The sequence below is a fragment of the Phaethon aethereus genome (genome assembly GCF_964289735.1).
Source record: "Phaethon aethereus genome assembly, chromosome: 14".
In the NCBI taxonomy this organism is placed as follows: Eukaryota; Metazoa; Chordata; class Aves; order Phaethontiformes; family Phaethontidae; genus Phaethon; species Phaethon aethereus.
In genome coordinates this window covers 16,352,376-16,424,464 of record NC_138590.1, presented here as the reverse complement: position 1 = coordinate 16,424,464, position 72,089 = coordinate 16,352,376, and the positions used below count along the sequence as shown (strand labels likewise).

The window sequence follows — 72,089 nt, the reverse complement described above, 5'->3', positions numbered from 1 at the left end:
CCATTCTCCAGTCACTCTCTCATCCTGGCTTTCAATGCTGGGGTTAATAACCCCAAATCATTAGAATCTTGGAAAATTACCAACATTTGAAAGCTCTCGTTCTAGAGACCATCACCACATGTGGTAAACCTTTTTGATTTCTTTTTATGTGAACAACAACAAATCAAAGGAATTACATGAGCTTTTATCATAAAGTCTGTCTCCTATAGAAGGGCTCTTAGTCTCAGTACCTACCTGTTTATTTTGTAAAGGGACAAAATGCAATCCCCTTTACCAAGAAATCCAAATCCGGGAGAAAAATTTGCTTACCAGTAGGGCAGCACAGTACAGCAAGCTAGAGTGAGCAGGTCTCTAATGTGGGAACCTTCCTGCTGGCTGCAGGCAGACTGGTAAAAGCCCAGTGTTTATAGTTTCCATCTTCTTTCCCCTGAAGTAGCAAGGAGTTTTTCCATTACCATCAGCAGGAACAGGTTTGTATGATATATATATAAAATTTTAAACATTGAAGGGAAAAAAAAAATATATTAGGTCAAATCTGACTTAATCTGTCCCTAGCAGGAATATTCCATCTGCTGTAAGAAAGCTTGCCATTGCAAGCCAGCTTTTCTGCCCATAGGAAGCCAGGCTAAAAATAAGGCTTATGCAATCACCACTCTGTGTCCTCCTCCCCTTGTCCTCCAACAACGTCTGAACCAACTGGCCAATCTCAGCCACACTTGATACAGCTGTAATGACCTCAGGGATATTAAGCTCTCACAGGTTTTGCAAAAGGTCTCTCTCCCTCTTCTAAAGAAAAGTCCCACAAGCCTCCCAAACTGTAATCTACCCAGGAGTAGCCACATACATGTCCTGTACACAGTAGAAATTTGGTCCAAGCTTGTCCTCACTTCACAAAATCCAAACCCAAGGTAAACTTTGTGGGAAGCGAAGTGCGAGGTGTTCTGGTGCTCAGGGGACTAACATACTCAATCTTTTCTAAAGTAACCCAGCTGACAGAATTTGAATTTAGTTCTGCTCATATTTATCCCTGTGTGCCGCATCCATATTGCAGGAACGTACTGTTACACGACTGAAATGCATTCTCGCCTCCTCTCAGGACAGCACACAGCATTTCATAAGGTGGCTGCTGCAGTGGCATAAGCTTCCCTTGTGCTTTCGGGGGTACTGGTGCTCTTCTGTGGCTGTATCTGCTTCTGGTGTGGCTCTTGCTTTTTTGGGAGTAGGGACCACTAGCATCCATCATGCCTCCAGCTCCTGAAGTAAATCCACAGCTGAATGACTTGGGAAGTTTTCCCAGTGCTAACAGAAAGGTACCCTGGGACTTACTCTGGCTTCTGAGATAATGCCATCAGTTACCCATAAATAATCCCAGTGGAGAAAGAGGAGGAGTGGAAGACCACAGATGGCATTAGAGAGGCTTTGATGAACAGGCAGTTTAATCTTTTGTGCATTTCAGCGCTGTATATATTCAGGCTGACTTCAGCGGGCATCACGGACTTGCAAACCCCGTGGAACAGACGTGGTGTTTCTATTCAGCCGCTGCTTTCATTTACAACACCCTGAATTTATAGCATATAAATGTGCTCTTACAAGCTGATCCGAAATAGCAAATGGACTTCTGACTAGAATTCCTCTCTGCTCTGCTTTAAGCGATTAACTTATGAAGAAAGAATGGCTCGCAGGCTGCTCGGACCAGTAAATGCTGCATCTGTGTTGGAAGCACAAAGTGAAGACAACATGCAGAATGCACAGGTAAATGGGGACCTGTCTCTAGAACAATGATTTCCTGGTGACCATGCTGTGACCTGCTTGTACCTGAATAGGGCAGAGAGTTGGGGTTTTCTTGGTACCAGTGCAGGAGAGGGAAAGGGACAGCTCACTCAATCCCACTGTATAGTAGGGATTGGGTTTTTTTGGGGGGAAGATGGTGGCAGAGGGGGGGAATTTAAGCACCATCCCCTTGCTGGGCCTGATCTGTAGGAATGACCTCTCCGGGGAGGAATTACAACAGCTGCTGCACAGCACGTTACGCCCTGCCCGTGACAGGCAGGGAGCCGCGCCGCGAGGGATACAGGTACCCGCTCTCTAGCAGCCAGAGATCGGACTTGGCCAGGACAGCAAGATTTCCACCTGTCGCTGTTTGGAATAAATGACATTGACTACAAGAGGTCAGAGCCTTGGGGTGGGATCGGTTGAGTTTTAGCCTTTCCGAGGGCCTGCAATCATTAAGAGAAGGCAGAGCAGTTATTTTAGCAGCCCACATGCTGACAGACAAGAATCTATTGCTACTGGCATTTTCAAAAGCATTTTAGATGGAGACTTGCATCGTTCGTTGGTTATTCAAGCCAGTTAAAAGCTCTCTTTGGTACTTCTGTGATCAAAGTTAGTGGAAATGTCTGTGATGTGGCACTGGGTACCTGTGCAGCCAAAGAAAACATCCCTCCTGCTGCAGGCACGCAGAGAGGCAGCAGGCTGGCATACACCTTTCAAAGTGCAGTTAGCAAAACTCTTCAATGAAAGAGACACTTAAGATCCCAGCAAGGGAGGAATATAGAATTTGAGCTATTTCTCCCCAGCAATCACCTGACAGCAGCAGGCAAGAAAGGAACATGATGGATTTCAGAGAGCAAGGGCAACCTCATCTTTTGCAGAGAACAAGGAAACGTTCAGTCAAAACACAAGGACTGACAACTTTTCAGGGTGTGTGAAATGCTGCACAAAAAGAAGCATTGGAAGGAGATTGGCTTATGTTTGGAAAATCTTATTCCCATTGTTCAGTGTTATTTTTAGATATTATAGTCACCGATTCATTCAGCCTCCTGACTCCTCAAGAACTTAACTACACAGTCAGTCCGTGTAATAGAGCATTAGAATTATCATCAGCAACTTCATCCCTACAGCATAATTTCACAAGACAAGTAATAATTTTACAGAACTTGTGTAAATAAGCAGATACAAGGAATTGCCTTTGGACTCAGCACTGAGCTCAGGCCAGCGAAACCCTTATTCATGTGATGCTCCTCCTGAACTGATGACGACTTTTGCGCTTGAAGTTTAAACCCAGGCTTAAACGTTCCACAGAACTGGGTTACAGAGCACAGAACCAAGCATGGTGATGGCTCAATGCAAACCTCCCAGAAATTTCGATGCAGTGTTTCCTCTATCTGACTCCATTGCTAAAACGAGCCACTGATAATAAACTCTGCTTGTATTCTCCAAACATTCAAATTCCTAGCAGGAATCAATCCTGGGTACTTTAGCAGATTTACTCATATGATTGTGGAGTTGTCAGCAAGCTTAGTTGGTGCTGTGATCTAGAAAGAAAAATATTTTCCAGCTCAGCATGTGTTCATTGCTATTGGTACCATATTTAAGTGGGCACAATACAGTGTTCTTGCCAGTGACTCCACTTCTATTCCTGCTACGGGGAAGGACACTCCGTACTTAGCTCTCGTTTTAGATACTGCCAGTAGTACTACCCCTCTCTAACAAAGGTTATTGGCTGGCCAAAAGCCTTGTGTGCCAGACAAAACTGCTGCACCTACCACCTGTGCAGGGTGATGAGAAGTTGTCCTATTTATTAATAGTACTTGCTACAGTCATGGCAAAGCCTAGCGTGAAAACAGAGTGTAATGGCTCCTGATGCCAGCTTCTTTACCTCTTGTCCCAATGACTTCGGAAGCATTCAGTTTGCTTTTAAGCAGCAGTCAGTATACTAACTTAAAATGGCTTGTTCAGTTTATAAGTAAAACTTTCTCTCTAAGGTCACTCACTTCTCTTCCTTTTTCCAAGCACCAGAATGCAGAAAACATCAGGCTGCAGGTTCCTACCACACATGTAAGGTAATGCATAAATTTGTGCTGTGCTACTTTTCAAGACCTTATTTCAAATGTTTCTAGACAATGTTAGCTTTACTCATCACTCTTTCTAAAGTAGTAATTACTAAATTAATTCACTCCCTTTTAACTAAAACACTACCATTTGTGGGTGGTTGATGATGCCTATGTTCTTAATCTAGCCAATTCTAAGCATAACACTAAAGGTTTAAAGACTCCGCGTACCTAGGGCAAAGATGCTTTGTATTCTAGAAGATGTATCTCTAGTCACAGCAAGGTCCGACAACGTAAATGATGAAACATCGCATGATAAAACACCACCTACATCGCTCTTGTAAACTCTTTTGGATATTGGGTCAAAGATGAAGGTTTCATATGTTATGCTTCTGTGTTGAATTGAACAACTTGAGCAAGATAAGTGGTCAATCAAAATTCGTGCCTTACAGCTGAAAAACAAGCCAGGCCAGAACTGTAATGTCAGATTCCTAAGTGTGTTGAGGGACTCTAGCTGCAATCAGTGCTTTGTTTGCGCTATGGTAACTTTTACACAGTTAACTGTTTCTGCCCACTTTTTAGGAGCAGACCATCCTCAAGAGGAGATGAACGTGGACACGACTCCATCCAGGAAAAGTTTTTCCAGCCACGTTTTACACAAGTGCCTGAAGACGTAATTATTGAGGAGGGGCGATTCTGCAGGCTTGACTTCAAAGTAATACCAGCCTTTCACTTTCAGTCCCGTTAGCTCTGTGGGGTGTGTGGCATGAAAAGAGGTCTCTCAGTCGCAGTGCTTTTACACTTTAAGTCAGAGCACTAATGGCAGGTGGTGCAGGGTCTCTCCAGGAAATAAACCAAGAAATAGGAGATGGGTAAATGTTTCAGCATTTCCCCTTGGGAAATTTAAGTGGACTTAGTTGCATAAGAATACAGTTAAACAGTGGTAAATATGGACCACCACAGATGACTGTTTAGACCTCATTGGGAAGAACGAATATTAAGGCCCTCTGACAGAAGGCATTTAGGGAAGTGACCTTGTGCTTTGCACGGAGACTCCACCGACTTCAGTGGACACATGCTGGACACACGTTCAGCAAGGCCTGTTTAGGTTTATCTTGCCTTTAATGAGTCTTCTCTGAAGTAACTGTGCCCTTGCAGGAGCAGACAATCTAGCAAGGAAATGCCCTAATTACAAACAAAACAGCAGAATGGCCTGAAACTGCATGGCAGTTGTACCAACCCTAGGGTAAGAAAGAACCTAGGTCTTCCGCACATGCAACTTTACTGCAAAGGCTGTTTGCTGATCGTGCTTTGGCTTGGTTTTTCCTAATCGCTTCCAATCCCTTTCCTTCAGTCAACTCTTGCCAGACTTAGCCATGATCTCTAAGCCATTTTGCTGCAAATTGCTTAACTTCTGAATATCATGGACAACCTGGAGCATGTCTGCAGGACACTTTATTTACATATATTATCAAAACAGTGTGGACGTCAGCACTGCTGACAGTGCTAGCTATGGGATTAAAAGGCTGTTTCCTCCCTCCATGAACCCACAATGAGTATCTTTGGCCTAATCCAAACTACCTCACAAGATGGGTGCAACAGGGGTTTTCAGGAGCAGCATCCACTGTCTGATAGCTAAAGTTTACCTTTCCATGGCACTTCATGAGCCTTCCTCTCTGTGCAGTGCCACATTAATATTCAAAACTAGGCAAGACTGCAAAATTTTGCAGTAGGATCATGATTTGATCATCTATTGGCCTCAAACTCCCTATAAAAGCCCACTGAAGGGAGCTTTTATTCTCTTAAAGCTGTTTAACTCTCCGCTGCTTTCCTCTCCTTCACAGGTTAGTGGGCTGCCAACTCCAGATTTGATGTGGTATCAGAATGGAAGGATGGTTCATCAAGATCAGTTCCATAAAATGATAGTGTCAGAAAAGGGATTCCACTCATTTATTTTTGAAGCAGTCAAATCATCTGATGCAGGGACATACGAATGTGTGGCTGTCAACCGTGCAGGAGAAGCGTCTTTTGCAGTAAAAGTGGAAGTAATTGGTAAGACTGAGAGCACTGATAATTACCTGGCCATGCATGGAGAATCTCAGTAATCTAATGCCTTCCTCTGTGTGTTTGGGACATAAAAATTAAGCAGAGGTAGATCTCCAGATATACAGGCTCAAACTATAACAAACACCTTACCTTTTCCAAGACTATTTTAACACATGCATCTGGGATGCCATATCCTGCTAGAAGTGCTTTGAAGAAATATTTAGATGTAGTGGGATGTCCAGAACTTGGAAGTTATCAGTTCTGGGAGATTAATAATATATGTTGATTGATTCTCCTGCTAAAGTGGATTATGCCTACTACACCCTTATGGTCATAGGAATTGCCTGTAGGCTAGGGAGTAGCAGTAAGGAATATGTGCCCTCCTTAGCATTCTGAGATCTTAAAAAACAAGCCTGATATTAGCGTTCAATACTTACAATAACTCCTTTTTATCTTTCCTCTTTAATTTAGCAAAAGAACATCACACACCTCCAACTTTCATCTTCAAGCCGCAAAGCAAAAAGGTTTTTGAAGGAGATACAGCCAGACTTGAATGCCAGATCTCTGCTATCCCAACACCCCGGATTTACTGGAAAAGAAACAACGAAATGGTACAATATAATACAGACCGAATAAGGTATCCTACTAATTGGTGTGTTAGAAAACAATAACCAGTATTTGTTAAGTCAAATTTTAACTGGCTGGTTTATAAAAGCAGCAAGCTGGAAAGCTAGATCTGCCCCTCATTTATGCCAGATGGTGGCCAGACACGATGCTCAGAGTCTTGTTTTGAGGGCACAGAGAGAAAACTGTGACAAGATGCCACTCTGACTTCCAGCAGCAGCTACAAGGCCGTTGGAGAAGCATTGCTTTAGGACTGAAACGTGCAACATATTCATCATGCTGTGAGGCCGCAGGGCTACAGAAGGGCCTTGATGCCACCTGAATGGTGTCATGATGTGTAACTGGTGGCTCGTAACACAAATGCAGCGTTTATGTCTAAATAGTTTGCAGTGCCCTGCAAGAATTGTTCTAGGGCTTTCTTAGCTCCTCAGCATGTAAACCGATTCTGACTTCAGTGTCTTCTCTCCTTCCCCCTCCAAGCACTTATACATAAACACCTTCATTTTTCAGCTTGTTACATGACAATACTGGAAGGATTTGCCTCCTGATTCATAACGCAAACAAGAAAGATGCTGGTTGGTATACCGTATCTGCCGTCAACGGAGCAGGTGTGGCCACGTGCCATGCCAGGCTGGAGGTCGCAAGTAAGTACCAGATCACAGTGCCATAACCGAAACTGCCCTTGGCGCTTGTATTCAGAGCAGACGCGCGAGATGAAATCATAGAATCACTTAGGTTGGAAAAAACCTTTAAGATCATAGAGTCCAACCGCAAACCTAACACTGCCATTAACCTAATAAAGCTTGGACTGCTGGCAGGATTTCTTTCCCAAGATGCTGCAACTAGACAGAAAGTAACTATCTCAGGAAACTCATATTTGTTTAGTGCCAAGACACCGTGTGATGTGTCCTTTGCATACTGTATGAATCTGCTCTCCATGCTGTTTAAAGACTACAACTTGATTGATACCAAGGAAGGCGAATATAGTCCTTTCCATAAATCTCTGGTGTCTGAGACATGGGTTTGTCTGTAAAATTCTTCCCTAAGGGGTTCCTGTTTTATGTTGCAGATAAAAAGCAATTTGGTTGCTCTACCATGGGTCTTTCCGCAGTCTGGGAAGACACTGAAAGAGACTTTTTTCTCTCTTCTAGCACATGCAAACAAGCCAGTTCCAGCCCCAAAGCAGTTACGGGTTCGACCAACTTTTAGCAAGTATTTGGCACTTAATGGAAGAGGACTGGATGTGAAACAAGCTTTCTCACCAGAAGGAGAGTTTCAGCGTTTGGCTGAGCAGTCTGGACTGTACGAAAGTGATGAACTTTAACTGGAAATGAAGAGGAAAACTCACACTATAAGGGACAATTACAACATAGATACAGTTAACTGGTGATTGCTCTAATTAGCAAAATACCTATCTACATATTTTTACTTTGACTCTTGCACATTCAGCTGTTCCCATTTTACCACGTTAGATTTTATTTATATGGGTTGGTGAATATAACCTATCTACCGAGTCTTGTATTTTAACTATAAAGCCTAAGCAAGCAGGCCAATTAGTTTTTACAAGTGTGGGCGGTTTTAGTTCCACCTGTGCTTGGTTACATGCTAAAGCAGAATGGTTTGTACTGCTTCTCTAATATCACTCTTGGTAATATCAGAAGCCTGTACTGTCTGAATACTAAAACCAAATAGACTAGAGTGTTTTTATGAGACTAAATTAGAGGCAAATAAAATTTTAAATATCCAACATTGGCTGTGACTCTTTCCTTGATCTGTTAAAACCAGCTATGGATGTCTGGCATCAGCTGCAGCCTGGTAAAAATTGATTCTTACCCTACTAAGTCTGCCACTGGTCCCTTCCCCTGCCTGCTCCCCCCATTACTTGTCCTCTAATAGTTATAAACCATTTACCATAAACTAGACACTGACCCTTCCATAACACTAAAATATGTCAGTAAGGCATCATCAATATTTTTTTCCCCCTTCCACACCTGACCCAAGAGCTGCCCTGTATAATATGAAGTGTTAAGACTGCCCTGGTTTCCCTCCTTACTCCTTTAATCAAGGCTGCGACTTACCTGACTGCTGACTCTCAACAAGCTGTTGATCTGAATCACCCACAGAGTTTGCGTGCTGCTATTCCCCTTGCTCAAAATAGTAATAAATACCGTGAAACCTGATTTTGCCAAACTCCAGCAAACCTAATCTCTGAAGATTTTTCAACAGTGCTTGCTAAAGAGAAATTTGTGAGGGTGGAACTAGCCTGAACTCCTCCGGGGGGGTGCGCAGTTACGCTGCTGCTAGCGAGCAAACCCCACGCGCATCTTCCAGAATGGAAAAAATGAGGTCTTGGCTTCACGCCATACTGTTACACCGTTAAATAAACCCCCCGAATCTGAACTGCGCAACACTAACTATTACACTCCCAAGAAAGTCCTGCAGCTCTACCACCACGCTTCTCCCCGGGGCTGCCCGAGCAACCAAACCCGCCGGATGATCTCCCGCGGCCGCACTCGCGGCGGTTGAGCTGGTGGCGTGCGGACGGGTACCCGCTCCGCCCCGCGCCGCTCCGCCCGCACGATGCTTCTGCGCGCAGGGCGCCTGCGGTGACGGGCGGGAGCGCGGGGTCGGCGCGGGGCAGCAGCTCCAGCTCCGGAGCGGCCCAAGTTCTCCTCATGTCTGGGAGCCGCAGCAGCACCCGAGCTCGCAGCGTTTGCATTAATATACATTTAAATGAATATATCGTCTGTTCCCTGCCGCTCTTGGCGGCAGGAAGGGAATTTCCTAATTGGCTGAATTTAGCCTGGAGGCAACCGGACGCTGCAATTTATCGTTTGATTTCTCCCCCGCAGCAACGGGGGCCAGCACGGGAGCTGGAGGCGCGGGCTCTACCGGGCGCCGCTGCTGCGGCCCGGCGAGACGCGGCGGGGGGGCAGGCGCGCTGAACGCCGCTAATAGAAATGCGGTAACGGTAACAGTACGCTCCGAGGGCGGGGGGGGCAGCCCGAGCCCTCCCGCAGGCGGTGTGAGGAACCGGCCCGGTGGGGGATCGGCCCCGCCGGCTCCCTCCGCCTTCGCCGCCGCCCGTTGGGATCTCAACCGGGGAGCGCCGGTAGCCGGCCCGGCCCGGCCCGGCCGCCATGGAGGGACCCGCGGTGGACCAGCGGCTGAGCGGCAGCGGTGCGTGAGGCGGCCCCGCTCCCCTCAGGGAGCCACCGTCCCCGCGGGAGAGGAGCGGGCCGCGGGCCTCGCCGGGGCCTGAGGGCTCTGTCCGCTGACTCCCCGCCGCCATTTCCCCGAGCAGGTGCCGTGACACCCCGGGTCAGTTGCAGCAAAGAACTGGAACTGAAAACGACCTTGCGGGAGCTGGTCATCTACGTCTTTTTCCTGACAGACCTCTGCATCCGTAAGTCATCAAACCCCTGAGGCGGCTGTTTACAAATAATGGACGCTTTCAGTATTTCCTCCCTCCTGCACCTGCCTCCCCCCCAGCAGCGTCCCTCCCGCTGTCGGTGCTCCGACTGCCCTTGTCGAGCAGCGCGACCTAGTGACAACTGGAGCGGGGAAGCCGGGTGAAAGCTACTGTCACCCCCTAATTCCAGCCTGCGAGCATCCCTGCTTCGCCCCTTCTTTCCAGTGACGTTTGGCATGGTGAGCGTGGACATGTACTACCTGAACAAAGTCATGGCCCGCCTCTTCCTGGAGGCCTCCTCCGAGGACACCGGGAGTAGCTTCAGGAGTATTGGGAGCAGAGATGATTTCTGGAGGGTAAGGCTTCCAGTGCAAATACATTTTCTTGATTCACCTGGTGTGCTGTTACGTTACGTCGTATTTCAGTGACAGCTGCCAAACGCCTATCTCTGTTGTCACTACTAGGTGGAAGACTGCCCAAAAGTACCAGCATGGGCCAGCTGACAGCAGAAGGCAAAAGTTTCTCACCCTACTCTTTCTTAAATGGAAAGGCCTGGTTATAACAATGCATTTGGAAGAACTGGACTCCCTCTTATCATGGTGTTACTGTTATTGCTAGTCCAGAGAATAGCGAGTCCTTGCTCTACAATGTGTGTGCTGATGTACTAGAAATGGTTGTAACAGGTGCCCAGATGGTGCCAGACTGTGGGGGCATGTTGTTTTGTACTCAGAGTAATGTTCTCCCCAAGTTTAATGCTCTGTATCTGCATCTAAGAAACACCCAGAAAAAGAGGGATTTCCCCCCCCCCTTCAGTAATAAATATTTCATCATTTAGATTCAGATGACTAAAAACCTAGTCAGAAATATAACCTAAAACAGATCTTCAGGGACTAAGATAGCCAACAGATTTTGTTAGAACAACAGATAATGTTTGTGTTTAAACAGAATTGTTTAGAGTTCAGCAGAACTTTTTCAATGAAACCCTAAGCAGATGTATGGTGTAGTCTTACCCTGAATATTCCCATTAATGTCTCTGATAGAACTGCATAGGGAATCAAACTGATTCATAGGAAAAAAAAGAGATGTAAATATATCTTATTTATCAGACAGTATATAGGTGGGAATTGTTTGTATTCTAGTTTAGACTCTGTAGCTGTAAGTAACCTGAGAACACTGTAGAGATTTGTATGCTAAAAAGTGGGGTAATAGTGGTATTTAAATCTTCTTTTTAAACTTCAACCTCACTTGCACATACAGTTTGCAGAAGGACCCCTGTTGGATGGACTCTACTGGGACAAATGGTATAACAACACGACATTAACTGTCCAGAACAACAGCCACATTTACTATGAGAACTTGCTGTTAGGAGTAGCGCAGATTCGCCAGCTGAAAGTACGCAACAACACTTGCTCCATCTACCCATATTTCCGTACTTTTTTAGAAGGCTGTTACGGTGAATATCGTTACCGAGCTGAAGACAGGTCTGACTTTGGTCTAAATAACGCATCTGAGTAAGTCATCCTACTTCAGCACAGAAATGTTACTGAAAATGCAACCAAATCTTTAATGCCACTATTCTTCCATTAGTAGCAACTGTACATGCAATTAGACAAGTTTTTCTCTTGTTTACATTGAGATAAGCCATGATTTGTTTCTGTGCCGACATCATAGACGGGAATTTGGCATGGGAAATTTGTAGTGGAGAGACAGGAAGAACTGGAAACAGCAAGCCTAGTTGTTTAGCAAAAGCACATGTTAATGGGTCTATCTCCACTGACATCTCTGGAGAAATGCTCAATTATATGATGCCTGAATTTAAAGCACATGTTTATAAATTGGAATCATCCTAAAATGCTGTGGAAACAGAGCCAAAAGGCCTGCTTCACACACTTCATCCAGCATTGATTTAACCCAGTGAAAGAACATGGGAACATGCCACAGTAACACTGAACTACTTAAACAATTAACTATGTAAATGAGAGATACTCCATTTACCTGTAAAGGTTTTAAGGTAATAAACTGTCTGGCCCACAATGGGTGAAATCCAGATTCCTAAGCAATTGCTGTTTTGTGAATGTACTGAGTATGCAGCAAATAAGAGAAATGGGAATATTTTAAGGCTATATGTCTCATGCATACTTCATGTAGAGAAAAGTCTTATTTAAAGGTCTGGCTTAAATGGTCAGTTGTGGATGCAGAAGAACACAACAACTAACAAGGACTGTATAAAATAAAAGTTAAAGCTTTACTTCAGTCCAGTTTCCATAAGCTGAGCTGCTTTGTTTTCCTATTTCATATAGATGGAAATACACCTCAGCCTCCTCGTTATCGCCATGGTACTGGGGATCTATAGGCTTGTACAGCAGTGGAGGATATATTTTCACCTTACCTAAATTGAAGCAGGAGAGCATGGAGAAGTTGGTGTTTCTCAGGCAGAACAGCTGGCTCACTAGAGGAACCAGGGTTGTATTTATCGACTTCTCAACATACAATGCTAACGTAAACCTGTTCTGTATAATCAGGTGAGTTCTTACCTTTGCTACATGTGAAATCCAGTTTACTGAGGCATGATGCTTCCATAAGGATGCGAGGAAAGCTGGTCACCTCAAGCATATGTAGCCATGTTTCTCAGGTAGCAGCTGGCAAGACAGTAATTCATTAAAAATGCAGAAATTCAGTTAGTGCAGGGAGCAGACTCTGATCCTTCCTTTACATTTTGTTTTGGTTTTTTTAATAGTTGGTGTCTGGTCTGTACAGCTGGTTGCTGCTGTCTGTTGGAGTAGATTTCACAGCCTTTTGCAAGGTCAAAGGCTGGATTATTAGTCCTGTTGTCAGCGAGTGGGGGGAAAAGACTCAGAGTAGGGTGAACGTTTGCTCTTCTGAGACACAGTTTCATAAAAATTTTTAACCAAACACCATAGCTTGGGCACCCAGAGAGCTTCTCTTTTTTCCCCCCTCAACCTTCCCTACCATGTGATACGTTTTTCATGGGGGACTTAGCGTAGCCCTTACAAGAACATCTTACAGATATAAGAGTTCCAGTACGGTATTATTGATGTCATAAAATTTAATATTAGAAAATTAAGGGCTGAGATGATTTAAAGATAGTAGATGGTAACTAACACCAGTCCCCAATTTTTTTCAGGTTGGTGGTAGAGTTCCCTGCTACCGGGGGTGCTTTCACCTCCTCACATATCTACTCCGTGAAGCTCTTCAGATACATCACGTATTATGATTACTTCCTGGCTGCTTGTGAAATCGCCTTTTGCCTCTTTATCATTACATTCATAATCCAGGAAGCTATAAAAATAGTAAAACTGAGAAAGGAGTATTTCAGAAGTGCCTATAACTGGCTGGATTTGCTGCTGCTGGTGGTGAGCTACCCCTCGACTTCTTTGCTTGCCAGCCTTGGCTAGCACTGGCTAGGCAGCCAACATCTGCTCCTGGTTAGAGTCAGTCACTCACTGTCCTACACTGAAGAGGCCACATGGGCCACCATAGTTCAGCACACCTAACTCTTTACTTGCCTTGCTGTCAACTTGCTGCAGCTCCACATGCTTTCTTGTTATCCACCTTGTTTGTTTTAGCCTTAATCTTTGCAGAGCAGGGAAGCACTAGCACGTAACAGAGCTAATGCAGTAGCATTAGAATGTATGCAGCATGTTACATAGCACAAACCCAGAATTATCACAGTACAATTACAAATGATTTGGCCAATAAAGTCTCATATCTACAGTTTATGACAAAACACTTTAAAAGCTCAGCTTCTTCAAGTCTAGCCAAGGCCCTTTGGAAATCAATACAGTCTTTCCTGCACAAAATGACAGACAGACAGTCTACCTGAAGAAAGGGCAGGTAGCTGGACTTCAGTTTCACTGGCTTCTGCTTTCCTTCAGGTATCCATCCTTGCCATTGCCTTCAACATCTATCGCACTGTAGAAGTGTCCCTGCTAATGGAAAAGCTGCTCTCTGATGCCCATGTATATCCAGACTTCTATTTCCTTGCATTCTGGCAAGTCCTTTACAACAACATGATTGCTGTCAACATCTTCTTTGCTTGGATAAAGGTATTGGCTCTTCCTCCCTTTTTTTGTACTCAAGAACCATAGTGTTTCTAAGCGTAGCATAAATGTTCACTTTTACCTTTTCATGGGTGAACTGCAAAGGTGGGGCTAAAAGGCAGAATTTTGTTTTTAAGACTCCCAAAGACTTTAAAATTTTCTTCGCAAACATGGGTCACAAAAATTCCAAGTCCACTAAAAAAAACCACAAAAACAAAAAAACTTTTGCATGTGGGCAGCTGTCTCCATTGGAGCAGCTGGGAAATTACCATGGACAAACAGCCTCCTCAAACTCAGTCTTTTCCTAGACTCAGTATTATCCAGGTCACAGCCTGACCTATCCAGATGGCAGAGCTGTAATAGATGAAGCTATTCATAGCTTTTGGCTACAAAAAAGCCAAAAGCTATGAAAGCAGTAGCTACTTTTTAACTGCAGAGGAAGGCAAAATATGTCTGAACTTGATTCAAAAGTGGCTTTGTGCCAGGACACCTCTAATTTCATTCTTCCTTGCAAATAGATTTGCTGATCTCTGGCCAGAGTAGCGAACTTCTCTAAGATTAGGGGCTACTCTTGTTCCTAACTGGGTGCTCTGGGGCCAAACCGGTCCTGCACATTGGCATGCCACTGCCCCTAATCTACTAAACCCTGCTGGCCCTGGTGGGGGTCTGCACCCAGCAGACACTGGTGACTTTGGTTTGGGTGGCCTCAGTGTTCCCAGTGACGGGATGAGACTTCCCAAAGCTTTACCGATCCCAGGCTGCTGACAAGCCCTCTCTCCCCTAATGTATTTGTGTAACGCCAGCACAAAGCGGCTGCGAAACAGGCAGGGGTGGTGCTCACATCTGCCCGAAGAGATCACGCTCTACAGTCATGCCCCACGTACCTGGACATAAGCTATCATGAAAGGTCATGTCCTTCTAAAATAAACAGGCTTTGGCCTTCCTCCACCGCCCAGGCCCAGGCTGCAGGAAGAAGCTGTTTGGGAGCACTGGCTGTTAACCAGTTCTGCGGACAGTCTTCCTCATTACATCCATTCTGTACGCCAGCTCCACATTCCTCCATCATCCTCCCCTCAGACTGATTCCTGTTAATTTAGTAGCACAATTGTGCTTATAATTAATGACTGTCATTCAACAAAGCTTTTGTTAGGCCTTGTTTCAGACCCAAAGTAAAAGAGAGCTCCTTACCAACTCGGCCCATCATGGAATCCTCAGATACAGGAGGGTGGTATGTCTTACGATCTCCTTGACCAGGGGTCCGTATCTGCTAGAGCTGCTTCCACATAAAGTACTAAGCAAAGACCTGTCTACACACTATTAGCTTTAGCACATAAATATTCAGCAGGGCAAATATGCTTATCTTCTCCAGAAACACACCTAATCCTAGTTCTCCTTACAGATACACACCATGCAACTTATTTCTAGGTGGCAAGACTTAACCTGTAAATTATGATTACAGATAACATTCCAGAAATTCTGTTAAGAAGTTGCAATGTATTTTGATCACCAATAACAATATGTTCTGTTCTCTGGCAGATATTTAAATATGTAAGCTTTAACAAAACCATGACGCAGCTGTCTTCCACTTTATATCGCTGTGCCAAAGACATCATTGGATTTGCCATCATGTTCTTCATCATCTTCTTTGCCTACGCCCAGTTAGGCTATCTGGTCTTCGGGTCACAAGTTGAAGAGTTTTCGACTTTCCAAAACTGCATGTATGCTACTTTCTACATTTTTTGATACAAAATTCCCAGTTGGTACAGGTGCAAACCAGTTTCTGCTAAGCAGAACTTCAGAGTACAGGTCTCCAACACCAAAGCTTCTTATTTCATAGAGTAAAACCAGTTTTATTGGCCCTACATTCCCAAAGCCTTCATATGCTCAAGAGAGACCACATGTACACTGGCAAGGTCATGTACTGGTCAGGCAAGGATAAGAAGGGCAAGTTCAGGAGTAGTTTGCCCAGTGGAGCTGTTAGTCCCCACAGCTCTCAACACAGCTCTTAACACTGCGGTGTGTAACCAGGCTCCTGGGCAATAGGGCAGGCCTGGCAGCAGGATGTTCTCTTTTGCCTTTCAAAAGGAAGAGTATGAAACTACCCAGCAGACACACCACTGGGTATGTGATACAGTCCCCAGCATGAAAACCACAGGAGAACTGCTTGAGACACCCAAGAGCACAAGCTGAGCATGTTTGCAAACAGGAATTGCAGCGCGCTCCGAAAACATGCAGTTGCACAGCCAAGAGCCCCCACATCCCATCTGCTGGCTCTATTACTTTCTTCCCAATTTTTTTCAGCCACTCACCATAGCAACAACATCAGATCAATTCCAGGTGCCAGCTGGAACTGGTTTTGATGGTCCTCACACCTTGTAGCGACCCTAACCTGTCACCCAGAGTGTGCGTTGTATTTTAGCCCATGGCTGTGTTTCTTACAACTTCAGAGAGATATCTTTAGTGTACCAGGTTGTTTGAAAGCAGCCTTTCATGTAAAATTAAGACACTTCTAAACAAGAAAAATAGCTCATTTTGGATCCACTTGGATGTGAGATAGTTCTAAGATGCCACTATACAGAGATATAAATACTTGTCTTAGCTAGGAATAAAATCCCCTATAGGGGGACACAGGGACTATACTGTTACCTTCTGTACTAACAGAAAATAAGGGATCATGAAGCTAGAACAGAAGAAAAATAATTTAAAAAAACCCAAACCAGGTGATTTATCCAGAATGAAAGTATTTTCTCATACAAGCCATTTAAAAATTCCTTGTACTTTCAAATTCTCAAATATATGCTAGATGCCCAATTTACCATTGCAGTGTTATCCTGGCTGGCCTTTTGGTTTCAGTGACTAAGGTAATGGTGAATCAGTCTTGATTGTATCTATTGCGCTTTTTTTTTTTTTAATAATGCTTACAGTACTTTTACACTTCTCTTTAGGAGAAGCCAGTCAACCTCATTCCTGTGTTTTTTACTCCCAGCTTTACACAGTTTCGTATTGTACTGGGAGATTTTAATTTTGAAACCGTAGAAGCAGCAAACAGAGTCCTTGGACCTATATACTTCATCACATTTGTGTTCTTTGTGTTCTTCGTATTGCTGGTAGGTATCATCTTAAAAATGTTTATCCTTTTGCATAAGCAGTAGAGAAGAACTTTGTACAGTGTGCCAAGATGGCGTTTTCCACCCCGAGAAAACAGTGGGCTTGCCCAGGCTGCCCCTCAGTACACCTGGGCAGAGAGAGCTTTTCTGCAGGAGTTCCCAGCAGACATTTTGCAGCTCTCCCTTTGAACAGCCACAAAATGGGCTTTTGCACCACAAAACAAGCACATGGCACCTTTCACTCTACTGTAGTACCCATTTCTTGAGATTTTAATTTCTGAAAACTTAATTGGGTGCTCTTGAAAACAGCATAATGCCAGCCTTGTCAGGTAGGAAGGTTAAAGAGAGCCTTTGATGGGACTGTGTAGGTGCAGCTTTGCTTCATCAGTTAGACTGATGTTTTCGTTACTTCAGAATGAAACACCATCTGAAAAAGCTACAAGTACACAGCAGGAAATCGGTTGCCTCCAAGGAGCTGGAACTTTTAGCCAATACTGCAGATGGGAAATAAGTGATTTGTCTCCCAAAAATATTTCCTAAAACCCCAGGATTATCAGATAATTTAACTGCATTAGGAGCACGCCTGCACCCAGCAAGGCTCTTCAATTCCATTAGTTACGTGCCCCAGCATAATACAAATGCAGTTTCCAAAACCAAATATCTAACCGCATCCTTCCTGTGCAGAACATGTTTTTGGCTATTATAAATGACACCTATTCAGAAGTCAAAGCAGACTTTGAAGTGATACCCAGTCAAGAACTTCCGATCAGAGACCTCTTTAGACAGGTAAGTAAACACTTCTGTAACTCCCTCATTTAATTCAAGATAAGAGGAAGAATTCTAAGCTACAGCACTAGCAAAGAGCCTTAAACACATAGGCCATAACCATTTAAGAACACCCAATATTTGATTTTTCACTTTAAATGAACATTTGACAGATACAGAGACATCCTCCCATCAAACCCACAGGAACTGCTAATGGTAAGAGTAGCATATGAGTTAGGGTGTTCATACCTCTACTACTTCACCCACTCAAAAGCAATACTTAAGACCTGCCTGGTTTGTGATATAACCCATCATCAGCTTTCTTCAGAGCTTACTGTCGCTGCTTTTCCAAACTGAAACTAAAGATCTTCTCTACATGGGAGGACAAGCAGAAATACATACCTTTAAAACTCCACAAAGTTCAGACCATTTTTGTGTGCCAGAAATGAGTACAAAAGGGGAACAAAACTTTCCCTAACTTTTCAGTTCAACTTGAATTATGACCTCCTTTCCTGCCAAATGCATACACTGAAGCCAAAGAGATTGCACGCAGTTCTGTTGCTGGGACGAGTCGGTACCACCGCCTAGAAACCTACCTGGGGAATACAGCATCACCAGTGAGAGAACTAAGATTGAGACGGGTGTGGGATGAGACCTGCGCATTCAGACTGTGTCTCTCCAAGTTGGTCCACACTGAGCACCCTGTAGAGGAGGGCTGGCAGCCTTGTCTACTGGAAATTTTCCTGTAGGGTTTTATGAGTGGCATAGACACAAGTTACATTACATTGCTTCGGCAAAGCCTAGCCTGCATTGAGGAAGGGGGAGTTCCTGGCCAGGATACAGCTAGTCTGGTCAGCAACAGCACAGCTTAGATTCCCCCAGCCAAGCTCATTCCGTACTTATCCAGGACTACAGTAAGATTAAGCTGAATATGCCTGAGAACAGAAACTCTTCCTGGATTTGGTTGGGTATTACCTTCAGGGATTTCATGACAAATTTGAGATATAGCAGGGCAAGTTCTCAAAGCTGTGCTAAGGGAACAAAGCAAGCAATAGACTGGTGGGATTTCTGTTTAATTGCCAAAGCGTTATGCTGACGGCTTCTTCTGTGCACAAAAGCGTCTCTGGTTAAACGCAAGCCAGTTAACATGCCCGATTTTCCCTGTCTATGTTCAGGGTTGCAGTAGGGCCCTTGTCAAGCTCAAGCTGAAGAAACCAGAGATGGATACAAATCCAGCAGACGAGAACTTGGAAAGGTAGGATCTCAGCATGTGCTGCTACCCCCTGTACAGAGCACAGACCTATTCTCACAGGACTTCTGTCTCTTCTCATTTATGTGAATGACAAGCAAGGAATTTTCGGGCACTAAAACAAAGGATATTTCTAAGCTTTCCACTGGAGACAGTGCTAATGAAAAGGTAGGCTTTCTTCTTTCCTATATTTGTAGAAACTGCTGATTATATTTCAGAAGTGGAATAATACAAAAGGAGTCACAGTTGTCCCCACCGTTACTTACAAAAGCTATTTCTCCACAGCATACTATTTTTAGCATCATAGGAATAGCAAAAGGTAGGCCTATAAAATAACTAAAAATCACTAATTATGCCCAAAACTTCAAATGAAAACTTGTTCAGGCATGGTCACACACTACAATAGCAGAGCTGGCAGTAGGGTGAAGTCAGTGTGTCTTTGCAATGGTGTAAAGTTGTGAGCTGGGCATTTGCCCAAATGTTAAACAGAAACGGATGGAAAACAAGTTTTGCAGGAGTCTATTGGGTCATGGACTGCATCTACAGCAAGAAGAAAGGTTACTGTAGCTTCCTTTTGCTTTACAAAAAGAAGGTTTCCAGCACTCTTTGGTAGTTCTGTATCTGGGTAAGCCAGTGCAAGTACTTCTAATATATATTTTTTAAACAATTTCTTCTGCAGCAAGAGAGGGAAAAGCCCCTTGGCTAGCTGTAAACACTGCTACACACAACACTTGCAATCTCTCAACTCTGAAAAGAAACGTGTATTCCTAGATCCTGTCCTTTTAGAAGTGCCAGAAGGAAAATCTACTTTCAGACGGAGAACATTTTTCTCCCCAAAGCAGCATATTTTCTGCATGCATGCCCCCTCCCTGCATGAGGGACTGTTACAGGTGTCCCAGTGTGCCATGAGGGCTTTTTCTGTGATTTTTTTTTTTTTTTTAATGCCTCTGCTGTTGAATAGAGCCATCTGAAGTTATCAAAGCTACAGAAAGGGAAAGAGAAACATCATCAGAAGTATCCATCTACTGAGGACTCTGTAACAGCTGAGAGCTACGTCTCCACTGCAGAATTTCAGAAGTAAGTGTGGGAGTCTGTTTGTGCAGTCTTACTCCCATCCCCAGGTAGCTGCAGCCCTAGCTGAAACCCTCACCGGGTGACAACCCGAGAGACAGAATATCAACACGGAGTCAGTGATTTTAAGATATTTTAAGTGCTCTTATACTGGCTGACAACAGCTGCCCTCAGGGAGGGAAGAAACTAAAGAATTTAGTAGGGCAGCTGGTAAGGACATTAGTCAAGAATGAAGTGGGACAAGAATTTAAAATATTGTCACTCTTCCAGAACATGTCCTGGTGGCTGCCCAGGGAGGGCGGCAGAGACTGCAAGACCTTGTGCTTGTCAAGGGGTCTGTCAGGACTTGGACCCTGGGCAGCTGGTAGAAGTGAGCTACGAAGAAGGTGGCAAAGGCAAGTTTAAGGGAAGCACCATCTCAGGGATGTGTTACTGTACTTGTGTGTTCTAGGCTCCTCAGGTATACAGCGGCGTTGGAGAAGGAATTAAAAAACACTAACGCAAGACTCGGGAAGATTATGAAAAGCATGCAACAAATGCAGGCTTCTTCAGGCAAGATGGCACAGTAAAATGCATGAGCTCATCTGGCAACAGTGATGGCCTGACTCTTCACACAGTCTGAATAAATCCAAAGTCCCTGTCTCCCCCCCACCCTTAATTTTTTTTTTCCTATTTCTGGATAAGAGAAGCAGGAATGTTAATAAAGGTATATACTGTTGTTGCTTCTAGGCCCTTTGAGAGTTTCAGATGTTTCCTCCTCTGAGGAGAGCTGACCAACCTTGCTGGAGTTCTGGGTAGGCTGAATGCCTGAACATTTATTCTTCTGCCTTGTTTTGGGGCTTCTGTGAGACACAGATACATACCAAGAAGCAGATGACGAGCAACGGCAGCATCCTGGGCCTGCTCTGTACCCTTCTCGATCTCTGGCCCTACGTAGCCCAGCGCAGCCCTCGGTCGCCAAGCACAGTCCAGCACACCGTTCATTAGCCCTCGCTTCCCCAGTCCGCTGCTGAGATTAACACCTATTTTCTCAACAATTCTTGTTCCACCACCTTTTGCTTCCCAAACAGGTTACTGTTGCCTTCAGAGGAGGGGGAAAAAAAAAAAAAAAGCTTTTCTTTCAGGAAAGAAAAAATAAAAACAATTTTGATCAGGCCTTAACAGCACAAACCACTAGAGGGCAATTTGCTTCACCCTTGCACCAGCCTGCATTTTCAGAATGTCCTTTTTATTCCTAAATCCATTTATAGCCATTGCCTTACACGACACGGTGTCATGTTCAGGCCAGAAGCTGTCTACTCATATGTAGCCGTTGATATTTGTTCTTTGCTGGGACTCAGCCACAGGAAAAAATGAAACACATGTCCAAATGCCATCTGAACACGGGGCCATCACCACGCTGCAACGCTCCACCTGCACCACGCAATCCCTGCCCTAGGGAAGTTCTGCTGCTGTATGTCTTGGCACACGCATGAGACGCAACCCCCAGCCTCCAAAGTATCCTCAAACTTACATAAATTCTACAAGGATTTATATTATAAAGCCTTGCATCCACTATCAAGCTACTGAATGGTCTCTGGTGTCTGCATCTAATCACACCGTGGAGGGGCTGTCACAGAGAGGGGAGCAGATGGGCGTTTGCAGGGACCCAGAAAGAGACCGCTTCAGCCCAGTAGCACGATGTAGCCGTGCAGTGGTCTGCCTGTCTGGGTTCACCAATTTTGTACTTCGGTCTCTGGCCAAGCGAAGCCATTGTCTCTCTTCTGAAAGGGACCAGTTTAAAATAAAATGCCTCTTTCCTTCCCAAGGGTTCTTGTTGCTATGCAGTATCCCAGGACACTTGTCCCAGAAAACACAGGTCACTGATGATCTGTTTATCTTGATTACTCAATAGCCTGACACGCAGGAAAGCAGATGTATTGCACCTTTGGCATCTCCGACCTTTCCTCGTCCTGGCAACCCCTCTCATACAGAGGTCTCGAAACCTTTAGACACAGTTACTTACCCAGAACTTCACGGAAGAGCGTTCAAGCACTCTTCATCCTTGCTCTACTCCTCCAGGGCACAGGAAAACCTCTTTGCAGCCTGCCTCACTTCTCCCCCAAGCTCCTTGCCCTGCAGTCACCTCTTTGAAGAGGTGAAGCTTGGAATACTATAGATTTGCGTGGTCTCAGAACAGGTTCTTCAGCAAGGAAGATCTGTCCCAGTATCACTGAGCTTTTTGCACCCTCAAAAATATCTGTTTCTCCTCTGTTTTGGCTAATGGTGTTTAAAACAGGGTTATTATCCTTCATTAAAATCTTCTTACTCATTGCTTTGTAGCACATGGATTTGAAGCAGTTCTCACTAAACCACTATTTGAGAGATTTTTGTCTTCTCATTAGCATCTTGATCAGAGCAAGCTCCATTGAATAAATAATGCTGAGGAAAAATGGAATATTGAAGAACAGATCTCTAACAGCCTTGTTCCTTCTTCAAGCCACAAGAATTTGTGCTTTCTTTTTTCCCCCCATCTACGGAGGACAGCCATGCGATTAGAGGGAAGGTTATTCTGTCCCACCCTAAAGAACGTACTGAAGGCTGCCTTCTGTCTTCCTCTCCCTCACTCGCTCCCTCAACTTCCTAGTTGTTTTTCTTCTTCTTTGCGCACTGCCACACATCCGCAAGCAAAGCCTTCACCTCCAGGAGTTCTTCTGTCCCCTGCTAGGCCTTAGGCCGAAGAAAGGTGGATTTAGACAAAATACAACACAAGAGTCAGTTTGAAAGACCGCAATCATTTTTCATATGAACTTACATCGGTATACTATGAAAAAAAAAAAATCCCTTTGGTCCAGAGGAAAAGCATCCTCTTGTGTTTACAGAAGTGTATGCAACAACAGTGTTTTCTGGTCACAAACACAGCAGTAACTGCTGTGATACTGATTTTAAGGCTAAGAGTTCGTTATGGATATAGAGACACAATCAAATACTGCTCATCAGCCGAGGTGTATTCACTAGCAGTGAATTAGCCCAGTAATGGCTGAGTCAGCTCTTTGCCCCATCTACTCCCAAAGTTGCTACCGTTGGCGCCAGAACGAGTGAGACTCACAGTTTGCTCCTGCGTCGTCACACCGCAGGCTGGCACCCTAGCAGGAACTGAAGCCTGCATCGTACCGTAAGCCAAGCTGTCAGTTCAGGAGCCGATTTGGTCACTTTCCTGCTGTCTCTGCTGAGAGGCACAGTCTAAACAGGTAAAACCTGGCTTAAACTGCTGTTTTCACCACGGGCTGTCTCAGCACGGGAGCCACCGCCAGTGCGGGTGGCTCTGCTGGCAGGCTGCAGAGTTCGGACATGCCCCAGCAACACCCTGAAACTACAAATACGTACAGGAATAGCGAAGGATTTGGCACTTGTTTTCGATGGCAGAGGAAGAGAAAGCATGATGAGAAACAGAGATATATGACAATAAAGGTTAAGGTACTTTTATTATAAAAGTCTATACAATGAGCACCAGACATAGCAATGCAATTATATCTGGTTTAGTTATATATATATATTCCATATCTATATATCCATATAGATATATAGGTTTTGCTTTTACCAAAGTAAAACTGTTATATCACAAAATGCCTAGTTCTACCATTTATTTATTGCTCAACAAGGATGGCACAAAACACACTCAGCATAACTGTTGCCATGCTTATCTACTATACTGAATAAACAGCCAAACACTGCATAACAAACACAAAGCAGCTGTTAATTCTGAATTGGAACCAGTCTGATCACTCACTCACTTATAAAAATATTGGAATCATATAGATTTAAGCATTATAAAGGAGGAATATATTATTTAAAACATTTAAATAGTGCATATTGACATTTTGCATGTGGTATATAAAACACAAACATTCATGTACAACACTATACAGTACACATTAGTTTCAATGTTTGGATACACCCGTGTCTGCAGACTGATAGAAAAGTAAGTGAAGTGTACATTGCACAATGGAACTGAATAAAATTGATAAATGGTCTCAAGACTAGTTTAACCTCATAATTCTCTAAGGTCCCAGATCATTTTGCAGTTTAAAAAAAAAGGCATACCACCAGTGCTCAATAGTTTTAGTGCTTTTTTTTTTTCTGAATTCCAAAATTACATGCCTACAAGCAGGGTAAAAGAAAACAAGAAGTATTCTACAGTACACAGATGAAATCTGAGCACTAAAAATCCTACTGTCAACCTATTTCATATGCTTCATGACAGAACAGCAAGTCTATGAGGTTACATGCTAGCCATTTCTTACGTTGTGAGAAAGTTCATTTTTGGTCTTTGATAAAGCAGTGTGAATAATAGCTATGGTTGACATTAGCTAGTCATAAAAACATGCAGTGAGAGTAGGTGCATGCAAAACATGGCCACAATCAAACGGATACATTGAAGAAAAAAAAAAAATTGAGAAAGCACCAGTTAAAATTAACACTTAGATTTTGCCAGATCAAAACCAGCTGATGGCTGTTGCAGAGCATAAAGCTAGTAGCTAAATCATCATTCAGCACAGCAGATGTGATACTCAAAACATTATTTAGTTTCAACTCTGAAGCTAAATCATGCAAGGCCCATAAACTGTTTTGCTTACATCATAAGGGTTAGATAACCTATTTTTATTCTCCAACTGTAAAACAAAATTGTGATAAACAGCAGTAATATTTTCACTCAAAACCAACAGTTCACCCTGTGGTGACGTTAACTACACTGATCTTAGCCCTTGATACCATACTTATTTCAGGTACAGTGGAATTTTATCTGTCCTAAGCCAGCTCTTTTCTGCTGGAGCTATACAAGTCTGAGTGCCATCAGATTTCCCATACACTGAAATGTTCGTTACGTTCCTCAAATCTTCCGATAGTGGAGATGCAGTATCCAATTCAGACAAAACACTATGTCACCACTAGTTGATAAACAATAACCGATAAAATGATAAAAAAAACAGCAACATAAGTCCTGTAGGCAGCATGTGATATAACTTTTCAGTTTTCCAAGTTTTAAAAGACACTAAGCAAGGTCACTTTCTGGTTTGTCCACTGTCATCTTTATCAAGGAGGAAACGTGACCACTAATGAGCAAAATCCATAGATGTTAATTATTACTGTGTTATAGGTGCAATTTAGAATACCAAAAATTAAAGTTGTTCCACAGCAGTCCTTTGAAAGGAATTTCAGTCTGTTTTTTATATGTTCCAGGAAAAAGAGCTGTACATTTAATTTGTTGACTTTTTTCCCCCATAATAAAAAATAGGTAAGAGGAGTAGTTCAGTGTAGCATTACTGTATTAATAATTTCTTCAATAATGCAAAAAGTTGGTAATAACAAAAGTCTCGAAGTTCTTGATAGCTAAAGAAAAAAAAGCTATGGTTGTTTTGGAACAAGATGGATGCATCTGTAATACAAAACTTTGATGGAAACTGTGTTTGCTAAAGTTGGATAGAGCAGTCTCGAACTTAGAAATCTTACTTGCTCTCTAGACAGGACCTACTTACCCTTCAAACATGTTATAGTGGCACCACAATAAAGTGCACAAACTGGATTCTTTCAACAGTGCATGACAAATGAACACAAGCACCCAATAAGTACAGTGGTAGTATACGGAAACATCATGTTGTTCAATGGGTTGGAGGAATATAATTTAAATTGATTTTGAAGAATCTTGTTTGCTGATAAGGACTTCTAACAGCCTAAGTTTGGCTTTAATTTTCTTGTACTCCCTGTACTCATCAAGCATTGGAACTCGATCTTCTTTCTGTACATTCCTGTAAAAAGAAGCACACCCATGTTTCAAGAAAATCTTCCGTATTGCAGCAAGCCAAACACAAAAGCAACAATGTGCCATTATCTCAGGGCGGATAAAAACATTTTTGGCAGCTGGTTCACCAATCAGACAAATTGCTATATTTTAGTTCACTGTAGTTAAAATTGCCATCACCTAAAAAACTGAATAGAAAACCCAGCAGCACTAATTCAGCACAGCTGCCACTGCATTGGTTATAAATTGTTCTCCTAAATTCTTCTGGAGATTTTATTAACAGGATATGAAGATTTTAATTTCAGATCCTGTATACACAGATATACATTACAGAAAAATACAAATAAATTTAAGTCCATCTACATTTTCACTGTATGTAGGACTGACTCAGAAATTGATAGAAGAGAGTTACTCTTACTTAAAGACTGGACTATAATAAATTAATCTGTTAATCTGCCTTATTTTTAAATCAACCCTTCATTATTAACCTCATTACTTGCTATTAAAGTCAAAAGGAGTTATGTCCCAAATTCAGTAAATACATGATGAAGCCATGTTAGTGGAATCCGTGTGACCAATGGTCCAGGAGTCTACAGTTAAGGAGAAATACAGTAGAAAGTGTAGTTAAGTGAGAATATCTGCCAGTCAAAAAGCAACTGACCTCTTAAGAGTGTTGTTAGTTTTGTTCACGAGGTGATACACCTCGAAAAACCTCCTATTACACACAGTGGGCAGCAGTTCACTCAAACTTCTAACAACATATATTCAAATAAGAAGCCTGAAAGAACTAAACAATACAGAGAAGAATAAAAATTATCTACCCCTCTACTGGTAAAGCAAATATCCACTCTCAGGACTGACCTACTGGAACAAAGGCCAAATAGGCAAACTTCCCTGCCCTATGTTAAAAACAGAGGGATAATCTGAGGGGGTTTTTTAATATTAAAAAATGCTTTTTAATAAGTATTTTTAAATGCTCTTTTTTTAAAATGATAAAACCCCACTTCTTCCATTTTCATTATTACGCTTTACTGACTGTAATAGAGGAAAGAAAACTCAGGACCAGGCTTCCTCCGCTATTAAAAATAGACAGGAATGTTACCTCCTTCAGCTGATTATTCATAGCAGAGATTAAAACAGATCAGATTCCATTTGCCAACATTGCTATAGAAAGTTGAAAAAAAATACTTGGGTACAAAATGAGGCTGCTGTCCAGCATCTGGTTTTGTGCTAAACAAACCTTCCGTTCTGCTGATAAAACTCCTCTTCAAATTCTCGTAATGTCTTGCGTAGCTTCTTTTTTTCAGCTCTCGCTTTCCACAGTTGCTCCAATAATTCAGGCCTAAAAAATTCAAGTGAAAGAAAAATACTGTTGGCCATACAATAAAATTTAAATTCTTCAAAGCATACTCAAAACAACTGCGCTAGCTGCACTAATAATAATGTCTTGCTCATAAGGAATATGCCATCTGCCTGATGGTGAAATATTGAGAACAAACTAGTAGTTAATAAAAGGGTGTAAATTTTCTGCTGTCTACACGGCTCTAGTAAGGCTGAAGAAGGTTTAGAAGACACTAAACAATTCACTGAATACAAAGAGATCTTCGTCAGACATGTCAAAGGAAAGACGACTCATTCAAGCCAAACACTTTCTGAGAAGTGCCGAACATGTCACTCCCACCCTACATCATGTATTTGGTATCATGACTAAGTGCAATAATTGCAACTTCTATAATAGAGTTAGTCACTCCTCATTTTTACATACATAGAAGCAGCGCGGGTGCTTGACAGCCTAAGGTCCCGGGTCAGTTTCTCTTGACCATCTTCAACATCAGACTCAGAGTTTTCAACTGGGCTTAAAACAGACTGTGTTTGGACAGCAGTTTTCAAGATATCATTCAGGTCTGTAGACAAACCATCACTTTCCTCCTCTTCTTCCTGAAAGTTAAAGCAGAAATTCAAAAGAAATATGAAATATTTCAGTTCCCCATTACAAATGCTGGGACGTTGTTTGGTTTTTAAATGCACTGTACACACCTTAATTTCTTCGAAAAAATGGGCAGTTTCACCTTCAATAATGGGCTGTAACATCTGCCCCCGCCTCTTGGTTGATGGTGACCCCTGCAAAAATTTGTTTCATTATGTGCAATTAGACACTAAATGCTGTGTGCGGTCAGAATTTTGTTCAAGTTACCTAATACCTAAAAGTATTTCTTTTTTCAGAAGAATAAGAGACTGCAAACATACCTACAGAGCACAAACAAAATAACCACATAACCCAAGAAGCTCAGATGTCCAAAGTATCCTTGACAAAGAAGTAAATGTTGTAGCTTATAATTTATGTAAAAATACTCTTCTTCAGACTTAAAATAAAAAGCAGTCTCAATGTTTTCTAGAAAAATTCATAACTCATAATGGTATCTCTGAATTTCATATTTACTCTTGTTTGTCCCAAACCAAACCATAGGGAGACTATAAAGTTACACAAGGCCAGAGATGTTTTTTTTTTATCTTGACAGACATACATTGGGAATAATACTGCCAGTTTGTTTTTCCAGACTAGCCCGAAGTCCAGCAATTAGAAGAGCTATGTAAGAGTTATCTATTGCCACCTCAATGTCAATGTCCTTTGAACTTCAGCCTAAACAGGTGCCACTGTGCTGTACAGGAATTGCTGTCAGCTGCCTGTTGCGCACATGCAATTATGCCCTGCTCATCCATTAGCCCTGGACAGCATAAGCAATTTCAACAGATGGACTCTTTGAACAGGAGGAACACGAAAGCCATGCAGACAATGACCTGTCAAAAAACTTTAGTTGATGAAAAGTAAACAGCTTCCTGCTTCTTTGGACATTTCTACACAGGCTTCAGAGTATGTGATTAGTATACCGTGATGCCATAAGCTACCTGAAAATGTATGTGCAAGAAAGGAACGATCTTGAACTGGTCCCTTTATCTCAACATACTTTAGCTTAAAGGGGATAGCTAAGGACAGTCAGAGTCAACATAGATAGCTGATGAAGTTGCTGCTCAGTAAGCCACTGCCCAGCTATGTAAATCTGGTGGAGAACTGTCTGTATGTAAGGAGCTTATCTCACATCAGCTGTGCAGTCTCTTCCTTCTAAAAGGGTCAGATAGATAATATCAAAACTCTTTTGTTGCAAGTCTAGGTCAGCATGCAACACTTTGGCTATAGCTCATGAAGAACAACGACAGCCAGCAGGTTGTCATTCCAGAACTGTTTTACAGGTACTATAAACGTTACATCAATCTCCTCACACAGTATGAACACTTTTCTTCCTCATCTCTTACAAGACCACAGAGAGAGGAAAGAAAAGAATAGAAAGCACTGCAAGTTAGAAGGAAATGAAGTGAAAACACAATGAAAAAGCACAGATGTTGTACAGATGCTGCTGGTTTTGATAACATGTCTCACACTGGGGAAACATGAAGGAATGAAATGGTTCTTATGGCCGTCCTATCACTCATGCCTTTGGTGACAGTAACCTGCAGCACAGAAGAGAGACAAGCTTCACTGCAAGGGGTGTTACTATTCTTGGGAGGACTGAAAGTACAATATGTACTGTGGATCCACAGCTAGCACAGTGACTTGGGAACGTTTCAGCCATGGCAAGTTAGAACTGCTTATTTATTTCCACCGGGAACCATTTACTTCCTAAGAGCCATCAAGGTCACAGACAGCTTTGAACTACTCTGCTCTCACCAGTAAATCAAATGCCTCTGGTATGATGACAACAACATCTTCTATCTTCCACAAGAAAGATGTATTTTATCGTACAGTTTTACAAGCTCTTCTAAAGGCAGCCTAGCAGTTCAAAAGTTGAAAAAAATAGAAATAGCATTTGTTTTACTCACAAGAATAGGAGTAATGCTTGCTCTAGTTAACATTTGTTTTACAAGTCTGTATCTGTCATAAAGTGGCTTCACAATATGTCTTTCTTCTCTAGTAACCTAAAGGCAGAGAAACCACACAATTAATTATACCAGTCACCCAATAATATGCAAGCAAACACAAAGCGGTATGCTTCTCATGCCAGGCCACATATATTCCAATTAGGAACACAAAACTAGTTTAAATTGTGTGTATGAAATGGGGTTTATACAGATAAAAGGGAATAAGTGGGTGCTTTTTCCTCTTCTCTTTTCTCACTAACTCCCTATAGTTCTCAAGAAGAAGTTTTAAAGACTTCCTAAAAGTCAGGGGAGCGTCAGTCAAAGCAAGCCATCTGTCTTTAAAGACCCATGGAAAAGAGGAAAAAAAACAGACCAAGAGTTAGGGGAGAAGACTTGTGTCTGGCAATGATGATGATTCTACAGAAATGACAGGGGGGAAAAAAGAAAAAGATGAAACTGTAGAGAGATTTTATCTGGTATCTGATTTAGTCTCAATTCTTGGCCACTGTGTACACTAACATAACGAATCTTAAAGGCTATCCTGAACAGTTACTGGCATTTTCTCCGTAAGGGGATTGAGAACCAGTGCCAATATCTCCAAGACCATTATTCTTCCCTGGCTTTTAGACTGAAAGGCTTGGTCAGATTTATATATCAGCACTGATTATAAAGCTGCTGTGCTAAGTCCAGAAAGGCTGATAGAATAGTAACTGGAAAGATCTTGTGATTGGACTAGTGATGCTGATCACTGCCCAAGATAAAAATACAGAACTCCGGGCACTGATTGCTAGTCACTTACTCTAACTTCTGTATCTCCAATTATAAGGCACCAAAAGACACTCTGCAAACCTACTGATCTGTGGAAAAAGGGCCTACTAATACTTTTTTTTTTTTTTTTTAAAGAAGTCAGTGCAGTAACTTCCTTTGATAGCAACATGGAAACCAATTGTGCTGGTTTTGGCTGGGATATAGTTAGCTTTCTTCACACTAGCTACTATGGGGCAACGTTTTGGATTTGTGCTGAGAACAGTGTTGGTAATACAGGGATGTTTTAGTTACTGCTGAGCAGTGCTTACACAGAGTCAAGGCCTTTTCTGCTCCTCATACCGCCCTGCCAGCAAGGAGGCTGGGGGTGCACAAAGAGTTAGGAGGAAACACAGTCGGGACAGCTGACCCCAACTGACCAAAGGGATACTCCATACCACAGGATGTCATGTTCAGCAATAAAACTGGGGGAAGGTTGGCAGGGAGGCCACTGCTCAGGAACTGGCTGGGCATCAGTCAGTTGGTGGTGAGCAGATGTTTTCATTTGCATCACTTGTCATTCTTGGGTTTTATTTCTGGGGTTTTTTTTTCATTAAAATTTAAAAAAAAATATTATTTTATTTCAACTATTAAACGGTTCTTCTTTCAACCCCCAAGTTTTCTCACTTTTACTCTTCCAGTTCTCTTGCCCGCATCGTGCTGCGGGGGAGTGAGCGAGTGGCTGCGTGGTGCTTAGTTGCTGGCTGGGGTTAAACCACACCACCAATTGATAACTTCGTGTTTCAGAGAAAGAAAAAAACCACAAGCACACAAAACCACACACCAGCATTAAATTCTGGTATTACTACTGCACAAGAGTTCCTGTTGCCTATGCATACATTAACATAGTTTGAAGAAGTAAACCAAGTATTACCGGCCGTCCATGCTGACTTTCATAATACAGGAGGCTTTTCTGGAGAGATGTTTTCTCTTCTACCAAATGGTCTTTTGTCATTTTCTGTCAGAAGAGTAATTCACATCCCATCAAACACAAGTCACTAACAGTTTTTCTACATTATCGGCTATACAGATGCCTTAGCCAAACTTAGCTAAGTTAATACCATACATACCACCTTCATCCATTTAAAGCTCTCCAATACTCATAAATATTTTAATAAAGAACGAGCAAGAAAAATGTGGTTCGTCTTGATTATTTCCCCCCAGAGTTTGAAATATGCGGTCTTGGTAAAGGGCTGCTAGACAGAGGCAACATTTTGTCAATGAAGCAGTATCTGAAGTGTCTGACAGTGCTCTATTTCCCTCTGTTAGTCTCTTAGAAACAGCCTAACCATAACCTTATAAAGCTTACTTTTATATCTTCTGGCAAACATCTCTCAACTCGTTTTTCCTTTAATCTTTTCAAAATGAGTTCAAGTGTAGCTTCCTTGGTGGGCTTCTTCTCCTTCTGCACAACCCGCATCTCATCTCCATTTTCTTCATCCTCTTGGTCAAGAGAGGAACCAAAGCTTTTTGGAAGAGTGTTACTTCGTGGGCGTGTTTGGGGTATGAATTCTCCATCTGAGCTCCTCTGCTTTGCATCTGAAATGAGAAAAATTGCTCAATCCAAAGCTTTAAAAGCACTAAGTCTCAGATCAACTGCAAATCAAGGAATCAGTTTGAATAGGTAAGTTTCTCTTCTAACGAACTAAAAACAAAGCCACAGGAATAATTTGATTTTGATTTTTGAATGGTCTAGAATCTAGAAGTGAAACATTTTTATTGTCCTGTGGAATTTTACTGAATGACTTAGCCATTTAAGTCATGTAGATAATTTGTGTTTGTACAAAACTGGAAACTGTAGCATCCCTTACCTTTTATTTGCTTTCTCAATTTGGTAAGTTCAGTCATCCATTTTAAAACTTTTGGATTGGCTGCAATATCACCATAGGAGGGCTAAAAAGTAACACAAATAAACTACATTTTAGGAAAACAGACACAGTAAAGCTCATTTATAAATATTTATTTCAAGATTTGGCAATATTTATGACAGCAAATGTGACTAGTAACATGGATGCCACTCAGTACCAGATCAGATCTCAGTGCTACCATAACAGACAACACTTGTGAAAATAAACTTGAAAGAAGACATCAGAAGTTGAGCCAGAGAGTGGTAAGATCCTTCTGGCTCTCCATGTCTCATCTGATACCCCCCAGCCTCACTGCATAAATGTCACTGTTTGCCCTTCTTTCAGCTCAGGCATTATGGCACGTTTTCTAGTCCTGCTGCTGTTTAGTTCACTTTCGTAGACAGCAGTGCGTAAACAAAATTTTTATCATTTGTGATCCCACAGTTAGTTATTCAGTGAAGAACTACAGGCAATAACTTAGGCTCTACCATGCAGTCACTTATCCGGAGTAAAAGCAGAAGTGGTAACGTACCTTACTGTTTTTCTCTTTCTCAAATTGCTCCTCAAACTGTTTTATTTTTTTCTGTAATTTCTTGACAAGCTGATAAGGTGTCTTGTCTTCCCTTTTCTCATCCTTTGAGCTAAAGGATGCTCTTCGTGTTCTGTATGAAAAACATTTTTAAAGTGTCATTTAAATAACTAAACAAGTGCAAACAACTTGTATATTTGAGTAGCAGATGACCAATTTCAATTTTATCCTCCAGTTCATAATCTATTCTTTTCAGATTTTCAGGTAGAGATATTTACTTACTGAATCAAAATGCTTTGATCTGCTGCCTTTAAAAAGTGATGTGTTAATTTTTTCCTCTCTAATTTCAGTAATATCCCTAACAGAAAAACAGCATTTGAAATTCAAGTGTAATAAACTAATGTACTGTTAATTGTTAATTGTCATTAGAACAGTTCAGATCTTTCTGGTGGCTAGGCTACTTATCTAAGTTACGAGATACTCAGTACTTCTTGAAATATTGGGCACAGAATAAAGCCTAGGCTAGAACAATCCTTGGTAATTAGACAGCTCCATGTAACTGCCTTATATTAGATACTTATCTAAAAAACATCTACATCATCTAATCTGCTGGCCTTACTAACGTATTTCTAGAGTATGCGATTCTGGTTTTGAATCATCTCATTCAGCTCCTTGACATATGCTGCTTGGGAAAAGCCTTTTTATTTCAAGACTGACCATAAGAATTTTCTAGTACGCTTATTACACAAGGTGCCTGAAAGATCCCTCTACACAGCTAGTGACATCTATGTAGTTAGAGATATTAGAAATACTAATCCAATAATCTACTAGTGTAGATCCTTATTAGTTTCAGATGAGAAGAACAGCTATTACAAAAAGCACTTTTCTGCAGGTCAGTCTTCTGCATCATTTTAACAGCACTTTTCAACTATCTTTTGCATCCATAAATCTATGTCAGACAGAATTGGAGATTCTACACTTGGTCTTTCCCGTTTCAGATTTTCTCATTTTCATGAGACTGTTTCTTCCCCAACAAGCATGGAAATACTACTTAAATCCCCTTTCATAGTAACAGTAGTAGACAGTACAGGTCACAGGTTATTTACAGTTTTGGAGGGTCACACTCCCCAGTGTGACACAAATGACTTGCAGCTTGCTTAGTGACAGCTCTACTTTCATACACTGGATTGAACAGGCTCAATCCTCTAAATCTGCAGGAAAAGACCTCTTCACTGTACTGCTATCCCCACACCTCTCCCTCTAACAGCTGATACTTTCCTACAACCCTTCTGAATGATGACTCTCCACAGCCCAAATGAAGAATCTGCCCAGAGCATTACTGCACACCATAGTTGCAATGGTTTGTGTAACCTGGCTCTTTACTGGAAGTGGATAACATGCTACGCAAAACAAATCCACAATTATGCAACATGAAAATAGATATTCAGGCTACCACAAAAAAAAAGGAAAAAAAGAGCCCAAACTTAGATAAAGATGAGAGACCAGCAGTCCAGTAAAGACTGGTAAACAAAGTATATAAACGCTGTCTTCAGCTCAGGAAGTGCCGTTACAGCAGGGTGTCAGAAGACCTGACCAAATGCCAGGGAAATCTGTGCAAGCTTGCCCTATTTTTATACTCTTTCCCTCAGCATCTGCCAGTGGCCCCTTTGAGAGACACAGTACCATCCCACATGAACCTCTGGTCCGACTTGCTATGGCGATTCCTGGGCAGGCAGACCAGCCAAATGGCTATCAAATGCTACATTTGACCTTGGTCTTCAATTAATTCTTATCATGAAAACCCACAAAGATCTTAAACAGCCGTATTTACATACTGGCAGTAACATCTCCCACCCCAACGCCTATCAAATTGCATTAAAATACATACCTAACGAAAGAAAGTGCTTTGGATGAAGAATCTAATGTTTCTGGATCATGTAAGAAACGTTGGCTTTGCCCAAAATCCAAACTACGATGTGACAATATCGGATGACAGTCCTCTTCCAATGGATGATTAGTCATCCTTCCAGCCTGCGGGGAAAGCTGAGCTTCTCCAGATTCACTGTCCTCCTGCCAAGATTTGAAAGCAGGAAATGGATCTAGAAGATAAAAAAGGGACACAAAATGGTACTTTTCTGTTAACAGAATTATAAACAAGAGTCAAAAGGAAATAAAAATGTGTACCCAATGCTTAGTCTTGTACGCTATGAAGGATGTGGTGTCATACACAAAGTGAATAAAAACATTGAAATACGTCAGAAAGCTACAAATTCTGTCATATAACAATTGAAAGAAAAAGGTACTGAAATGAAGTATGCACACTAGGATCCCTTTTTCAAAGTGTATCTTGGGAGTATGCATTGCTGAACAGTTCAACAGTGTAAGAGAGCCTTATTTACTTATCAGAAGTACAAAGTTAGAAGAATGTATTTATTGTCCATTGCAATATTTTGCTCTGGAAATTGATTTTCATACCTTACACATGTACTTTGAAAGATTGTCCTCTTGGTTTTGAAGAAGGTAAGCCTGACAATACCTCTTTAGGTACAATACCCATTTGCTTAAGTCTGTTTAAAGGAGTGTTGTTGGGTTTTTAAGTTTAAATCCATCTTGGCACCACTGAGAAAAAGAGATTTCTTAATTTGTGGAAGGTGATTTCTTTTAGGCAGGGGATTCCAAAACAATCAGTTTTTTTAAAATCCCTGTAAAAAGTTAGTTGCTAACATCCCTTGCAATTCTCACGATATAGTTTTTGTTGCTGTCTAACAAAAAGCTGACATGGCCTTCCAAACACTCTAAAATCCCACCCCCCTTTTCTTTTCAGAGAGTTGCCTATATCTTCCAATTTAAATCAGAAATTTGAAAACTGGGTTCAAAGTGTGCAGAACAACAATAAAACCCACAAAGTAATCTTTAAAAAGATAACCCTTGTACCTGCTTTCCATTGTACATTTACTAAGTATTATTGGGATTTTTCGTTTTGTTTTTAAGCTATAATCTTGCCTGTTTACACAGTACAAGATACAAGAAGGGGACCTTTTAGAAAAAAGTAAACAAAAAAATTGCAGATCAGAATATTCCCAAGATATAAGGGACAGCAGGTGAAGGGTTAGTTAGAAAGCAAACCATAAACTATCAAAAGGCAGATAACTGAACGTATGGCGAACCATACTTACCCTCCCCTTCTCTCTGCAGATGCATTGTTTTGAAATCAATGAGGGGAAAAGTGATAGGGCATGGCGCTAATAAAATGAAAAAGAATGGCAAAAATACTAAAGTGAACACACAGCACAGTCAGAACAAACTATACATAACATGTAAAGCAGGAAGATACAGTACCAGGAAGAAACATCCCATCTTTCGGGCCAGGCCCTGAGCACTCTCAGCTTCCAAGCAATTTCAATGGCAGGTAAGGATGCTCAGTCCTTAGCAAATTTGAACTTTTTACTGAGAAGGTTTACAAAGAACCGACACAGGAACAGTAAAGACTTATTATAGTTTAATAAGAGTCTCATGCATCCTCACATTAACGAAAGACAAGTTCTAAATATGTTTTTCCTCACAGCTTGTAAATAATAAGATGGTGGCAATTTCCAAAAAGCAGGACAAATGCAGAAAATATACTCAGAAACATAGATTAACTGATCTGCATTTTTGCCTTAAGCCAGCAAACATCCGACATTCATTTTCAAGAACCCTGTTGGTTACAGGCCTTTAAGTTTTCTATTATATAGGCTTTAATAACCCAAATCTTGTTACAAGATTTGGACTAGTATTGATTTCTTTACAAAGCAAATCTAGTTCAGTGGAATGCCACAAGGACTTACAGTGCCTTAGAAGGCTGAGATCATAATAACCATTCTAAACAGGACTAAAGAACAGCCGAAGTTAAAATACTTTGCAATGAAATAACATCTCTTGCAAAATACCATGATATTACTACCAGGAAGCTTATAATATAAATTTATATACAGGTATACTACTTTCTTTTGAAAGTAAGGGTTAAAGATCACAGAAAGATATTTGGATAAATAAAACCAAAGCAACTTTTATGAGCAGTTTTAAGGAAATAATGAAAAAGGAAGCCACAAACCTTCTGAGAATACTTATTAAATCAGATTAACACAAATAGAGGGATGCAACAAAATGTAATGTGCAAGTAAGCAATTAATGTAAATAAAACACTGAGAACATAAGCAGGATTTTTTTTTTGTTTTTTAACTTTGTCTAAAGTTATTAATTTGGACAACAAGAATGAAAGTCTGGACTCAGTGTCTTCAGACACCTGCAAATCAACTTCTGTATGACATGACATACTCTGAATGTACAGTTTGCTAGGGCTCAAGAAGGCCAACCACAATATTTTACAAATATAAGTAAGCCAATCACAAATTGCAAACCTCATCATTTGTAAAAGGGTTAAAAGTGAAGGATGGATTCATGCAGACCACTTGGAAAACAGTCAGCACTGGTGACAAATTAACAGTAAGTTATCACCATATGAGCTTCAGGACAAAGCTTTATGTGGTAACATGCTACAAGTATATGCTGCACTGTTAAACTACATACATTCCAGGTATACTTCACTAATTTTAATATTTGTAACAGAGCAACCAGAAGTTAAGTGCAGTCATTCCTTGTTACCAGTGTCTTACTAACATTTGACTGTGACACTTAAGAGGCATCTCAAAGAATACCTGTCACTGGAACAGCCTGTTGGAAGTTAAAACCTTCCCCCTGCCTAGAAAATCTGTTCTCTATCTACCAAGTTGTATTGGCAAGTTTTTAAAACTGGAAACAAGTGGACTGGGGTCATTGTACTGTCAGTGACAGTTCACAGTATTTTAGCAAACTGTATCACTTGCATTTTTTACGGTGTGATGATTCAGAGTATCAACACTAGGCAGAAGAAACAGAATATAAGGAACACGTAAAAAGATAAGTACTTTGAAAAGAAGATACTGACAAGAGTGTTCTGCTCTGGTTACAAAGGGATTATGTTTTTAGACAAGTAAAACAACAGTCTAAACACTTATTACCACATTTTCGAGCAACAAGGTTCAGTAAAGTCACAAGCTTAAGGGCTTGCTAAACCTGGAAGGCCATGAAGAATAAGGTCATGAGCATAAGAAATCCTGTCTGAGAGAAAACTATGTTTTAAACATTTTGCTTTTCCTAAAATCCAAACAATGGAGGGAGAAGGGGCACAGAAATAATATCCATCTGCAACTTTTACTTTTATTTGAAAACCTAGAGCCATTTCAAGTTGTCTAATGACATGGAAGCCAACATCTGTCTTGTTTTAAACATCAGGAATGTCAACCAACAGATTTTTCAGAATAAATGAAATATAAATTGCTCTGTTTACTAGTTTAGTGATTTTAAGTCAAATTCAGCTAGTATTAGAACTTCAATAGCTTACATTTTAAAAAAAAGACACAGTGCAAATATTAGCTATATAACGTAATCTGAGAAAGCACTTTTAAGAACTTGAATGAGAGACTCAGGGTCCTGGGAACCATAAGTCATTTTAAAAAAAAAAAAAAGGCACAAAAACCTCTAGTATGAAACTTAGGCTTTTTTGCTTTCTTTAGTTGCTCCTTTGACTATTTTTAATTTACAGGTTTTTAAGGTCCTTAATTAAGTTGCAGATAGTTCTGAAACAAGATGGGACCTATGACTTGGTTGATCTTACCATGTGTATAGGAACATATTACTCAGATGGAACTAAAGAAAGCAAGCATAAGTTGTCTGCTGCTTCTGCTTTGTAAAACGTTCTACTTATCATTGCTAGTTAACTATATGGTGAGCTAAAGCGAGAAAATTACCTTCCCATTTGTCACCATCAGATACATTCTTCAGATCTAGACGTGGTACTTGGACACCCAGAGCTTCATCAGAAACATTAATGTTGCCATCCTCTGACACTTCTGAATCAGTATTTGCATTAAGATCGCAAGTCTTGCTACTTGAATCCTGTATTTAAGTAATGTAACAGAACAATTTTACTATTATTTAGCAACTGGAAATCAGGTACCTAATCAGTGCCAGTTCCAGCACTTCTGGAAGTTTTCTGAAAAAAAAATTATTCTTCTTTTCCTAACTCAAGGAATTACAAACAAGCTTCCCTCCGACCCCAACAGTTATCAATTATTTGCATTACAAAACAGTCCTTACACAAGATGCATAAGCATAAGCTTGCTCTGCTGCCAAAAGTTTCTGTGAAGCGAGATGACAAGATCTCTAGCAGAAGTTTTGCAACGTTGCAGCAGGCCAATCAACATAAGACTTGAAAAGATAAATTTGCTGTTTTTCTTCATATCTGTATTTCATGTAAGCTTATAAGATGCTGTGTCTGTACATACATGAAATCATAATCTTACCAGAAACATCTCTGAAGACATTCTATCATTGCCACCAAGCAATATACTATTTTGCCTAAAAAGAAGACACAGACCTAGTTACCATTTTAAATACAAGTTCTTAATGGACAGTAAATACTATACATTCTCTTTTCACATTTTATTCTTGCATAAAGCCTAGTCCAGTTTTAGCAGATACTCAATGTATTTCCTTAAAGTGATAATTAAAATGCTGGGGAGCAAAAGTTACATTACTTCACCCCCTTCCCTCTTCACACAGTATTTCAAGCTGAAGCATGTAAACAACAACTGGACTTGAACCAAGCTGGAAATAAAAACAGCTCAGACCTTTATGCTCAAACTAGGACTAAATATTTTAAAACTCTGTTGAACTCAAATTGACATTTCAATCAGTGCTAACTAAACGCAAACTGCAAGTGACCTTAAAGTCTTCTGGCTAGTCACTATTACCAGCATTGGTTTTTCAATCATTAAGAGCAATAAAATGTGCCAAAATATTTTAAAGAAAATAAATTTTTCTTCTTCTGTTTCTGTCTTGCGCAGAACATAGGGTTGTTCACAAAAAAAACCCATGAAATATATTATATAGGTTTGTACTTATTTTCTAAGTCTGCAAAGTTCCATGCCTCTTGTATCATCATCATAAAAAGGTAACTCCATTTTATCCCCTCTGTTTTCCCATGTGAAAAGTTGTCTGTTTAGTTTTACTTCTCTTATGTTATACTGTGTTGTCACAAATCACCAGTTTGGTATGCTTACTTTTCAAAACTGAAGTTATGCATTCTGCCATGTAGAATGAAAGAAAACAAAAGAAAAATACATACCTTTCACTATTATTTTCTCCATCAACATCTGCATCTTTATCACATAGTTTCAATAATATGTCTGCAGTCTGTTGGCAAAAAGTATGTTTAGAAAGATTTGGGAATGGCATTCCCAGTTGAAAACAATTCTATATTCATCACTGACCACAAAAAACACCCTCAAGAACTAAAAGCACAGCTTTCTGTTTGGGGGTGGAAATCATACATTTTAACCATGCAATATTTTTACATCTAAAGTAAAGCCGGTAACCAGGTGTTTTAATCACTAGAAGACAGACTATGACTTTCCATCTTCAGACAAACCATTTTTTAATTATTTCTTTTAAATAGAACACCAACAGTTCTACTGCAAATTGGTAATCATAGCAGTAAGTATATCCTGGTCTTGAAAATAACTGAGTTGGATGTAGACTTGTGCTCAGCATATATGAAATAAAACAAGTCTGACAGACTTTCTAAAAGGAGCTACTAATCCCTGTTACTAAATAAAGCAGCAACAGAACTGGAAGGGGATGAAGAAATGTTGGCATTTCTCTGACACCATCTCACAAAACAAGTTCAGATGAATGCATGTCACCATTTTGTTCACTAAAAGTTGGCACAGGAAGACTGACGACTAGGTATTTATGCCAAAGCCCAGGTACTTGATTTCTTCAAAAAGTGTCTTATTTGGGGGAATATAAGAAATTTTAAATAGAAAATACGTCATTTTAAAATATCAGATTACATTTGGTTTCAGACTTCAAGAAGTTCTCACAAATGATCTTTAAAATGTCTGAATATAAAATAAAGTTACCTGGAGAGTTCAAATATACATAACAGTTGCCAGTTTTACACAGCTGACAGTGGTATCCACCCTTATTAGACAAAATTCCATTATTCTGTTTACATTATTTCAGTCCTCAAGTCAAATTCCCATTTGGGGAAACAATTTTTAATTACAGTACATTTGTCATACTCCCAGCAGGTAACTTCCACCCTGGAGATGAGCTATGTAAGTCTTGCACAGTTACACTATATGTAACAGCTGTTTCCATTTCAGGCCCAAAGGAGAGTGCACATCTTTCATTTCCTAGTGTCCTACATGCCCCTCAAATTCCTTCCACACAGAAGAATCAGTAGATTTCCCTTTAACATCTCCCCTAAAGATACAACTCTCCAGTAACATTTGACATGGTGTATTAACAAGAAGGTAGACACTAACATTGAAAAAACAGAACTTCACCCCAGAATGCCACCTTATCACTGATATCAATGGACAGAAATATATCAAAAAGCAAAAAAAGGCCAAGAATGACATCAGGTATGACAACAAAAGCACATTTATACATGGTCATGCGCTCCCAAGCATCACATTCCTCCATTTATGTTCTTAGCATGGTAATATATTTGGAACTCCAAAGTGCACATACTTCGTAAGAAGTGTAATTCACATTTCTCAGCTGTTCTTGGAAACCACTGAAACTGCATAAAATGCGCTGAAAAGCTATCAATTTGCAATTTTTGTTTCTCCATCTGAGTTTTGGTTTCTAAAGCGCAGCATATATTTTAACTAGGAAGTCGGAAGGAAGTAAGGTGTTAGGAGTTAATGAGAAACGCACTCTGTTGCTTTTGAAGGCTTTCCTTGTCAAAAGACTGAAAACCTAAAACAAATACTACAAATAAGACAACAGCCAGTCAGAAAAAGACTGATGGCAGAAATATGCAACTCTACCCTGTACTTTTAGAGTTCTTGCAAACATAGTATTCACTTGAACTGGATAAAATATCATCTAATTGCAACACCATGTTTTGTGCATTTTGTCCTATAGGATAACAATCTAGTAATTTTTTTGTAAAAAGATTTGGCACTAATGCATCAGGAAAGAACCTGGACAATCAGTACATTTTGTGAAATTTTAATTTCTAGAATAGGATTTTAAAACCACATGTTAGCTTAGCAGGAACAATTGAAAAATTTGGCTTGTTAGGTGCTTCAAGAGTCATTTGGGATCCATGAAAGCAAAGAGAAGGCTAGGTGAAATAGTGAAGAGTGCTAGGGCAACATTTTCTTTTAATAAAAACACAGATTCCAGACAAGACTTACAGTTTCACTATGCTAAGGCATCCACTTCTACTTTTTCAAGTTCACAGACCCATTAAATTCTTCTAGTTAATTTAAGTCTACTAACAATAGGTTTGCTTATCTAGTTACCTTTCAGGAAACCCTCAGAAAGATTTATGGACTCACAGGCAAGAAGCTAAAAACCGTTGTATAAAGTCCTCTATGCATGTATAGCAAATCTCTCTACCCACAGAATTCGTCATTTAGATTTATGACAACAGAAGGTTTGCCAAATAAATAAGGAACTACAGATTTGAATTTTTCATTAGAGTGCTTATTTCACAGCTCCATATGTACTATTTCTTATAGAGTGGCGGAAGCTGGATTGTCCTGCATATTACTGTTATACTTGATTTCATTTTTGTCAGCACATATTTTACAGCATTGCTTGATCGCATAAAGATAGCCTGAATGAGCCTGATGTCTGCTCGCTAACAAGAAGTGCTGGTACAGTTCAAGCCATCATTACGAATTCAGGCCATACATACTACAAAACTTCACATTTGATTGTATGTGGAGATCTAATAATCTGCAGCTCAAAGAATGTTTGTTGTATAGGGCAAACAATTATTTCAACATTTACAGTCGCTACAATACTGGGCTTCCATCCAAACCGTATACAATACTTGCTTCTTTCAGTGACATGAAGCTGTTCAACTCAAGCATAATATATAAAAGCAAAGCCAAAATTAAATCTATGACACCTGACTACCCTGGGGTCTGTTGTTGACATTTTCAGTTGCCTTCTGAACTTTTAACAGCAACTTCAAGTATCATTAACATTGTTTTGCTCAGAAAAGAGAGTTTTTAAAAAATACAACTAAGTATGGTATTTTTACAAGCATGTTAGCATCACACCCTAATATGTGCTCATGCAGCACTCTAGGCAGGTTTTTTTCTGCTTTGGAATACAAATGGTCAAGCCCGATACTTTTCAACATGACAATGGAAGTGTTGAAATGTTGAACCTCTTCAGGAGGTAACAAGTTTAATTTTCTTTCATTTTTCTTTAGGACACCTCAAGTGTAAGAAGTCAGTAGGGAAGACCATGAGCTATCAGCACAGCAGAAGTCAAGTATCTAAGCAAAGAGGTCCAAGGAGAAGCAACAGAACCTCTTTCAACCAGAAAGGAGATGAAGATGTGTTGAAAAGAACAGGACATCTATGCCTACCACAGAAGAAACTGGAAGCAGTGGGAAAAGGCTGAGAAACAAGTTTGGGTTTTTTTCTTTTTAATAGGCTAATTACAAAATCACACAAGCATAGTCAAGAGGCTGCAAAGTCTCAAGGTGACTGCTACTTCTACCCTTTCTTGATACAGTAAAAGGTGTGACTAACTGTGGGCTATGCTACAACCACAGCTCTAGACCTTCTGCTCCTCAAGAAGCCTTTACTAACACAGATGCTACTCTAACTGGTGCTATGCTTGCTGATACACTGACTTACCTGAGCAGAAGGAAGGCCTGGTACCTGTGAAAGACCAATAGAAAAACATTAGTCAGGGTCCAAACAAGTTGCACCAAAGTACACAAAAATTTCTCTGTGCATGTCTAAGAAACGTGCACAGCAGAAGGACAATTAACTGCACAGAGCAACAGTGCCATGTAAGGCTGCATCAGAGCTATTAGGAAAACTTGGATCTCTAAAGCACTTTGCTAAAGTCACAGCAATTTATGATTTTCATACACAGGAGGCTCTTCCCCTCACCTGAACACTTTCTTCTTCCTCAGTTACAGTATCATGTTTCATAGCTTCACTGTCTAAATCAGTGCAAACCAATACTTCAGAGCAGTCTCTTGTGTCCTCACTGCTACCAGTGTCATTATCTTCAATAACATCATTCCTAAAGAGAAGAACAGAAAGACTTTAGCAACCTATTGTTCTACCTTTAAAAGAAAAAAAACCCACAGGTATTTTTGTTTGTGGTTTTTTTCTTAAACAATATCAAACATCAGGTTTTTCAAAACAAAATTATTCTGACCAAAGATACTAGTAATATCTACAATTCCAATCACCTGTAGGAAAATTTAATTATTTGCATAGTTTATACATACACTTCTGAGGTTTTCTACAATTATATTTATGATAGCTATTACAATGTATTTATTTGATTCTTGTATTAGCAATCAGGCATACATCCCCCACTTGCTATGCTAACCTCAGGAATGAAGTGCCAACAGCCAGAAGAAACGACATTAAAACTATTGTGACTAGATGAAGCTGCTGGGGCTACGCTGCTCTCAGTACTGAAGCCAGTTAGTTTACAGCTATCGCTATGTTGTACTCCAGTGAGAGATCCCATTATTTCTGACATTTAATCCTCCTGGAATTCAACTTAAGGCTTGTAACAGTACAACTAGATTAAAACTAACTCATACCGTATTTACATCCATATATTCTTTACAAGCCAGCTTCCCTGTTACCACATGATTCTGTAATTCCTCACAAGCCTTTGACTTCCTTGCCTGCCTTCTCCTCGCTCACAAAGAATTCCAAACTACTTTTAAAAATGCTCCTCCTCTATCAGATATACAGATACTAAACAGGATTGTTCAGAACTTAACATTTTAACTCTCTTTTCTTAATTCCAGCAATTATTTTAAGTTAGCTGTAAGAAATTTGCACTGGATCACTGCAAATTTTAGTTATTCATTTAACTGTGTGTTTGCCTTGTGCATAGTTTGCCGGCAGCACTGTTTTAAAGGACCCAGACGACCTCTTTCTAGAACACTATCACGTATCCACAGTGGCACGATGATTAGAAGCATTTGAAATAGTCACTGTGCAAGAATGGTATATTGGTTTCAAACCTGCAGTGATGGTACTTTTAGCCTCTACTTCTGTGAAGTCAGACAGCCTTTAAAGCACTTACTCTGTAACCGAAGGAATTTGGCTACAACAGGTCTTTCAGGCAATTGCCCACTTACTTATAAATTACTTCGAAGACATTAAGTCTCTAACACTAAAACTCAGTTTTAATTGATCATTACTAGCAATAATTATTAACTTTAGTCTGAACTCTTGTCACAGATAAGACTTCTAAAAACAGTAAAGATTGAACCATTTCGAAAACAACATTTGAGTCTCTAAATACTTCACGTATTTCAGGCTCTGAGCAACAAAGGAATTTAGACACTGAAGTCCTACTTAACTACACGTTTTTGGAGTTTGGGTATTAATCATGACTATTTATTTTTAATAAAGCACCAAAATATACCAGCTTCTCAATGCTGCCATGGCAATCACTACACTCACAACAGGGAAGATTTACAATAAAAGCTGATCAAATGAGGCTGAAACTCTATGCAAATAGACCCACAGTGCTCATTCTATCCATTTCTAGCTGTTTCGTTGACACTGGCAGCCAGAGCAGTAAAATAGCTATGTTGACACAGAAAGATAGGGTAAAGAATCCGAAACAGCATCTACAGTAGCTTTCATAAGGTAAAATTGTGTTATAGGTAACATCACTGAGGTAAGAATGAAAGCACTTGGGTAAATTTAAGTTCTTGTGCTACTTGCACAGAATTCATCAGTGAACCACTTACACTTCACAACATTTTTAGCTATAATATCAATTTAAAATATTTGCTTCAAGAGCTCTTCATCACTGGCAACTGATGGAAATGGATTTGGTTTAAAATATGAGATAAATTGAAGTTAATAGCACAAGTTGTAACTTTTGTTTTGGGTTGAGGTGGTGGATTGGGGTACTTTGTTTTGGAAGAGTTAAGATACACAATCCTATAGAATTAATCACAGATACAACAATATCTTACTGGTTGTTAGATCCTTCCTCATCCCCACTGGGATTTTTTGCTTCGTTGTTACAGCCCAGGCTGTGTTGCTGTATATGTTTAAGATCATTATCTAAGCTGCTCTGCAGGTCGAAAAGGTGCTGTTCCACAGCTGCTCTAATTGTTCTTTCTAAAATGCTAAAAAGAAAAAAAGACAAAAAATTCATATTAAGAACTCTCTTTTTGCATTGATCAACTATGCAGAAAGGCAGAGATAACAAACTTTACACATGACAGGAATCTTTGATGACAAGCACTTCAAGGCAAAAAGAGACTAACTTTTCCAAACAGGCATTGGAAATTACTGCCCCTACTGTCTTTTATTTCATGAGATGTACATAAAGTATTATGAAGTCTACTAACAGTATTTTAAGAGTAATCAACACATTACAATGACTAACTTTATACACAAAAACTTATAAAAGCCTAATACATTAATGTGACAGTAAAATCCTTCGTCTATAACAGGTACTACTTCAGCACAGCTGGCTGTAACCCCTCCTGAACAGGGCTGTAGTCTTAAAAGGCAAGAGCCAACAAATAGCAGAGACAATGTTCAAGTACCTGACAAAGGACACAGGATATACCCAAAGATACATCAAGAACAGAACAGCATTCTTTAAAAACAGGCTACTCTGTTGACTGCTTCTTAGCCAGCTCCTCCAAAATACACAATTAGGCCTATAAAAACCCTCCTGTAAGAATCTTAAACTATTTTACCCCATTTTTAACTCTGGAATTGCGCGTTTATTTTTCCTCCACATTTGTACACGCAATTCCACTGAACTGTACTCAATATTAACAACTAGAAGTTGTGCTAAAAATACAATATGAATGCTATCATAATTTTCAAGTCAAACACCTATGGTTTTATACTTAGATACATCAAAGTGTTTTGCAATCTAGATTCTACCATACTGTGCTCTCATGCTTCTGCAGTCAACATCACTGACAGACAGTAGGTTTTTTTCCTGCATTAGCATTAAATGCCATAAGTGAAATACTTCACACTAGAACATGTTCATTCTTAACTGCAACCATCAAACCTACTGCATTTCTTTTTCTTTAAAGAAGACATATCTTCTATGCACAGTCTAATAACAGCACAATTCAAACATTTTATATTTTCTTTATACTTACTCTGCAGAGGCTGGCAAGATACTTATGGGAGAGATATGAGCACTGCAATAAAGAAGAAGTAAGTTAATGTAATGCAAAAACTTATCACACTAAATAAAAGTCTTGAAGTCAACAGAAAGCAACTTAGAAAATACTTAAAGACTGCATGTAATATATCTAATAGAAATAGAATAAATATGTAAAGAAAACGCTGGTTTGCAGTCCCTTTTATTTAGACAAAGAAGTCTTAAAGAATGCCATCATAAGAGAAAGTTGTAGAAGTAGCAATGCAGATTTCTGTCTCTCAAGAGCCAATACTCAATATATTATGAAGCTATAAGCTCTCAGATCTACAGTCTTTCCCATGGGAAATAGTAATCACTTAGTCTCCAAAGATTTCCTGACACCTTGCTTAAGAATGCAGATTTTAACCTTGCTGCCTAAAGCAAGTTCCAAATTACTCTGCTTTCATCCACAGTTGCAATTCATAGAGGTTCTTCCTGCCTGTCAGACTGTTGCATAATCTTATTCTGCAGTGTTCAACCGATCTGCAGCTCTCTCCAAGGACAGCTACATTTCAAGTGCAAGGCAGGTTTTGAGACACAAGCTAGCCATTTGTAAAGCATTTGAAAATCTCCTAGCAGAAGTCACTTTGGTCTAGAAGTTAAACTTCTAGGGGAGGTAGAAGGGTGGAAATCAGTGTAACTAACACAAGTAAGTTAGCTCGTGTATGTGCTCCCACTTCAATTTTCCATTAATATGATCAAAATTCTGTCATTATAAACAGAATACTTAAATTTTAGACAAAGTGACGGTAAATGTGCTAAGAATGAAATAAAAGAAAACTCCACCTTATTCAGAAAAAAATAAACAATTTCAACTAGGAGGTGGGGAGGACAGTAAATAAATGTTTTTTCTTCCCATTAAATAAAACTAAGCTCAGAAAGCTGAAAAATGAAATTTTAGTCTACTCCTTACCATGCAACAACATTGCTGGTGGCCAGAGTTGATTTTAAATATTATTTTCATGAATGCATAAAGTAAACCTTGAAATACAAGGAAGCTTGCCACTCCACTGGAGAACTGAACAGGTACTACCTCTGCAAGAGAGTCTTGCTTGTGCTAAAAAAAATATGTAGAGACTCTCTCTGCTTACCCAAGAATAGTTTTAATACAGCAAGGAATACCTTGGATAGACCTTAACAAGTTTATTAGTAGTTCTACCACAAGCGGTAAGATAATTAGATCACTTCAAGCAGACTTGCTATTTTTTCTTCCTATAAGTAGATGAAACACAGCAATAAAGGACTTTCAGTTAAACACTAGCTGATAAGGAAAGTGGCTAAAGTATTTATTTAAAAATAATTATGGTCTTCTGCCTTAGACAACATGTACTGGGTCAACAGCCAAAGCATACTGTGTTTAAACACCACCATGTAACAACTGAACAAGCAGGTGTTCACAGAAGTTTGGTTTTTTTTGTTTTGTTTTGTGTTGGTTTTGTTTGTTTGTTTGTTTTTTTTAATGGAAACTTGCTTTTTAATCAAGCTCACTTTATTGCTTGCTTAGGTAAAAAACAAAATGCTTGGACAGAACAGGCAGCTCTAAACTACTATTTCAAAATAGACATTGCCACATAGCTTTGGAAAACTAAAACACTGATGTCAAAGCCAGCTCCTGTAGCTGCTAATTTCAAAGCTGCTAGATCAAACAACTGAGAGTGAACACACTGGCATTTCGTTTTTTCTCTTTCAAAGAAAGACATGGTAAGAAAAAGTTTACAACTTAAGACATTTACATTGCATTGATATATCTGTGCACAGTTCAGCATAGCCCCACTACTTGTGGAAAGAGTTTAAGTTTTCTGATAAACAATTTTTGTTTTGACAATACTTAAAATATCAAAACTGAAGACATAAAGCTGTGAGTAAGTTCAGCTCCATGAACAAGATAAGAGGAGGAGCATGAGCAAGAATCTGAGAGGAAAAAAACCAGTAAGATTCCAAAACACGAAAAAATGTTGTTTTAAATACCTGATCTCAGTATTTTCAGTAAGTTCTATAAAAGTTGCATTTTAAAAGGTATGCTTACTTTCTAAAAGTACTAATACGTAGTCGTACACATTGAAATCAATTTACTGTTAAAACAGCCACTCCTACGATAAATTGGGGGGGGAGTGGAGGGAACAAAGCACAGAACACTGCAACACTGTAGTTGTAAGAGAGCAAAAAAACATTAAGTCAAGGACACAAGTACAAATACTATTTATAGGAAACACTGATGACCTGGAATCCTTTTATTCTACCACTTGAGACAATGAGGAACTGTGTCAAGAGTGGGGAGAATCAAACCCATCTCCAAAGAATCCAAAAGATTTCAGACACGGTTCACAACAAAATTTTCCATCTTGCTGCATAACCTTCAGCCCCCAGCGTAGGATCGCTCACTAGTGCTTTTATTGAACACCTTTAGATGCATTAGAGGTACTCAGCAGAAGATGTACATAAATCAGCAGTATTGCAACGTGTGAAGAATCCTCTTACTACGTAAAGAATATGTCTTCAACTAATCTTGTTAGCAATTAAGCACTTTTTGAAAGAAATGTGTCAGTCGCTCTTAGCTGAAAATACATTACAACTCCCAAACTGGTGTACCACAGTTCAAGGATACTTTTTCAAAGCTGTAATTTATACTGCTACTCAGAGTCTTAACGCAGCATGACACAGCAAGACACAGAAAGGTAAACATCTTCGTTTCATAATGTTCACCCTCTCCCAAGAATCTTTTTTGCACTGTCTCCCTACCCATAAAAAGTCCTGGTAAACACATATCTTAAGATAGAAAAATACATTAGCTAGAGATAAAGCATTTCAAAGTTTTTCTTGGTAATTTACTGACGGTACACACATCCTTATTTCTCATTTAGAAAAAAAAAAAACCTAGTTGTGACATTATTTCATTTCACAATATATCCAAGATACATTCAATCTCACATAATTTTAAGGTTAAAAAAAGTCTTATTTGTAATCATATCAAAGCAACATTTTCCTTTCATATATTTACCTGTGCAGCAGAACTTTACAGGCCATTCTGATTATTTTTGCTATCCCAAATGAGCACTTCATGTAAAAATGCTTCATTTGAAAAACAGCAAAGCGTGATGTTGGCTGCTGGTTATGCATACTGCTTGCTGGGATTCAATGGCTGCTTGTCAGACAGTACTTCTGGAGTGCTGCACTAAACCCTGCAGTCTAAATAGAAATAGACTGCAACATGAGGTCACTCCTGACAATAAGCTGCCCAATCAACACTTGAAAGCTCTCCTAACATGTTGTTCACAGATTTTCTAGGATGGAAGTAAGGACCAGTATTTGGATGTTAAAGAGAGTGCTAGACTAAAACAACAATATATTTTCTAGCAATTCAGGCATTTGGTTAGTCTTACTATACAATCATTTTTGTCTCATTTTGTTGCTGTTAATATTATTGCCTCTCACTGATCAGGGATAATGAAAACAAAAAAGGGTTAACAAAAATATCACACAAGCAGTGAGGAGCTCGCCTTTGTCATTGCATTTAGTACAGACAAAGCAAACTGTACAGAACTTACTACTTGCCATATCTCATGTTTTTACACATATAATTTTGAAAAGCCCAAAGAACATATCAAGAGTTTTATATTAGGCTTTTGACTGACAATATTTAAGATGAACTGCAAAAAGTAAAGCAAATACTGCTCGGCAAAGTGCAGTGATGAAAAATTTGGAATAACAACAGAGAAGGATTCTGAAGTGATTGTTCCACCAGCACGTCTTAAAAGTCAGCTGCAATGCTGAGTCAGTAATTCCTTTCGCCGCAAGTCAGGACAGCAAAACCAAAAGAGCCATGGTGAAATAGGCTTCTGATAACGGAGAATACGATGTTTCCTTTACATACACAATATCAACTCGTGTGCAACAAATGCTCCCTGATTGGGTAACGGGCTTAAAGATCATTCAACAGGTTTATTTTAAATACCACTTTCAAGCAGTCACTAAATCAAACTGCATTAATGATTATCCACATTCTCACCAGATCTCTAACTCAAAGTCAAATTAACACCATGCAGTGCATGAAGGTCATATGTTTCAGAAAGAACAAACAGAACAAGTAAAGGAAAAAGGTAGTGAGCAAAATTATAAGCAAGTTATAGTCCAAATAACTATATAATCAAGAAAACCAATCTTTAACATGCAGAACATGCAGCCTCAGTGTTCTTTTCCTTTCCTCCATAAAGAGAACAAAATACACAGATCCTCGGTTCCCAAAATCTGACAGCAGCAGCGAGGCAACAAAACTCCGGGTCAAGGAACTGCAAGAATCATGTTTAAGACCTACTTCTCCTCCTCCTTCCTTTATAAGCTGCTGCAGGCCCTATGTCAAAACAAACATCCCAATAAACCTGCATTAACATTTGCTTTTTTTAATTATTATTTTTTTACATCAGGAAACTAAACCAAAAAAAGCCATTAAATGCATACTATGAAAGCCTTTAAGTTTGGGAAAACATTTACAGTGGTTAAAAGTTTAATAAAGCATATTTTCTCATTCTCTGTAATTTTTTTTTTTTTTTAAACGTTTCCTGCAGTTGTTCTGGGTTTACAGTCAAAATTCTTTCTTATTCTACAGGATTCCTCCCTATCCTTCCCCACAAATTACATAAAATGTCAACCATAATTAATGCCTATTAATTTTTAATTAACCCTAAACATTGAGTAAAAATGTTTTTCTCTTCGGGCTATCAAATTTAAACTCTCAAATGTGTTGAGTTTGTCACTACTGCTGCGCTTACACATGCCACATTCTCCAAATATCTGGGAATAGTTAAATTGCTTTAAAACGTTAATTGGGAGATGGAGCACTTTTGTAGAAATTCCAATTGCAGCAACTTTGGGGTTTTTTTAATTAACTCAAACTAAAATTAAACAGCTCTATTGCTGACAAGGATAATTAACTATTAAAATATAATTTAAATTACAAAACAGAATTATGTTTCTCTTATTATTGTACACTTTACAAATTCTTGCCATGAAGTAGAAGGAAGTGTGCAGCCAAGCAGCTGAACAGATTTCAACCTGAAATCCACATTCTTGAGACTACTCAGCCTTAGGCAGTAAATTTACTTGTGATTTTCCCTGCATTCCTTCTGCTTTTAGTCAACTTTCGTTATAGATTTTTCCTCACACCACCCCACAACTTCTTACAAGCAATGCCCATACCTAACACATGACGTAGAGCTATGTAAACCATAATACAAGTAAAGTAGCCTTAAAAATTAAAACCTGTGTACTACGAGCAAGTAAAACCTCAACCTCTGTATTACAAGCAAGTGCAAATAAGCTCTCAAATGGACGTACCACTTTTAAGTTTATGCATCTCCTTCATGAGGATTGGTCTTAATTAAAAACTGGCTCCCACTGCAATACTTCTGCCTATATTAACAGTTTGCAGCTTCCAAATGTGCTTATAGCTCTCTACCAGCAGAGCCTACCCAAACAGATCCCTCTACTGAGTCTGACTCTTAGGCAGGTAACACAGGTCCCTCCAGCTTCAGCAGCCGTTATACCTGTTTGGACAATGCGAGACCTTGGCTTTCTATGCCGTTTTCTAGTGACTTTTTTCTTAAAAGCAGTTAACAAATTAAACCTCAACTCGCACATAGGTGCCAGTCATGTCACTCCTACATTGATATAAGAAAGCTACATCAACCTGTTGGCAGAGTTTAAGTTAAACGAAGAAGGAAGGATCTTCCAGTGTTTTACAAATATATTCATAAATCAACTTTCACAAAACAGGGTATCCAGAGCCTTCATTTCAACTCAAATTAAGGAGACTTTCTGGACCCTCAAATCAAGTGTTTTTGCAAGCAACCCAGTCTATGAAGTCTCATGTATTACGTTACAAAATGCCATCTCTAAAGTGCTCAAAATGTCCTCCATGCTGCTCCTACTAAAGGCCTTTCTAGAACCATTAAATTCCAACCTAAAAATCATTAATGGTCAGTATTATCCCACTTGCTCTCCACTATCCTTTTGGTCATGTATAGTTCCTCTTCATCCCTGGTATTTTCTCTCTCTAGCATATTTTCAGGAAGAAGTCACATCTACAGAGTCTTCATTACAACAGTTTTATGAAATATATTCCACTGTACTCTAGTGAAATAAGAAACGACTTTCCGCATTTAACACACGACCAAACTGGGCATAAAAAAAACCTGTACAAACAAATTCCCAAAGGTTTAGAAATTAATTAGGGTCATGTAAGGACACATCTCTGCTCACTAACACATGACAAGAAATAGTCTTAGGATTCTCCACTGAAAGGGAGTGGTGGAAAGATGGTACAGAATAGGTTTGCATCTACCAATATTCAGATTATTTTTATATTTCTGCTACAAAGTTTACTATGTAAATACCACTTTACAGTTTCACTAAAGTATGCCCTTTTTCCCTTTCTCTGTGTAAATCACCGCAGTTAATCCAATCTGAGTCCTACAGGCATTCCTCTTCTGAATTTGGAAACAGTTACTTTATCCCGTATTTTACTACTACAAGAACCGCACCTACTTCTAAAGCTTCAGTTTGTAGACACCACCACTTGTCTCAAAAGCCTGACAGCTTCTTTCTCTCAGACTGAACAGGCTATACTCCAAACTTTAAATACAAACTCCAAGGAAGAAACAAGTTACCTTGTTGATGCTGTAACGCTCCTGGAATCCGAGAGAGTCCCTGTCATATCTAGATGCACCACAGCTGGCCTTTCAACAGGTTTCTCTGTGCCATCTTCTGGAATTTCTTCAGACTGCTCAAGCTTTACATCTTCCTCCTCTTCCAAGAGATCATTGATCTAAAAAAAGAGATTTATTCACAGTTGTGCTGGTTTCGGCTGGGATAGAGTTAATTTTCTTCACAGTAGCTAGTATGGCACTATGTTTTGGATTTGTGCTGAAAACAGTGTTGATAACATTTTGTTATTGCTGAGCAGTGCCCACACACAGTCAAGGTCTTTTCTGCTTCTCATCCCACCAGCAAGGAAGCTGAGAGTGCACAAGAAGCTGGGATGGGACACAGTCAGGACAGCTGACCCCAACTGGCCAAAGGGATATTCCATACCATATGGCGTCATGCTCAACATATAAAGCTGGGGGAAGAAGAAGGAAGGTGCGGGGTGGTGGGGGCGGGGAACGACACGATATTCAGAGTTACACCGTTTGTCTTCCCAAGTAACCGTTACATGTGATGGAGCCCTGCTTTCCTAGAGATGGCTGAACACCTGCCTGGTGATGGGAAGTTGTGAATGAATTCCTTGTTTTGCTTTGCTTGTGTGCATGGCTTTTGCTTTACCTCTTAAACTCTCTTTATCTCAACCCACGAGTTTTCTCACTTTTACCCTTCCAATTCTCTCCCCCGTCCTGCCATGGGGGGAGTGAGCGAGTGGCTGTGTGGTGCTTAGTTGCCAGCTGAGGTTAAACCACAACAACAGTTAATAGCTTGAAAAGTTCTTTTAAGAGGTACAGGGACTTAAAACAGCATGAGAGTTACAAACACAACATACATGTAAGAGGAGAACATTTTTCAATTTTAGAAAAACAGGCACACTAGACTTGCTTTTATGTAAAATCATACGTTCCACATCATTAAAAAGCTACATAACCCTTTTGAAACATGAGGCAAAAACTGAAAAAAGAAGCCTCTTTGATGCAATAAATGAACATAAGCAGCATCAAGAAACAAAAAAATCCCTGGCACACTGAAGTCACACAGCACAGAGCCTTTCTTCCTCTCTATATAAAACAGGGACAGGTAATTCTTCTCTATTTCACAGGTAGCCTTATTCATATATAAGAAGCATTTTCAAAACCTTTGTCCTGGTTTTGGCTGATGTAGAGTCAATTTTCTTCCTAGTAGCTGGTATAGTGCTGTGTTTTGGATTTATTGTGAGAATAATGCCAGTAACATACTGCTGTTTCAGTTGTTGCTAAGCAGTGCTTACATTAAGTCAAGGACTTTCCAGCTTCCCGCGTTCTGCCAGTGAGGAGGTGCACAAGACGATGGGAGGGGACACAGCCAGGACAGCTGACCCCAAATGGCCAAAGGGATACCCCATACCATACAACGACATCATGCTTAGTATATAAAACTGGGGGGAGCTGGCTGGGGGGCAGCAACTGCGCCTTGGGAACTAGCTGGATATCACTCAGCAGGTGGTGAGCAACTGTATTGTGTATCACTTGTTTTGTATATTATTTTATCATTATTACTATTATTATTATTCCTTCCTTTTTCTCTCCTATTAAACTGTCTTTACCTCAATCCACAAGTTTTACTTTTTTTTCCCCACCGATTTCTCTCCCCCATCCCACTGAGGGGGGAGAAGAGTGAGCGAGCAGCTGTGTGATACTTAGTTGCTGGCCATGTTAAACCGTGACACCCCTTTATGGAAGGCAATGTAGAAGTCTAAGAATCCAGACTTTAAAGGTACTGAATGAATACTTAAAGGCAAGTGTAAGAGCAACAGTGTTGAGAAGTTTCTGTGAAGCCTCTTGTCTATTTTTGTTTCTTTTGTTTCCAAGCACTGAAGCAGTAAAATATAGCCAATTTTAAACGTAAAACAATATAGCCAACTGACAAGTCAATAGAGACACCTTCATTTTTTAAAAAGCAACTATGTCTAAAATATAAAAAGGTAAACACAACGAAGTGATTTGATCCACAAATCCTCTCTGATTCATTACTGATCTCCCAAACTCACAAACCTAAAAAATAAAGTAGCAGCAGCAACCTCAAGAAAATACGCTTTATAGTATCTGCCACAAATATAAAACAACACACTGAATTAAAAAAATTGAAACTTTAGAAGTTTAAGATTACAGGGAAGGCAGAGAAGAAGTGTTTATTTTTAAAAGAAGTGTGATGTGTTATATGGCACTACATTCAGAGCAGGAAAGATATTTATCCCTGACTTTCCTCTGTACTTGCAAGAGGATGTGCCAATGAACCAAGGGCAAGCCGACCTGCAGAGTCAGCTGCCAATGGGGCTGCGCCCAGTGGGGACAGCAGTCCTCCTGTACCCCCACTGCACCAGCCTGGGAAGGAGCGGGACCCAACAGAAGTGCACTGTTGACATCTGGTGGAGACACCATGAAATTAAAGGGACACCCCACCAGGCCTCAAACTTAGGGGAAAAAGAAAAAGAAAAAAAAGAAAATAAACAACACGCCACATGGACTGTTATGCTTGGGAAAACCTTTTGCTAAAACATATTGTGACCCACAGACAAGTCAGTAATTTCAAAGCATAAGATCAACTAACTACACTTTAAAGAGCAGTCATCCCAACTTAAGACGATAGTCCTCAGCCTCAGGTTGCAAAAGTTACAGCCCAGCTTTATTTAACATCTTCCTGCATGCAGCAGGGCTGTGTCAGTTCTCAGTGCTAGACATATTCCTGCAAAGAGCTAGAGAGACAGCAAACATTGCAAAGCTGCAGCACTTTGCTAGAAGAGCCAGCAAAGCAGAAGCTGCTCACTCCAGAACTTGCTGCCCACGCTTGGCAGACCAGACCAATGGGTGAGGTATCTACTGAAGTGAAGAGGAAGCAACCAGCTGCCTTAGTACTTGCCTTACCTGTCTTGCTAGAGGAGGGGTTTGCAGGATAGTTAGGCTTTAAAAATTCAGTATTTCTTGCTACCTTCCTTAGCAACTGCTGGTTATTTACGCTTTTTCCTCTTTAAAGAAAATACATCATTTCTTAAGCCAACTGAACACGAGAAAATTGAGTTTATAGCTTTCCATATTTCTGAGGAAGGTTTTGAGCCAAGATTTTATTAATAATTCAAGAGCCTGGCTTTGATGATACAAAAAGTGCTTCTTCCATGCATTATCACTAATATACCATGACTTGTTAGAATTAAAAACATTTGCCAACAGAAGCAGGTTGTATCACAATACCACATTTTCACTTCCCTAGTAACTCTCCATCTCTTTTTATCCCAGCATAACATGGTATTTTACTTCCAAAGTTAAATTTGTTATGAGGAAAGGCATAAGAGTGATAATAGATACCACCAGTCACATGGACGGGTGAACCTGGCAATCCTGACAGTTGAATGCTAGAACCCGGAGTATTTCTATTCTACTTAATTTTGTTTCTTTAATTTCAACACTTTTCCCCATTAATGTCAAAATGATCATTTCAAGTCTTGGAATCAAACACAACTCAAAAATTTTGGCATAGGGAACCACCACTGATAACATCGCCAAGTGGAGCGCGAGACCCTGCATGTTTCTATAAGACACACCTAGAAATATTGACCCAGACAGACAACAGCATGGTTCTGCATTTGCTTAACAAACAGTTCTCCTTTCCTAAAAAGGTAATTAAAAAGCTATACAGTTATATAGCATAACAGCGTCTATGTTGGGCAGGGTATCACTGTTGGCTTAGTTCTGATGTATTTTTCTACACAGCATAGCTGTACTTACTACAAAGCAAGAATTTCACAAGCATACCTAAGTTAAGGAAATACCAGGTTTTGTCAGCTTGCAAGAAGCTACTGAAAGGCATATTAAAGAAAATTATATTTCAACATATCTTTCATAACATAAATGTGTATAACAGTTACTTAAGTGAGAACACACTGTCATTTAAAATATTCTTACCTGCTCAGTTATTGAGCTTAAATCATTAGTAGATGAAAAATCTTCCTCTTCATTTTCAAAGAATTCATAGTAGTTCTCCAGAAGTCCCGCCATAATTCTGCTAACTATTTCTTGTTCTTTCAGATCCTCCACATCTGTGTAAATGCTAAAGATTTCAACACTGGTTTAGTTTAAAAATCTAAATCCAACTGTTTCCCCAAAGAAGTTCTGTGAATAACTTCTATGGCTAAGGGCTATACTCCACACCATTATCCCTAATCCATTCTGAACACTCAGAACTTTAAGCATACCTTCACACTACTGTATTACAAAGCTTTATACTAGTCTACATTTAAAAGTGATGAAGTAACAACTATTTAGTCAATTAACTTTTCATGAGGAACATTTAAAATTCAAGTATTTTCCTGTAGAGAGAAAACCCCAGTATATGTTTGTACTTTAACAGCTCTCTCCCACAACTGCTTGCTTTCTTGCTACAAACAGTAACCCTACAGAGTGTCTCTGAAAATTTTGAACCCCCAGTCCAATTACAGTAATGCAACAACCAAATCAGTGGTTTCTAAAGCCATAAACAAGGTGTTGTTTAGGTCAGAGCAAAAATTGCAAGACAAAACTGGGGAGGGGGGAACAGAACAGAAAGATACTGCCTGAAACATATTGTGTACTTGCTACTGTTACTCATGGACTAAGAGAGACTTAAGACTAGAGACATACACTGCCAAATTCACATAAAAACACCGCATGAACTTTTATAACTAACTTACTGAAAAACATCCGGACCAAAGACTGCAGCTAAAGAACTTGCCGACCACATTTCTTCATGATGCGATGCTACATTGGCTAAAAATTTACACAGAAACTTTAACAAACTGTAATTAACAGGTGGAAGCTGCTGCAAGAGGAACCTCAACTTTCTTCCAAATTCATCTTCATTATTATAATCTGAAAAGTGTAATAAAAATATTTTAATCACAGAAATAAAATATCTGCTTTTTCACACTTGATGTTGATCAACTTTTTGACTCTGACAACAATTACTTACTTCTGAAGTACAACTAATTTGGTCAGACCACAGCCTAAAATGTCAGAATTAGTTTTGCATTTGTTTGGTCTGAGATTCTCATACTAAGCTTCTCCACAGAAAAAGTTAACAAAAAACCCCAAACAAACAAACACCCCCAAACCCAAAAACTGAAGGGTCCAGCCCACCTATCCAAAGGGCATTTATAGCAGTAGTACTTCATAACAATCTATCTGTCCCAGCATCTCATCCTCTCATTTCAGTCTCTGGAATTAGTCCCTTCCTCTCTCATCTTTTCAAGAGAGGCTGACAATTCATTTCCTATTCTGTCACCCTTCTTCAGTGATGTCAGAGGTTTGGAGGGATGGTGAAGAGGCAGGAGAACAGAAAAAAAACGCTCCCCAGTCTTGTTTCCATAGCACAGCACCATCAGATTACTTTCCCTAATGATTAATTAAACTATAACTTTAATTTCTTCTATGAAGCAGAAACTGATAACTCAAACCAATGATTTTCACCATGTTCTCCTTTGCAAGTCCAATCAGTAGTTTTCAGCATGTTTTCCCCAATTAATGCTCACTCAAGGTTCTGATCACATAGGGCTAATTCCTCCGTACCCTTTCATTTTACCACTGTTACCTGACAACTGAAGAAGAGCTCTAGAGACAGCAACAGCTCCAGAAATCTCGAGCCAACTTAAAAGCTAGTTAAATTCTCCCTGTTTCAGACAAGCTACTTTGACACTTTTTCCTCTACAAGCACCCATTCTCACCACTCTATTTCCTTTTATAGTATTTGACTGATGAATACAAGCCATCTCAATGCAATCATCTTAACACATAGCTTGAAGCTTGCTGATTCAATTCCAGACCTGCAAAAGGGTCACCATAAGTCCTCCTCATTCTCACCTCACATTTAACTAAATCCTATATCAAAATATCTCCCCATAAATCTCATTTGTTACATCATCAGCCTTACAGGCAACGAGGTTCAAAGAGCTTACAATTGCTTGTACCTAACAGAGAAACTCTTCACCATGAGGGTGGTGAGGGACTGGAACAGGTCGCCCAGAGAAGCTGTGGTTGCCCCATCCCTGGGAGTGCTCAAGGTTGGACAGGGCTTTGAGCAACCTGGGCTAGTGGAAGGTGTCCCTGCCCATGGCTCAGGGGTTGGAACCAGATGATCTTTAAGGACCCTTCCAACCCAAATCATTCTTCTATATAAAAGAAAAGAAACATGAGGAAAGCAAAATGGGAGAAGAATTCATACTAACAGGTCTCCCCTTCTTTCTCAGACATTTGAAAACTCCTCTCAGATCAGTTAGAAAGGGAAAAGGATGTTTGAAGATGATGAGCAGCCACTCTGCCTCTCCAGATGAGAGAGCTGAGACGTCCTAGCCCTTAATATCAAATCAAAAAGCGAGTAAATTCTGTGTTGTGCATGTACAGTAATACCAAACAGTAACTGTGCAGGACTTCATTTGCTCAGAGTCAATGTCTACAGTATTTGAAAACAGGCAACCAGGCACAGAAAAATAGTTCTCTCACCACAGTAACACAATAAAATATATTATTGGTTAGTTTTTACTCTAGAAACGTATTTAGGAAACAGAACAGCAAAAGTGAACTTTCACAAAGCAGACCTTCAAAAAGTGAGAGAGCAAGACAGGGGTGATAGTCAGACCACCTTGCACATACACATACAGACGTTTTGTCTAACCAATCTGTCCTAAAATTTAGGTTCTAAACAACAGCCAGACACCTAAAATGAGAACATTCTTACCTGTAACTTAAGTCCTCTGACAGTAAACCATGGATACACACTTGTGGGACACAGCCTAGCACACTGGGGTCAAATTCACACTTCAATTACTAAAATCACTTGCCTTTGAGGAGCCACCATTAAGTCTGCATGGAACAAGCCTCAAAAGATGTATAGAGGCCACACCTTGTTGTACAACTAAGTTGTTTTGAGAACTAAGCTTAACCTAATAACACCGGAGGCCTGCTAGAGAGGGAAAATACCAGAAGTAACATATGGATCCAAAATTACTACCACCTTCTGCATTTCTGTAAGCAATTCCTTTGCCTAAAATGCAGCTGATATTTTAATTCTGGAAACCAAGATATTTCTATCACTCAGTCAAAATATCAAAAGCTAAAACGTGAATAAAGGAAACCAAAACTAATTTTAGTATCAGGAAATAATGTTTAAAGGTTTATGTGTTTTGATTTCCTGGGTACAGATATCTTTAAATCTTTCGGAAATAATTTTATTTTACACTTTCAAAAAAAGACAGTAAAGACAATAAACCGCAAGTTTAAGTGAAGCTTCTCTGTATTTTTAACAAAAGGGAACTAAATGGGGACTTACATGCTGAAGAACAGCTCTTTTCCGAAAACAACCCATAGGTAAATCCTTCTACAGTCCTTCACATTCAAAGATGGAAAAAACCCAATTTTCACACTGTATTTTACAAATCATAGAAGGGAATTACACCATCACACCAAGTGAGTATACCTCAATCCCATTTCCAATCCTGATAGATAACATCGCAAGTCAAGGTGCATAGCAGTATTAGCTGAGCAACCGGCAGCATTCTGCATTACTGTCTTAAGAACCCTTTTGTTATTTATCATCTTTTTCAGGAGGAAAAACAAACAAACAATGGTTTACTAGCTACTTAGGTCCAATGAACCATGACCTTAACAACGCAAGCCAAACAGCAGACCTATCACTAATGAAATTCCCTATCCACTCCAGTTTCTCATCACTGGAGAAACAAACAAACAGAACTTCAGCCTTAACAAGCTTCCAAAAATTGTTTCCAGCATAAAAGCTATCCAGGTAACCACCCCACATGCAAAGTTTCACGATATATGAGCTACCAAAGAAGGAAAATGAAGCCACTTCACACTGTTGATGACAACCCTCCAGTTCAGCACTTGGTAAATACAGCATAACAGCATATGAAAACTATGGTATACTCACTCATCCTGCAAACCAATTCCCACTCTGAACAAATAGCACTATCACAAGCATTATCAAGTTCTTACCGGGAATAAACTCAACAACAGAAAATTAAATCAAACAAAAATGTGCATCTTACAAAGCAAAACAAGCCCAGCACTTGGAGAGAGGTACGAACTAACACTGGAAAATGAGCAACATTTCTGAAGAGAACAACCAGAAGTACCATCAGTTATGTCACAGAGTGCAGACGTCCGACATCAACGTACCCTTTAAGGACATTACTAATGTAGGGCTGCAAGACAAGCGTTTTTACTAGTCAAGTTGTGAATCAACTCCAACACCACTCAAGACGGCAGAGGCCAAAAGACCCAGGAGAGTGGATACAGATAGACAATTTGGGAATTGGTAAAGAAAATACTGCGTCAGCATACGGGTGTCAGTCTGAAAGGGCAAGGTTTTGCAGTATATGAAAAAACATACTTAGCAACAACAATATGCTGATGACAGTGTCTTTTTTCCTCCTACAAATGAATTTTAAACTGAAAAAGTCCACAGTGGGAGAACAAATGTGACAGGAGTACAGGGTTTAAAATCTCTTCCGTAGTACACAAAAGCTTCAAGTGCCACAGAAGAATCAGGCAGAGTAAGTGAAATTCAAAGGAAATATGAGAAAAACAGACCAAACCATTTCCTAGCACTTTTAAAGCACCAGTGGTGGGAAACTGTCAAACAACTTGGATTCCAGTGGTTTTGACCAGTGTCCCAGTATTCACACACAAGAACATGGAATACTCAGAACTAATCAGCACGATATGTGGCAGCTTCACTATTTTCCTGCACAAAGGATAAACTGTGTCTTTGAACACAGACTGAGTTTCCTAACAAAAAAAAACCAACACCTATTTATCTGGGTTTTGTGCTAAAAAGAGGTCTATTTGAATGCCTCCTGATACACACATTATTACACAGAAGACCAAAGCCACCCTAGTACAACTACAAATCTCAATACTGGTTTTTACTCTTAAAAAATAAACACACTGAATCAAAAATAATTATCACCTTGAGAAAGTTGCATCAAATGTATGTGCAAACTGCCTGGGATAACTGGCTCTGGAAGTTCTTGAAGAAAAAATCTAAGAAGGCTAATAGCTGAGGGTACATCTGCTTCTTTAACCAGGTCCACATCTTCTCCATTATCGTATCGTTGCCGAAGCCACTCCACTGTCTCAGCATTCCCATTGACTTGAAAAAGTCCTTCTTGTTCCAGACCCCCTGAGTTAGAAAGTAGTTGCAGAAATAAACTTTTAGATCTAGTATGGACAAATATATCAGAAAATACTGATAATCAGATATGCACAATTCACATACTCAATGAAAGACTTTCTGGACAACAGTTTTGCAAGACTTCCAGCAGTCCTTTTCCCAGCAAACACATCCTTATGCCCAGCTAACAATACAAAATACAGTAAATGTTAGCAGTACCTAAAACACACCACCTCCTATGAAGTACCCTGCTGAGCCGACTGCATTAGTGTTAGCTAGAAAACAGTGATAATCCAAACACAACACAAGGAGTAAAGAAAGGAAGTGTATATCACCAAAAAAACCCCAAAAAACCACACCCACACAAAACCCAAAACCAACAAAATCACATCCAACTAAAGTAACTTCAGAAAACAAGTACTCTTCAAAAAACACAATCTATTCTATAAGAATAACAGCTATATATGTACTTAAAGTACAGCAAAATAATACATACCATGTTCCTCAATATAGTCCACAACATGGCGGACTATGAATGGAACCTCATTGTCTGGTTGCCCTTCTTGCTGCAGCTCATCAAGTGGAATTCCAAATATTTTGTTAGCAAGAACAGAGTTGCAGTTACTCAAGGAAGGGGAGGAGCTCTTCCTCATATCTTTTTGCAGCCAAAAATCAAAGCTGTCTTTTCTGTCAAACAAGAGGAATTAAAACCAAAAATCATACTTCAGTGTACGCTGTTGAATATATTGATCTGTAACACAATGTTTTAATTACCTAATGCAAATACTCTCCAGTCTCTCTCAAACAGTTCACTGATTTAATGAAAAGTTCTGTAATAACTCCAAATACAGCTAACTAGATAAATGACTTATTACCAAGGTATCTGTTCAATCCTCAACAGAAGACTAAGAATAACATATATAGCAGCAAATGAAATTCAGAAAATTTCTAAGGTACTCTGGGAGAGCCAAATTCTTCAGTACATTTTCTGACAGTATTTATCAGTCAGGCTTTGAAAATTCAACACAAAAGCCTCTCGAGAGGAAATGAAACTAGTGGATCATACCTAACCAAAACCCCAAGTTTTAGTTACATGGAATGATTAAGTGTTTTGTGATAGACAACAGCACTGAAATCAACTTCTAATATATTTGGCATTTTCTGGTCTACACAATAAGGCTTTCAATACCTGCATCAAATTAAAAATTTTACTGAACATAAAACCCCCAAAACTAGTTTCTAGATGCTCAGTGGTACCATTCTTCCTATCATGCAGAAACGCAAGCTTTACTTGCAAGTCTTTGCTATATAAAGGATCTAGAGAGATAACAAAGGTATTACCAAAAGCAGTGCAAGTCACCCAGTTAAATTGTTATCCTGTCAAAACCAAAATATTTCTCCTAGCAAAGAAAAAGCTGTCTCTTCAAAATAAATAATAAAAAAAAGAAAACATACTTGCTTAAATGCAAGCAATCATTTTCATAGAGGATGGCACATAGAAGATGAAGTACATACTGTTAGTCAAAGCACTGCAACCAAACTTAATTCTCTGTTTACTAATGGATTGATAAATTCTAATAGATTAGGCATACTGAAATCCATACTTCCTTTTTTTTTTTGATAGCCCAAGTGAAGTAGTTTATGAAACCTACCTCAGAGTACTTAAACAGCCGAGTTTGAAAAACGTTTTCTGCGCCAGCTGCCCTCACTGACCAAGCATTCTTTTGTCATTTATGGTTGTTTAAGATTATGGCAAAAGATCAGCCTGTAGTTCCTCATTGAAGAATAGCAGAACTCGATCAGTACTTCAGCAGTTAATCTGAAAAAAAAGTAAAATATTATTAGACCATAAAGTTTTCAACAGTTTTAAACTCAGTCACAAGTCTAAACATCACATTTGAAGAATTCCCCTTGTCAAATCATCAGTTTCTTGTTCTGAACAAGACCATATTAGCATGGCTCACAAGAGAGGACACAAAAACGCAAATACCCTTTTTCACTTAAGTGTTAACCAAACTTAAAGCCTAAGTCAGCATAGGACATCTAAGCCTTAACAATTATGAAATGATTTTCAGACTCATTCATTCTTCTTCCAAAGAATCACGAAGGGCTAAGTAGGTTAAACAGAACTGTTTTATAGTGCCTACCATACTAAAATATTTAATGGCTATAAAATTTTTAGAAAGATCTCAGGCACTGGTTTAACACACCATCTTTAAATGGCACGACAAAAAACAAAGTCCTAACTAAGAAACACAGAAAGTCAACCAGTTTTCAGTGCTACAGATCATCTTTTCTAGAAAGTTGATTATATGTCCTCACTGCCAGTTCAAAGTCCAAGTGATTATCAGATCTGGATATGGGAAGCAACTTGCCCCAAATCAGGTTCCTTAGAACCACCCACATTTTTGCCACCTTTTAGAATCCCGATTATCTGGACATTTTTCATGTTCTCAGCTCTCAAAATGGCTACGACCCACAGCAATAGCCTTTTTCGTTCTCTGTGGTACTAAAAATTTAAATAGCAGCATCATGACACAGTGGAGCTGATTTAATATCCATATACAGTCAAAGGGTCATCTCAGTCCCTTGATCTCACCCGTTACCTGTTCTAATTAAACTCAAGCAACTGTAGCTGGGCAAAACTAGCTCATGACACAAACACAACACACATCAGCAAAACTAGACAGTAAAAAGGCTCTCCTTTGCTTTAAAGTACACATACTGAAACCTTCCATTTCATAATTTGAGATCAATACGAGAATTCAGCTGACAGACTTTAGAAAAGTACCTTCCCTCTCTTTGTTCCCCCACATTGGCTCTTGCTTCTGTTCCACATCAGAACAAGTAAGCTTCATCTTCACTTTCAAAGTCCTGACAATGTACTGCTCTCATTTCAGTACTAAAATGACAGTCCATTCATTAGCCTATAACACCAGGAACCCACAGTCCTTCCAACAATTTGAATAAATAACATTTTCCTGCTCCAAATCCTCCCCAAACGGTACCCATGGGTTAAGGGAGTTGGCCATAAGCCCTACATAAGACCGCTTCATCCTCCTCAAAGGTTTCCTGCATTGAGGCCTAAAGGAAAAAAAATATTTCAGGCTTACAAGTGTTTAAATCTTTGACTATTGATGTAAGCAATACTGACCAATACTCTTCCCTGTTCTTTGTCATGTCTATCTATTGTCTTGTATTACACACAGGTTGTAAATCTGTTATGTGTCTCGCACAAGTGGATCCTGGTCTGAGATCAGGGCTCCAGGTGAGCTGACAACAGAAAATGAAGGGTTATATTCCAGTCAACAGGCTTTACTGCTTTACTTTTTTTTTTTTTTTAAATCAATTATGTTCAAAGCTGTCATTGCATATTCTTGGTTACCAAAAGATGCTGCCAGATTTCAACAGTGAAGCAGTTGCAATTCATGACTCTCCTATAATTTATGAAGACACTGCCCAGCCATTTTTCTTACTATTTCAGTATATTAAGTGACAGTCAACATAATCTTTGTATGCAAGTAGATTTCAATCAATCCCAATAGATCATGCAATTTTTAAAATATGAAGATGCACACAGTCTATTTTCTCAAGTTCTAGCAAAGTCAACCTATCTACAATGAACAGAAAGACTCATGTTAGCCAACTGTGGGCTTAATGGCAGCTGTGAGAAAAAAAATAAAAATCTGGGACAGATCTGCCACAACACTTCAGGCTGCTTTGCTACTAAAACAAACAAACCAACCTTCAAAACAAACGTCACCTAATAAAAAGAGCAAATTAGATGCAACCACTTCTTTATAATTCAGCACCAAATGAACAACCTTGAGGTCCAGCTTTCTTAGCAAAGATAACTTTGTGCTTAGTTAGCTGACATAAAAGCATAGTCATTTCTACCAGGTGCTGCAGACAAATAGGCTACCTGAATATTAATTTCATTCAGGAGACATGAAAAAAAAGAAAGAAAAAAAAAGACTTCTATTTTAACTAGCTTGGCAATGTAACAATGAAGTTGAAACAGCCTGGTTGTCTCATTGTTAGAGCAAAACCGGATTTACAACCCAAGCTTATACTTTAAACAAAGTTTTATATGGCTTATCATCACCTAGAAGAATTAGTGAAAGCCTAATTTTCACCCTCTCAGATGCACACATCCTTATACGCACGCTTCAATATCTCATTATGCACACCAATTTCTTTTCCAAGCATTTAAGTCTTTTGCCTTTTAGTACAGGCTTTGGTGTAATCTTCACAGCCCGTGACACAATGCATCTAATATTTACCAAGTCTAGAAAAAGCTAGAAACTTCAAAAAAAGTTATCTGGCTTTGAGCGAGTTTTTCTTCTTGTTATTTCCAACATTGTAAAACTGAAGGATAGGCTCAGAAACTGTTAATAATTAAATATTCTATCTCCACTTTCATACTGCTCAACAGCTTTCCCACTTCCCCTCCCTTGACTTGGGATGTACACCACTTCAATGCAGAGACCTATGAAAACTCAAGAAATATAACCTTCAGAATTATTTCTAGAGTTATTTACAAATGCTAAGGAATACTGTGGGGTTTGCTGTGGGGTTTTTTTGCCATGACCAAAGACCTCAGAAAACAGGAGCTGATCCACTCAATCAACTATACCTACTTTTATCCATATTAACCTGACCCTTTTGAACATGTGCCTCCCCCTCCCAATTTCACAACCTACATGCTTCACAATTCCTATCAAAAGAAACACAGTAATTTAAAACAAACAAACAAACAAAACCCCACAACTAGCTTGTGCTTTACTATAAATATTCTGGTTGCACCTTTTTCAATCTACCCCCAGCTTGTTACCACAAAGATCCCCTAAGCTACAATAATGGTCTACAAAACTTGACAGAAAACTAAAAATACACCTTATTGTGACACCACATATCATACTACAATTTTACAAGAGGCTGAAAAAAACCCATACTATGTCCTAAGCAACATCTTGAGCCCAAGCATCTTAAATGAGGGTAGAACACAGAGTTTCATTCTGTATTATGTATTTCATTCTCATCTGTTGTTTTAAAAAAACAATTCTGGTTTGGGGGGGCATTTTGTGGGTTTGGTTTTCGGAGTTTTTTTGTTTTGTTTCTTTAATAAGGCAAGTACTTCATAAAGTCTGCTGGGAAAACAGCACCACGAGTTTCATTTTGCCGTCATAATAACATTCACTTATGTTGGCAACTAAAGTAGTATTCATACCCACATATGAAATGCCACTAAACACAACATACATGGCTAACCGTTAATATTTGAGGAATACATATGAAAGTTTAGACTTAAATTTAGTTCAGCTTTTACATTACTGGCTGAACTACAAATATATGGGTGTCATTTTAAATTAAAGTCCTTAGGGCTCCACCACATTTCCTTAAAACAAAGGAATGAAACAACAAGAAGTAAAAATAAAACAAGCAACAAGAAAGGCTACAAACTGAAACCATGCCATAGGAATGAAAACATTAATTCTGCATGTAGAATTACTGCCACAAGTCTCAACTATTTGTGCAATTCTTTTATTTGCTTGTTTCATCTAGCAAGTAATTCATATTGTCTGTGAAGCCAAAGATGAAGCTAACACTGACTGTCGTTCTGCTCTATTTTTAATACATTATTTTGTGGGATTAGCAGACATCACCAGTGATTTTTTCTGTAACACATGAAAAGTAAAAACTAAATGTAATATTTCTAGATAGGAAAAATAAAGTGTTATAGGGCAACAAAACCACTTGTCCCTACTTCTCAGGAAATACACCTCAAGTTTAGACTTTGGCTTTTTCAGTCCACAGTGCTATTACCCTGTGAGCCCCCCACATGCCTGCGCACACAGGGCCCTAACAGAACATGTACACATCCTCCGGTACAGAGAGGATCAATGCTTGTTTTCTACAATACAAGGAGGTTTATTTACAAATAACATCCCACAAAAACATTAAGGTGTCTCAAAAATTAGTTTTTAATTTCTTACTCCGATAATTAAAGGTATGTATTATGTTACTCATATGATGTACTTACAAATAGACAAAATCTGTGATGTCCTTCTGGATGCAGATAGTAAACATACTGCTAAATCCAAATAAATAATTATTTTTAAAGCTAACTTTGAAACGTTCAAAGTTTTAACAGATTTTAAGAGTTTCAAAATTATGGCCTAAACTTATGACACAGATTCCAACTTGGAATGACAGAAACTCTCCTCGTGTATTGACATTATCCAGAGCCAGCTGCCAGCTGTGAGCACAAGCAAGGCAGCTTGCCTGGGAAACTTGTGTGTACCAGCTCGCTGCAGAACATATAGCCCCATTTGGCAACTGCTGCACTACGTATTATTAACCTTTTTTTTTTTTAAATGTCAACCAGCACTCTGCTCTTTGCTCTTAAGTTTTACCAAGATAAAAGGAAATGGATTTTTAAATTTTTTAATGCAATGTCATGATCATAACAACTGTCACTAACTGATTTTTTTTTTTATGCCATCTGTATACTCAAAATTACTGTTAGCATTCCCAATGGATGAAAAGTTTTTTGGCAGAAGAGCCTTTGCTCATCTGATTTTCAGATGGCATGTAAAAATAAGAGTATTTTGCTCATTTGAATTAATCCAGTGAAAATTAAAAAGATGGCCAGGCTGGGGCAGAGGACACACCTTGCAGGAAAATTAAAACAAAACAAAAAAAAAACCAAACACCTGAAAAAACTCCACCCCAAGCTTTAAGAACACTACCACAAACTGAGGACACAGAAAAGGACAAATGATACTTGTCTCAAGAGCATAGTTAAAAGCAGGCAGAGCTGTGCAAGTGCTTGAATATGAAGAGACACAGAATCTCCTTCATGTAAAAAGAATAATCAATTTTAAAGCTATATTTAGGTACTCATTAATATATTTGAGTAGTCAAAACAAAAACTATTTAAAGAAAGAAGTTTTAAACTCAGCAAGGTTAGCCTAAAATAGATTCTTAAAGGAAGATTTCCTCTTTTTGACAGTCAGTGAACTCAGCTATTGAAAGGCATTTTAGTCAAGAGTCTGGATTGGCAAATCAGACAATTGGGCTCAGTTGTTATTTGAAATTCAACAGGCTGGTCTCCTTAGAATATATTGCCCATCCCCATAAAGGCATCATGTTTTAAAATAAGTACAAGCACAGCAGTAAGCTTGCTGTGTTGAAGGAAACCGTGTTAGAATGAATGTCTTCTGAAGCCAATGCTATTTTCCTGCTCCCCTCGATTTTCAGTAAGGTTTTTTATTCTCCACTGACACATTTGCTTTCTGGTTAAATAGGAATCAAATAGAAACAAGGTTGTTGCAGTTTTGTACACGATCACAAAAGGAGTCAGAAGAGGCATGCAAGACCAGCTCTTTCATTAATATGCAATGGCACATGCACGCAAGCAATGAGCTTGTACACACACAACACACACACACGTGTACACACACACACATGCCCTATCTCAACTGAATTAGCTGAAATTCTCCATCACCTGCCCCTCACACTTTGGAGACAGCCTCAGAAAATACTCAACTGACAAAGTATTGGTTACACTGACAAAGCAAATAAAAGCACAAAAAATACAACATCAGATTTAGTAGAATGAAGTGTAATGCAATTTTTGTTTCCTGGAAACACACTAGCAAGCCTTCTAATTTACAGATTAGAACAATTCAAATTAAGCCTTTATGTCTTTACCATGGAAGAAATCAACAAAATAACTCATGGAAGCTACTCCAAAAAAGGTATTACTAAAATTGATAGAATTTTTGTATTTATTTTTAAAATTTACAAGTCAAGAAGCCATAGTATTGATTAGTATTTATTTTCCTGTCATTGAAGTTAAGTCTACAAATTCAGCTGACAGAACCTGATCACACTTTCTCTGAAAAAGCCCATCATAAAGTACAGATCTTCACAAGAAGCATATCCTATCTGCCTCTTCACAAGAAGCAGAAAATTGCACATGCTTTAGTTAGTCTAGATGTAAAATTCAGGAAATAAACCCAACAAAACTTCGAATTTTAAGCAAATAAAGCGTTTAGCAACTGCATTGTAATAACATTAGTAAAGCCTCAAATGCACTGACTGACTCAAGCAACGTTCCAAGAAATGTTACATTTTAAAAGAGCAAGCTGAGAGATCACAAAAACGTTAGCTGATTTTTAAGTGTTTTGATAATGCAGAGGTAACATTTTATATTCACTTACTAGATAAAATCCAAAGGCTTCTCACCAGCATTATAGCATCTCATAATCCTTCTACAACTATATTGTAGCAAGAGGAATTAAATAAAACCATCAGCGATACCAGAAAACAGTGGATGTTTACTCGCTGCTTCACACCCACCACTGAGCCCTGCCAGATTTGCTCGCAGCTGCTGCTGCCAATGCACATGTGCGGAATTATAAAGAAACTTCCTGCTTGCACAGATCCCATCACATTCTTAACAACAGTAGTTAATAAATAAAAAGGCTTTTGTATCTTGTGTAACAGCTAATTATATTCATCCTACTTGCCTCCCCCCAAAGTAAAGCTGTATTCCACCAACCACACACGTATAACTGCCACTACATCAGATAATACAGAACTTAATTGCAATGGCATTATAAAAGTATGGTAAGGCAACAGACAGGACGAAATTACCAGTAAAACTATGCAACTTGAGAGCTTCGCATTATAAAACCAAAGCAGCTTAACAATTGGCACTGCTGTTAAGACAGACTTTGGAACAGAAGTCAAGCTACCTCAGAGACACCAAAAAAGCAAACTATAAATATATAATGCATTTAATTTATTATACATAAGTTATCCTATTACATACATTTATCATCAGCTTGTTTCTCCCT

General features: G+C 39.5%; 3 protein-coding genes across 4 annotated transcripts in view; 2 read left to right on the top strand and 1 right to left on the bottom strand.

Moving 5' to 3' along the window:
• The window catches only part of MYOT (myotilin), a gene marked incomplete at both ends in the record, with an annotated part of 11,358 nt that extends 3,534 nt beyond the window's left edge, over positions 1–7,824 (top strand). Inside the window, 7 exons of the mRNA XM_082006030.1 lie at positions 1,651–1,752; positions 3,793–3,842; positions 4,413–4,545; positions 5,675–5,882; positions 6,348–6,513; positions 7,011–7,144; positions 7,652–7,824. Coding sequence (XP_081862156.1) covers positions 1,651–1,752; positions 3,793–3,842; positions 4,413–4,545; positions 5,675–5,882; positions 6,348–6,513; positions 7,011–7,144; positions 7,652–7,824 — 966 coding nt within the window. The remainder of the gene's footprint in view (positions 1–1,650; positions 1,753–3,792; positions 3,843–4,412; positions 4,546–5,674; positions 5,883–6,347; positions 6,514–7,010; positions 7,145–7,651) is intronic.
• Positions 7,825–9,640: 1,816 nt separating this feature from the next.
• Positions 9,641–20,734, top strand: PKD2L2 (polycystin 2 like 2, transient receptor potential cation channel; the record flags this gene model as incomplete). The annotated part of the gene is made up of 14 exons (XM_082005946.1): positions 9,641–9,680; positions 9,805–9,906; positions 10,138–10,268; positions 11,170–11,423; positions 12,213–12,434; positions 13,058–13,286; positions 13,809–13,979; positions 15,510–15,691; positions 16,960–17,080; positions 17,765–17,866; positions 19,021–19,100; positions 19,193–19,262; positions 20,056–20,171; positions 20,617–20,734. The coding sequence occupies 14 exons, from the start codon at positions 9,641–9,643 to the stop codon at positions 20,732–20,734; spliced, it is 1,938 nt and encodes a 645-aa protein (XP_081862072.1).
• A 5,093-nt stretch (positions 20,735–25,827) lies between these two features.
• Positions 25,828–63,902, bottom strand: FAM13B (family with sequence similarity 13 member B; the record flags this gene model as incomplete). 2 transcript variants are annotated; one of them, XM_082006130.1, is made up of 23 exons in its annotated part: positions 25,828–25,951; positions 27,185–27,286; positions 27,710–27,882; positions 27,982–28,065; positions 29,821–29,916; positions 31,538–31,621; positions 31,973–32,202; positions 32,475–32,556; positions 33,043–33,172; positions 34,928–35,138; positions 36,216–36,281; positions 38,868–39,015; positions 39,423–39,477; positions 40,247–40,314; positions 43,797–43,820; positions 44,058–44,193; positions 46,130–46,285; positions 47,288–47,329; positions 53,994–54,151; positions 57,966–58,110; positions 58,730–58,907; positions 63,019–63,231; positions 63,719–63,902. In XM_082006130.1, the coding sequence occupies 23 exons, from the start codon at positions 63,873–63,875 to the stop codon at positions 25,828–25,830; spliced, it is 2,862 nt and encodes a 953-aa protein (XP_081862256.1). The 2 variants fall into 2 exon arrangements, with proteins under 2 accessions (XP_081862256.1, XP_081862255.1); XM_082006129.1 differs by lacking the exons at positions 36,216–36,281; positions 53,994–54,151 and adding an exon at positions 50,330–50,433 and having other exon boundaries at positions 63,719–63,875.
• Between the last annotated feature and the right edge of the window lie 8,187 nt (positions 63,903–72,089).